Source organism: Mercenaria mercenaria, unplaced genomic scaffold (genome assembly GCF_021730395.1).
Source record: "Mercenaria mercenaria strain notata unplaced genomic scaffold, MADL_Memer_1 contig_3748, whole genome shotgun sequence".
Lineage (NCBI taxonomy): Eukaryota > Metazoa > Mollusca > Bivalvia > Venerida > Veneridae > Mercenaria > Mercenaria mercenaria.
In genome coordinates this window covers 1-55,991 of record NW_026461917.1, presented here as the reverse complement: position 1 = coordinate 55,991, position 55,991 = coordinate 1, and the positions used below count along the sequence as shown (strand labels likewise).

The following is a 55,991-nucleotide window of genomic DNA, read 5'->3' as shown; positions in this document are numbered from 1 at the left end:
CCGTCTTGGGTTCCAGAGTTATGGCCCCTTAAAGGTCCAGAATTGGCTATTTTGGCTTTTGCAGCCATATAGAGACTTTATGGTTTTATTTGATACAAACTTCCAAAATATCTTCAACAACAATAAATCTTGGATTCCATGACAAATCAGATCCAATCATATGTTCCAGAGTTACTTTACCCCCCCGACAACAAAGTTGTAAGGGGAGGTATACTGGTTTCGGTTTGTCTGTCTGTCCGTCCGTCCGTCTGTCTGTCTGTCCGTAGACGCAATCTTGTGCGCACCATCTCTTCTTATCCCCTTGACAGAATTTAATGAAATTTCACACAAGTGATCGGTACCAACAGTAGTTGTGCATGGGGCATGTTAGGTTCTTTTGGAAAAAAAGTTTGCAGAGTTATGGGACTTTGTTTTTTTGTTACTATACTATATACATAGACACAATCTTGTGCGCACCATCTCTCCTCATCCCCTTGACACAATTTAATGAAACTTCACACAAGTGATCAGTACCAACAGTAGTTGTGCATGGGGCATGTTAGGTTCTTTTAAAAAAAAATTGCAGAGTTATGGGACTTTGTTTTTTTGTTACTATGCTATATACATAGATACAATCTTGTGCGCACCATCTCTCCTCATCCCCTTCACACAATTTAATGAAACTTCACACAAGTGATCAGTAACAACAGTAGTTGTGCATGGGGCATGTTAGGTTCTTTCAGAAAAAAAATTTGCAGAGTTATGGGACTTTGTTTTTTTGTTACTATACAATATGCATTTGTACATAGACACAATCTTGTGCGCACCATCTCTCCTCATCCCCTTGACACAATTTAATGAAACTTCACACAAGTGATCAGTAACAACAGTAGTTGTGCATGGGGCATGTTAGGTTCTTTCGGCGACAAAAATTGCAGAGTTATGGGACTTTGTTTCTTGTTAACATACTATGTACATACAGTCTGCATATGCAATCTTGTGCGTGCCTAATCTACCAAACCCTTACACACAATTTAATGAAACTTCACACAAGTGATCAGTACCAACCCTAGTTGTGCATGGTGCATGTTACATTCTTTTAGATAAATATTCTGCATAGTTATGGGACTTTGTTTTTTGTTACTATACTGTATACATACAGTCTATATACATACAGTCCACATAATTATGCAATCTTGTGTGCATCAAATTGCAATGTACTATGTCAGTGTATGCGGGGGTAACATTCATCACCTGTAGTGATAGTTCTAGTTTTATATCTGATTACCTCCCCTGATTCATGGTTCGCACAGGTCCTTGAAAGTCCTTGAATTTGATCCTAAGTCCTTGAAAAGTCCTTGATTTTTTTCTTCCAAAAATCCCCTGAAAAAGTACTTGAATTTTGAAAAAAAAAGGTAGAAAAGTCCTTAAATTTTGCTAAAAACGGGGGTGCAATCGTATTGTAGGGGAAAAATACAAAAAATAAATAATAAATAAGTCAAAACGAGCAAAAAAACGGTGTAAAATAAAAATACATGCACACCCACGGAGGGAACGCTAGTTGAACACCGTTTCGGTACGGAAGTTAGATATGGAATAGCGATTTTCACAACATTAAAATATTATGCGCAAGGTCATTGTAGCGTGACTATCAACAACAACAATGAGTGGCCCAAAAAATAAATGTAGTTTCGCCAATAAATGGCTTACACAGGATGATTATTCATCATGGTTAAAGAAGTTTAAGTCAGACAAGCATAAGTGTATGTGATAAACTCATTGATGTCGGAACTATGGGAGAAAGTGCGTTGAAATCACACGCGAAAACAAGAAGTGAAGTCCCTTGAGGACAAATTGAAAACTACAAATGTAGTCTTGAGAGCTTGAAAGACTTATAAGAAACATGTACTAAGTATGTATACAGGCAAATATAGCTCATAAAAGGTAATCCCATTGAAGATCTCATAAAGGTTAAGATATGCTATTGTAGCTTATGGAAAATAAAACTGTTCTGTGACTTTTCTTCTGTCATAATGCCTTATGAAGAGCCTAAATGGTTTTGTAATTTAAGATTTAAAGCGATTAAAATAGTCCTTGAAAATCCATAAAAAGTCCTTAAAAAGTCCTTGAATTTTTTTTGCCAAGTCCTGTATGAACCATGTGTTTGTAATCAAAATGGATTTATATCAGTAAGTACTTACAGGACTTATTTAAAATTTCATTATTGTTATTAGTTGGACTGAGACAATCAAGGTAAATAACTATGGACTGATTTTATGTCAATTTACCTCCCTTTATTTCAAATTAAAATTGTTATATCTCCATAACTAATGAAGATACTGATCTGAAATTTCATTTATGTCAACAGATTTATTTGGCAGATCCTTCTTTTGTCCACTTACAATATTTATTTTTTTTAATTACTTCCCTTTTACATTACTATAAATAGCTTATTTTAGTAACTTTTTAGCTCACCTGTCACATAGTGACAGGGTGAGCTTTTGTGATCGCCCTTCGTCCGTTGTCTGTCCACAATTTTTTGTCTGCACGATAGAGGTTTCATTTATGATTTTATTTTAACCAAACTTGCAAACAACTTGTATCACCATAAGATCTCGGTTCCTTTCTTGAACTGGCCAGATCCCATTATGGGTTCCATAGTTATGGACCCTGAAAGGGCCAAAATTAGCTATTTTGACCTTGTCTGCACAATAGCAACTTTATTTATGATTTGATTTTTACCAAACTGGCACACAACTTGTATCACCATAAGATCTTGGTTCCTTGAACTGGCCAGATTCCATTATGGGTTCCAGAGTTATGGCCCCTGAAAGGGCCAAAATTAGCTATTTTAACCTTGTCTGCACAATAGCAGCTTCATTTATGATTTGATTTTAACCAAACTGGCATACAACTTGTATCACCATAAGATCTTGGTTTCTTTCTTGAACTGGCGAGATTCCATTATGGGTTCCAGAGTGATGGCCCCTGAAAGGGCCAAAATTAGCTATTTTGACCTTGTCTGCACAGTAGCAGCTTTATTTATGATTTGATTTTTACCAAACTGGCACACAACTTGTATCACCATAAGATCTCGGTTCCTTTCTTGAACTGGCCAGATCCCATTATGGGTTTTAGAGTTATGGCCCCTGAAAGGGCCAAAATTAGCTATTTTGACCTTGTCTGCACAATAGCAGCTTCATTTATGATTTGATTTTAACCAAACTTGCACAGAACTTGTATCACCACAAGATCTTGGTTCCTTTCTTGAACTGGCCAGATTTCTTCATGGGTTTCAGAGTTATGGCCCCTTAAAGGTCCAAAATTGGCTATTTTGGCTTTTGCAGCCTTATAGAGACTTCATTTATGGTTTTATTTGATACAAACTTCCAAAATAACTTCAACAACAATAACTCTTGGATTCCATGACAAGTCCGATCCAACTTCCAAGCGTAGGTTCAGAGTTATTTTATATCTGATTACCTCCCCTGATTGTAATCAAAATGGATTTATATCAGTAAGTACTTATTATAGTACTTATTTGAAATTTCATTATTGTCATTAGTTGGACTGAGCCAATCAGGGTAGATAACTATCGACTGATTTTTTGTCAAATTACCTCCCTTTATTTCAAATTAAAATGGGTATATCTCCATAACTAATGAAGATACTGATCTGAAATTTCATTTATGTCAACAGATTTATTTGGCAGATCCTTCTTTTCTTCACTTACAATACTTTTTTTTTTAATTACTTCCCTTTTACGTTACTATAAATAGCTTATTAGCTCACCTGTCACAAAGTGACAAGGTGAGCTTTTGTGATCGCGCGGCGTCCGTCGTCCGTCCGTGCGTCCGTGCGTCCGTAAACTTTTGCTTGTGACCACTCTAGAGGTCACATTTTTCATGGGATCTTTATGAAAGTTGGTCAGAATGTTCACCTTGATGATATCTAGGTCAAGTTCGAAACTGGGTCACGTGCCATCAAAAACTAGGTCAGTAGGTCTAAAAATAGAAAAACATTGTGACCTCTCTAGAGGCCATATATTTCACAAGATCTTCATGAAAATTGGTCAGAATGTTCACCTTGATGATATCTAGGTCAAGTTCGAAACTGGGTCACGTGGGGTCAAAAACTAGGTCAGTAGGTCTAAAAATAGAAAAACCTTGTGACCTCTCTAGAGGCCATATTTTTCATGAGATCTTCATGAATATTGTTTAGAATGTTCACCTTGATCATATCTAGGTCAAGTTCGAAACTGGGTCAGGTGGGGTCAAAAACTAGGTCATTAGGTCTAAAAATAGAAAAACCTTTTGACCTCTCTAGAGGCCATATTTCTCAATGGATCTTAATGAAAACTGGTCAGAATGTACACCTTGACGATATCTAGGTCAAGTTCGAAACTGGGTCACGTGGGGGTAAAAACTAGGTCAGTAGATCTAAAAATAGAAAAACCTTGTGACCTCTCTAGAGGCCATATTTTTCATGAGATCTTCATGAATGTTGGTCAGAATGTTCACCTTAATGATATCTAGGTCAAGTTCAATACTGGGTCATGTTGGATCAAAAACTAGGTCAGTAGGTCTAAAAATAGAAAAACCTTGTGACCTCTCTAGAGGCCATATTTTTCAATGGATCTTCATGAAAATTGGTCAGAATGTTCACCTTGATGATATCTAGGTCAAGTTCGAAACTGGGTCACATGCGGTCAAAAACTAGGTCAGTAGGTCTAAAAATAGAAAAACCTTGTGACCTCTCTAGAGGCCATATTTTTCAATGGATCTTCAGGAAAATTGGTCAGAATGTTTACCTTGATGATATCTAGATCAAGTTCGAAACTGGGTCACGTGGGGTTAAAAACTAGGTCAGTAGATCTAAAAATAGAAAAACCTTGTGACCTCTCTAGAGGCCGTATTTTTCATGAGATCTTTATGAATATTGGTCAGAATGTTCACCTTGATGATATCTAGGTCAGGTTCGAAACTGGGTCACGTGGGGTCAAAAACTAGGTCAGTAGGTCTAAAAATAGAAAAACCTTGTGACCTCTCTAGAGGCCATATTTCTCAATGGATCTTCATGAAAACTGGTGAGAATATTCAGCTTGATGATATCTAGGTCAGGTTCGTAACTGGGTCATGTGCGGTCAAAAACTAGGTCAGTAGGTCGAAAAATAGAAAAACCTTGTGACTTCTCTAGAGGCCATATTTTTCATGAGATCTTCTTGAAAATTGGTGAGAATGTTCATCTTGATGATATCTAGGTCAAGTTTAAAAGTGGGTCACGTGCCTTCAAAAACTAGGTCATTAGGTCAAATAATAGAAAAAGCTTGTGACCTCTCTAGAGGCCATATTTTTCAATGGATCTTCATGAAAATTGGTCAGAATTTTTTATCTTGATGATATCTAGGTCACATGTGCTCAAAAACTAGGTCACTATGTCAAATAATAGAAATAACGACGTCATACTCAGTTCAACACTGGGTCTTGTGGGGATAGGTGAGCGATTCAGGACCATCATGGTCCTCTTGTTTTTAGTAACTTTTTAGCTCACATGTCACAAAGTGACAGTGTGAGCTTTTGTGATCGCGCAGCGTCCGTCGTCCGTGCGTCCGTGCGTAAACTTTTGCTTGTGACCACTCTAGAGGTCACATTTTTCATGGGATCTTTATGAAAGTTGGTCAGAATGTTCATCTTGATGATATCTAGGTCAAGTTCGAAACTGGGTCAACTGCGGTCAAAAACTAGGTCAGTAGGTCTAAAAATAGAAAAACCTTGTGACCTCTCTAGAGGCCATATATTTCACAAGATCTTCATGAAAATTGGTCAGAATGTTCACCTTGATAATATCTAGGTCAAGTTCAAAACTGGGTCACGTGCCTTCAAAAACTAGGTCAGTAGGTCAAATAATAAAAAAAACCTTGTGACCTCTCTAGAGGCCATATTTTTCATTGGATCTGTATGAAAGTTTGGTCTGAATGTTCATCTTGATAATATCTAGGTCAAGTTCGAAACTGGGTCAGCTGCGGTTAAAACTAGGTCATTAGTTTCTAAAAATAGAAAACACTGTGACCTCTCTAGAGGCCATACTTTTGAATGGATCTTCATGAAAATTAGTCAGAATGTTCACCTTGATGATGTCTAGGTCAAGTTCGAAACTGGGTCACGTGCCATCAGAAACTAGGTCAGTAGGTCAAATAATAAAAAAACCTTGTGACCTCTCTAGAGGCCATATTTTTCATGGGATCTGTATGAAGGTTAGTCTGAGTGTTCATCTTGATGATATCTAGGTCAAGTTCGAAACTGGGTCAGCTGTGGTTAAAAACTAGGTCAGTAGGTCTAAAAATAGAAAAACCTTGTGACCTCTCTAGATGCCATATTTTTCACAAGATCTTCATGAAAATTGGTCTGAATGTTCACCTTGATGATATCTAGGTCAAGTTCGAAACTGGGTCACGTGCCATCAGAAACTAGGTCAGTAGGTCAAATAATAGAAAAACCTTGTGACCTCTCTAGAGGCCATATTTTTCATGGGATCTGTATGAAAATTGGTCTGAATGTTCATCTTGATGATATCTAGGTCAAGTTCGAAACTTGGTTAGCTGCGGTCAAAAACTAGGTCATTAGGTCTAAAAATAGAAAAACCTTGTGACCTCTCTGGAGGCTATACTTTTGAATGGATCTTCATGAAAATTGGTCAGATTGTTCATCTTGATGATATCTAGGTCAAATTTGAAACTGGGTCACGTGCCATCAATAACTAGGTCAGTAGGTCAAATAATGAAAAAACCTTGTGAACTCTCTAGAGGCCATATTTTTCATGGGATCTGTATGAAAGTTGGTCAGAATGTTCATCTTGATGATATCTAGGTCAGGTTCAAAACTGGGTCACATGAGGTCAAAAACTGGGTCACTATGTCAAATAATAGAAAAAAATGACGTCATACTCAGTTCAAAACTGGGTGATGTTGGGACAGGTGAGCGATTCAGGACCATCATGGTCCTCTTGTTTATTATTGGCCGTAGGGAAAAACCGAGACCACTTTTCTGTGGTACAACATGGATGGTACCTCCAATTTGTAGGTGTATTTTGACATATCTGTACCTTGTAAGAATTTTTTTTTCTTTTTGGTTAAATTTCTTCCCTTTGTTGTTACTGTCCTTTGGACTTAGATATTTTTTCCGAGGACCTTCTTGTCCTCAAGTGCAATGATAACAGGTGAGCGATATAGGGCCATCATGGCCCTCTTGTTTAATATTGGCCGTAGGGAAAACACGAGACCAGTTTTCTGCGGTACAACATTGATGGTACCTCCAATTTTTAGGTGTATTTTAACATATCTATACCTTGTAAGATTTTTTTTTCTTTTTGGTTAAATTCCTTACCTTTGTTGTTCCTGTCCTTTGGACTTAGATATTTTTAGCTCACCTGTCACAAAGTGACAAGGTGAGCTTTTGTGATCGCGCACCGTCCGTCGTCCGTGCGTAAACTTTTGCTAGTGTCCACTCTAGAGGTCACATTTTTCATGGGGTCTTTATGAAAATTGGTGAGAATGTTCACCTTGATGATATCTAGGTCAAGTTTGAAACTGGGTCACATGCGGTCAAAAACTAGGTCAGTAGGTCTAAAAGTAGAAAAACCTTGTGACCTCTCTAGAGGCCATATATTTCACAAGATCTGTATGAAAGTTGGTCTGAATGTTTATCTTGGTGATATCTAGGTCAAGTTTGAAAGTGGGTCATGTGCCGTCAAAAACTAGGTCAGTAGGTCAAATAATAGAAAAACCTTGTGACCTCTCTAAAGGCCATATTTTTCATGGGATCTGTATGAAAGTTGGTCTGAATGTTCATCTTGATGATATCTAGGTCAAGTTCGAAACTGGGTCATGTGTGGTCAGAAACTAGGTCAGTATGCCTAAAAATAGAAAAACCTTATGACCTCTCTAGAGGCCATACTTGTGAATGGATCTCCATAAAAATTGGTCAGAATGTTCATCTTGATGATGTCTAGGTCAAGTTCGAAAGTGGGTCATGTGCCTTCAAAAAGTAGGTCAATAGGTCAAATAATGAAAAAACGTTGTGACCTCTCTAGAGGCCATATTTTTCATGGGATCTGTATGAAAGTTGGTCTGAACGTTCACCTTGATGATATATAGGTCAAGTTTTAAACTGGGTCAACTGCGATCAAAAACTAGGTCAGTAGGTCTTAAATAGAAAACCCTTGTGACCTCTCTAGAGGCCATACCCTTGAATGGATCTTCATGAAAATTGGTCAGAATGTTCACCTTGATGATATCTAGGTCAGATTTGAAACTGGGTCACGTGCCATCAAAAACTAGGTCAGTAGGTCAAATAATAAAAAAAACCTTGTGACCTCTCTAGAGGCCATACTTTTCATGGGATCTGTATGAAAGTTGGTCTGAATGTTCATCTTGATGATATCTAGGTCTATATTCATCGTGATGATATCTCGGTCAAGTTTGAAACTGGGTCAACTGCGGTCAAAAACTAGGCCAGTAGGTATAAAAATAGAAAAACCTTGTGACCTCTCTAGAGGCCATATTTTTCATGAGATCTTCATGAAAATTAGTGAGAATGTTCACCTTGATGGTATCTAGGTAAAGTTCAAAACGGTCACGTACCTTCGAAAACTAGGTCAATAGGTCAAATAATAGGAAAACCTTGTGACCTCTCTAGAGGCCATATTTTTAATGGATCTTCATGAAAATTGGTCAGAATTTTTATCTTGATAATATCTAGGTCAAGTTCAAAACTGGGTCACATGAGCTCAAAAACTAGGTCACTATGTCAAATAATAGAAAAAACGATGTCATACTCAAAACTGGGTCATGTGGGAACAGGTGAGCGATTCAGGACCATCATGGTCCTCTTGTTTCTTAGGACCTTCTTGTCCTCAAGTGCAATGATAACAGTTAAGCGATATAGGGCCATCATGGCCCTCTTGTTATAAGGTCCTCTCCCAAATGTCTTCAAATGGGAGCACCTGGCCCAGTGTACGGGCCGCAAGAGCAAAAGCTAGAAATAACCTTTCAGCTTCTCCTGAACTGCTTGAAGGATTGTCATCGAACTTGATCTGTATCATTATAAGGTCCTCCCCAAAGTTTCTTCAAATGGGGGCACTTGGACCTGCCAAAATTAGGAATACCTTTAAATGACCTTCTCATGAACTGCATGATGGATCTTCATCAAACTTTGTTTGTGGCATTATTATAAGGTCCTCTCCCATATTTGTTGAAATGGGGGCACTTGGCCCCTTTTATGGGCCACTAGAACTAAAAATAGAAATGCCTTTGAAAGACTTCCTTCTCAGGAACTGCTTGATGGTTCTTCATCAAACCTGATTTGTTATAAAGCCATTTACCAAAATATTTTCAATTGAGGACACTTGGCCTATTTTAGGGGCTGCTAGAGCTAAAACTAGAAATTCCTTTTAAACAACTTCTTCTAATGAATGGCTTGATGGATTATCCTCAGATATGGTATGTTGGATCATTATAAGGACCTCTCTCAAATTTATTCAAATGGGAGCAGTTGACCTCTTTTTGGAGGTTGCTTGGGCTAAATGTCAGAATACCTTTGAAACTTGTCATGAACCACTCAATGGTTCTCACTTAAATCTGGTCTATAGCATCATTATAAGGTCCTCTCATAAATTTGTTCAATTTTGGGTGTTTGGCCCTTTAAAGGTCAGATGGTTAAGGTCCTCTACAGGTGAGCGACTTGGGCCTCTTGTTACCTTTCACGTAGAGTTCTGGTCATTAGCGCTGCCTCGCAAGTATCATTGACTCTTTCTTCAACTCGTCTCTATAAAGAGAGGGAGTCGTGTGTTTGTGTTTGTCAACTAAAGCAATTTTCATGGATATCATTCTTTTCTCAGTCAGTTGAAGTAGATAATTTAGTGGAATTAGATGTACATTAATTGAATTATTGTGTGTGCAAATGCAAGCACTAGTGTTACACATTTTAGCTAGACTATAATTCAAAGATAGGTAGAGCTATTGACTCAACAGTGCATCAGCATCCATGTCAACATCCTGATTTGGTTAAGTTTTTAACCAGGTTTTCGTAGAAAACCACATTAGATTGGGGTATGTCGTCCGGGCAGGCGGGCGTCAAACTTGGTTTCTGCACAATAACTTTAATTTCGAACCAGCTATAGACACCAAACTTGGCCTGTAGATAGATAAGGAGACGAGGCTTAGGATTGCATTTGGGTCAAGGTCAAGGTCGCTGTTGCTAAAATAGAAAAATTGGTTTCCGCACAGTAACTTCAGTTTTCATTGATGTATTGAAATTAAACTTAGCCTGTAGGTAGCTTATAGAAAAACCAAGGTTGGGATTGTATATGGGGTCATTGGGGTCAAGTTAAGGGTGAGCTATTGTGATCGCTCACCGTCCGGCGTCCGTCCATCCGTCAACAATTTCTTGTCTGGACGATAGTGGTTTCATTTATGATTTTATTTTAACCAAACTTGCACACAACTTGTATCACCATAAGATCTCGGTTCCTTTCTTGAACTGGCCAGATCCCAATATGAGTTCCAGAGTTATGGCCCCTGAAAGGGCCAAAATTAGCTATTTTGACTTTGTCTGCACAATAGCAGCTTTATTTATGATTTGATTTTTACCAAACTTGCACACAACTTGTATGACCATAAGATCTCGGTTCCTTTCTTGAACTGGCCAGATTCCATTATGGGTTCCAGAGTAACGGCCCCTGAAAGGGCCAGAATTAGCTATTTTGACCTTGTCTGCACAATAGCAGCTTCATTTATGATCTGAATTTAATCAAACTTGCACAAAACTTGTGTCACCATAAGATCTTGGTTCCTTTCTTGAACCGGCCAGATCCCTTAAAGGGTTCCAGAGTTATGGCCCCTGAAAGGGCCAGAATTAGTTATTTTGACCTTGTCTGCACAATAGCAGCTTCATTTATGATTTGATTTTAACCAAACTTGCGCACAACTTGTATCACCATAAGATCTTGATTCTTTTTTATACGCCCGAAGGGATGTATTATGGGTTATCGCCTCGGTGTCCGTCTGTCTGTTGGTCAGCAATTTCCCTTCTGCTCGTAACGCTTGAACCCCTTGAAGGATTTCAAAGAAACCTGACGCAAATGTTCACCTCATCGAAACGACGTGCAGAGCGCTTGTTTCGGATGGCTCTCTTCGAGGTCAAGATCACACTTAGGGGTCAAAGGTCATATGACTGTTTTGTGTGTATATTGCATTGCATTGCAGTGCTCTTTATTTTTATTAGCTCACCTGTCACAAAGTGACAAGGTGAGCTTTTGTGATCGCGCGGTGTCCGTCGTCCGTCCGTGCGTGCGTGCGTCCATCCGTAAACTTTTGCTTGTGACCACTCTAGAGGTCACATTTTTCATGGGATCTTTATGAAAGTTGGTCAGAATGTTCATCTTGATCATATCTAGGTCAAGTTCGAAAAACTGAGTGACGTGCCTTCAAAAACTAGGTCAGTAGGTCTAAAAATAGAAAAACCTTGTGACCTCTCTAGAGGCCATATATTTCACAAGATCTTCATGAAAATTGGTCAGAATGTTCACCTTGATGATATCTAGGTCAAGTTCGAAACTGGGTCACATGCCGTCAGAAACTAGGTCAGTAGGTCTAAAAATAGAAAAACCTTGTGACCTCTCTAGAGGCCATATATTTCACAAGATCTTCATGAAAATTGGTCAGAACGTTCACCTTGATGATATCTAGGTCAAGTTCGAAACTGGGTCACGTGACTTCAAAAACTAGGTCAGTAGGTCAAATAATAGAAAAACCTTGTGACCTCTCTAAAGGCCACTTTTTTCACGGGATCTGTATGAAAGTTGGTCTGAATGTTCATCTTGATGATATCTAGGTCAAGTTCGAAACTGGGTCACGTGCGGTCAAAAACTAGGTCAGTAGGTCTAAAAATAGAAAAACTTTGTGACCTCTCTAGAGGCCATATATTTCATTAGATCTTCATGAAAATTGGTCAGAATGTTCACCTTGATGATATCTAGGTCATGTTCGAAAGTGGGTCACGTGCCTTCAAAAACTAGGTCAGTAGGTCAAATAATAGAAAAACCTTATGACCTCTCTAGAGGCCATATTTTTCATGGGATCTGTATGAAAGTTGGTCTGAATGTTCATCTTGATGATATCTAGGTCAGTTTCGAAAGTGGGTCACGTGCCTTCAAAAACTAGGTCAGTAGGTCAAATAATAGAAAAACCTTGTGACCTCTCTAAAGGCCATATTTTTCATGGGATCTGTATGAAAGTTGGTTTGAATGTTCATCTTGATGATATCTAGGTCAAATTCGAAACAGGGTCATGTACGGTCTAAAACTAGGTCAGTAGGTCTAAAAATATAAAAACCTTGTGACCTCTCTAGAGGCCATACTTGTGAATGGATCTGCATAAAAATTGGTCAGAATGTTCACCTTGATGATATCTAGTTCAAGTTTGAAACTGGGTCATGTGCCTTAAAAAACTAGGTCAGAAGGTCAAATAATAAAAAAACCTTGTGACCTTTCTAGAGGCCATACTTTTCATGGGATCTGTATGAAAGTTGGTCTGAATGTTCATCTTGATGACATCTAGGTAAAGTTCGAAACTGGGTCAACTGCGGTCAAAAACTAGGTCAGTAGGTCTAAAATTATTAAAATCTTTTGACCTCTCTAGAGGCCATATTTTTCAATGGATCTTGATGAAAATTGATCTGAATGTTCACCTTGATGATATCTAGGTCAGTTTCGAAACCGGGTCACGTGCGTTCAAAAACTAGGCCGGTAGGTTTAAAAATAGAAAAACCTTGTGACCTCTCTAGAGGCCATATTTTTCATGAGATCTTCATGAAAATTAGTGAGAATGTTCACCTTGATGATATCTAGTTAAAATTCAAAACAGGGTCACATACCTTCGAAAACTAGGTTAATAGGTCAAATAATAGAAAAACCTTGTGACCTCTCTAGAGACCATATTTTTCAATGGATCTTCTTGAAAATTGGTCAGAATTTATATCTTGATAATATCTAGGTCAAGTTCAAAACTGGGTCACATGAGCTCAAAAACTAGGTCACTATGTCAAATAATAGAAAAAACGACGTCATACTCAAAACTGGGTCATGTGGGAAGAGGTGAGCGATTCAGGACCATCATGGTCCTCTTGTTTGGCAGATTCTTCTTTTGTTCACTTACAATAAATTTTTTTATGGCCCCAGCATCTACTGATGCGGGAGGCATATAGTGTCCGTCCGTACGAGGTTAACCAAGTAAGACTGATCGTCTAGCATCAATACCCCTTACTAGAATGACCTGATACTAATGCAGATGTAACCTGTGACCATTCCTCATCTTCAGATATCACCTGACCTCAGTTTGACCTTGACCTCATTTTGGACTTAGGTTGCTTTATATGGGCCATCTCTTGGTTAACCAAATGGGACCGTTTCGTCTAGCATCAATACCCCTTACTAGAATGACTTGATACTAACGCAGATGTAACCTGTGACCATTCCTCATCTTCAGACATCACCTGACCTCAGTTTGACCTTGACCTTGACCTCATTTTGGACTTAGGTTGCTTTATATGGGCCATCTCTTGGTTAACCAAATGGGACCGTTTCGTCTAGCATCAGCACCCCTTACAAGAATGAATTGATACTAATACAGATGTAAACTGTGACCATTCCTCATCTTCGAACATCACCTGACCTCAGTTTGACCTTGACCTCGTTTTGGACTTTGGGTGCAAAATCTATCGACAAGGATGCCACTGGGGCCATCAAGCGTTTATTGAAGGCAGCTCCTTGTTTTTAATTACTTCCCTTTTATGTTACTATAAATAGCTTATTTAGTAACTTTTTAGCTCACCTGTCATAAAGTGACAAAGTGAGCTATTGTGACCGCTTGATGTCCGTCGTGCGTAGTGAGTCGTCCATCGTGCGTCAACAATTTTTAAAACAAATCTTCTTCAAAACCACTGGGCAGAATTACACCAAACTTCAGAGGAATGATCCTTGGGTGGCCCCCTTTCAAAATAATTCAAAGAATTGAATTCCATGCAGAACTCTGGTTGCCATGGCAACCGAAAGGAAAAACTTTAAAAATCTTCTTGTCCAAAACCACAGGGGATAGGGCTTTGATATCTAGTGTGTAGCATCATCTAGTGGTCCTCTAGTAAAACTGTTCAAATTATCCCCCTAGGGTCAAATATGGCCCCGTCCTGGGGGTCACATGGTTTATATAGATTTATATAAGGTAAACTTTGAAAATCTTCTTGTACAAAACCACATGGCCTAGGGCATTGATATTTGGTATGTAGCATCATCTAGTGGTCCTCTACCAAGATTGTTCAAATTGTCCCCCTAGAGTCAAATATGGCCCCGCCCCGGGGGTCACATGGTTTATATAGACTTATATAGGGAAAACTTTGAAAATCTTCTTGTACAAAACCACATGGCCTAGGGCTTTGATATTTGGTGTGTAGCATCATCTAGTGGTCCTCTACCAAGATTGTTCAAATTATCCCCCTAGGGTCAAATATGGTGCCGCCCTGGGGGTCCCAAGTTTTACATAGACTTATATAGGAAAAAATGTTTAAAAATCTTCTTGTCTGAAACCACAACACTTAGACCTTTGATATTTGGTTTGTAGCATTGTCTTATGGTCCTCAACCAAAATTGTTCAAATTGTACCCCTTGGGTGAAAAGAGGCCCTGCCCTGGGGGTCCCAAGTTTTATATAGACATATATAGGAAAAAGCTTTAAAAATCTTCTTGTCTGAAACCATATGACCTAGGCTTTTGATATTTGGTATGATGCGTTGTCTAGTAGTCCTCTACCAAAATTGTTCAAATTATGCCCCTGGGGTTAAAAGAGGCCCCGCCCTGGGGTCACATAGTTATTATGTGAGTTATATAGGAAAAATACTTAAAAAATCATCTGATCCTATTTCCAAGACTATATAATTATAATTACCTGATGACCCCAAGCAGGGTTCGCACAGGCCTTGAAAAGTCCTTGAATTCAATGGTAGTCCTTGAAAACTCCTTGAAAATGACAAAAACCCTAAAAAAAACCTGGAAAAGTACTTGAATTTTGAAAAAAACTCCTTGAATTTGACCTTTCACTCCTTGAAAATATTCTTTCCGTAAGTTTGCTTTGCAAAAAGAATTTAAGGCTTAAAATAAATCGGAGAAAATGAAAATAAATTTGTGAAATTGCAGGATCGGGTCACCCGTATGCTATTATAGTGGTGTACGGCCACACTTTATCGATATTTACAGAGTGCTATTTCTACTATATCACCGTTTGCATGTTTCCGTTTCCGTTTAAAAAAATACGGGGAATAATAACTCACAATTTTTAGCAATTTGCGAGTGTTTCCAGTGAATTAAAATGAGTAAGAAAAACAAACGTGTTTACTCAAGTAAGCGGGAGACAAAAGACGAATATAAACAGTGGCTGAAGCCCTATAGAGCAGACAGAACGAAGTGTATTTGTACGTCGTGTGATAAAATTTCGAGGTATCATTAGTAGGAGTGCGCTAAAAAATCACAAGAAAAGCGTTAAACCTCAGCAAAATAGTGAGTCACATCAATCAAATAATCGAATTACGTCATTTTCAAAGGTGTGACAATTGATGGTTGTTTTATTTTTGCATTACATAATAAAAATTGTTCAGATTAGGTCGTGGTTTTGAAAAAAAAATAGTGCTTGAAAAATTGTAAAAAGTACTTGAAATGTCCTTGAAAAGTACTTGAATTTTGTCTCTGATATTCTGTATGAACCATGCCAAGTAATATGATGTCACTTGACTGTGACCTTGACCTACTGACCTACTTTCTTGTTTTTTAAGATACAGCTTTGAAATTTTGATGATATACACAGTTTTGCACACAAATCGTTAAACTGAATTTCATTGACCATGAATGTGACCTACTGACTTTCTTAATATTTTATCATCAGTTTGACATTTGAAACATGTAGCTCATATTACTCAGGTGAGCGATCCAGGGTCATCATGACCCTCTTGTTTATTTTTGGCCGTAGGGAAAAACAGACCACTTTTCTGTGGTACAACATGGATGGTACCTCCAATTTTTAGGTGTATTTTGACATATCTGTACCTTGTAAGAATTTTTTTTCTTTTTGGTTAAATTTCCTCCCTTTGTTGTAAATAAGAGTTATTAGATTGGGGTATGTTGTTGGTCGGGCGGGCGGTGGCGTCAAACTGGTGTTTCTGGTCAATAACTTTTGTTTCGGTAAAGATATTTGAATGAAACTTGGTATGTATGTAGCTTATATCAAGACAAAGGCTGGGATTGATTTTGGGGTTTCTGGGGTCAAGGTCAAGGTCACTGTTACTTAAAATAGAAAAAGTGTTTCTGGTCAATAACTTTTGTTTCGGTAAAGATATTTGAATAAAACTTGGTATGTATGTAGCTTATATCAAGACAAAGGCTGGGATTGATTTTGGGGTTTCTGGGGTCAAGGTGAAGGTCACTGTTACTTAAAATAGAAAAAGGGTTTCCGGTCAATAACTTAACTTAGGAATGAGCTATCATGATGAAACTTGGTGTATAGGAAACTTATATAAAGTTTTAGCTTGGGATTGATTTTGGGGTTTCTGGGATCAAGGTCAAGGTCATTGTTACTAAAAATAGGGTTAGGGTTAGGGTTGTGCTTTAAAGTGGTGCACTGTGATTCAGTATACTTTTTTATTCTTATGAAAAGTGTTGAAAACCTGGTTTCGTGGCATTGCCGCGTTTCTTGTTTGACCTTCTTGTCCTTAAGTGCAGTGATAACAGGTGAGCGATGTAGGGCCATTATGGCCCTCTTGTTTAACAGATTTCAGTACTTATCTAGAAGAATCTTTACCATGACCTTCTCGTCTAGTTTTTTTCGCTCACCTGAGCCAAAGGCTCATGGTGAGCTTTTGTGACAGCTCAATGTCCGTCGTCAGTCTTGTGTCGTCCGTCCGTCAACATTTTCTAAAAAAATCTTGAAAACCACTGGGTAGAATTACACCGAACTTCACAGGAATGATCCTTGGGTGGACCCTTTTCAAAATTGTTCAAAGAATTGAATTCCATGCAGAACTCTGGTTGCCATGGCAACTGAAAGGAAACTTTAGAAATCTTCTTGTCCAAAACCGGAAGGCTTAGAGCCTTGATATTTGGCATGTGACATCATCTAATGGTCCTCTATAAAGATTGTTCAAATTGTGCCCCTGGGGTGAAAAGAGGCCCCGACCCGGGGGTCACAAGTTTTACATAGACTTATATAGGAAAAAACTTTAAAAATCTTCTTGTCTGATACTGCAAGGCCTAAGCTTTTGATATTTGGTATGTTTCTTTTTTTAGCTCACCTGAGCAATGCTCATGGTGAGCTCTTATGATCATGCTGTGTCCGTCGTGCGTCCGTCCGTCGTCAACAATTGTGATTAAAAGACATCTCCTCCATAACCACTGAATGGATTCTGATGAAACTTGGCCTGGATGTTCCTAGGATGGTCCTCTACTAAAGTTATTCAAACGGTTCCGCTTGGTTGCACACGGGCCACCAGAGCTAAAAATAAAAAAATCTTCAAACGACATCTCCTAATCCGATGGTCCAATTTTGAAATAATTTTGCACAAATGGTCCTTATGTCACCCTCTACCAAGATTGTTCAAATTATAACGATTCATCAAAAAACATGGCCGCCAGAGGGCGTGGTCACTTTTCCCTATATGTATATAGTGGAACCTTTAAAAATCTTCTTGTTTGAAACTACTTGCCCGATTTTAGAATAATTTTACACAAATGGTCCTTGTGTGACCCTCTACCAAGATTGTTCAGATTATTCCGATTATGTGTGGCATGTATATGATATAGGCTAACATAGAAGAAACCTAACTCTGTACTTATACAAACACACTTGAAGCCTTGTACACAGGTGAGCGCTTTAGGGTCAATGACCCTCTTGTTTTGTTTTTGAAGCTTAAGCAAAGAAATTTGTTTAAACAAGCAGGGTTCTGCACCCACTATCAAATCATAATGACCTGATGACCCCAAGTGATTAGGGGTCACTTGACTGTGACCTACTTTCTTGTTAGCTCACCAGAGTATAAAGTGCTCAAGGTGAGCTATTGTGACCGGTCATTGTCCGGCGTCCGTCAACATTTGCCTTGTGAACACTCCAGAGACCACATTTTTGACCCAATCTTTATGAAACTTGGTCAGAGTGTTTGTCTTGATGATCTCTAGGTAAAGTTCGAAACTGGGTCATGTGGGGTCAAAAACTAGGTCAGTAGGTCAGAGCAAAGTAAAAGCTTGTGAACACTCTAGAGACCGCATTTGTGACCCAATCTTTATGAAACTTAGTCAGAATGTTAGTCTTGATGATCTCTAGGTCAAGTTTGAAACTGGGTCATGTGGGGTGAAAAGCTAGGTAAGTAGTTCAGATCAAAGGAAAAGCTTGTGAACACTCTAGAGACCACATTTTTGACCCAATCTTTATGAAATGGTCAGAATGTTTGTCTTGATGATCTCTAGGTCGAGTTCGAAACTGGGTCATGTGGGGTCAGAAACTAGGTCAGTACGTCAGATCAATGGAAAAGCTTGTGAACACTCTAGAGACCACATTTTTGACCCAATCTTTATGAAACTTGGTCAGAACGTTTGTCTTGATGATCTCTAGGTCAAGTTCGAAACTGGGTCATGTGGGGTCAAAAACTAGGTCAGTAGATCAGATTAAAGGAAAAGCTTGTGAACACTCTAGAGACCACATTTGTGACCTAATCTTTATGAAACTTGGTCAGAATGTTAGTCTTGATGATCTCTAGATCAAGTTCGAAACTGGGTCATGTGGGGTCAAAAACTAGGTCAGTAGGTCAGATCAAAGGAAAAGCTTGTGAACACTAGAGACCACATTTTTGACCAAATCTTTATGAAGCTTGGTCAGAATGTTTGTCTTGATGATGTCAAGTTCAAAACTGGGTCATGTGGGATCAAAAACTAGGTCAGTAGGTCAGATCAATGGAAAAACTTGTGAACACTCTAGAGACCACATTTTTGACCCAATCTTTATGAAACATGGTCAGAACGTTAGTCTTGATGATCTATAGGTCAATTTCGAAACTGGGTCATGTGGGGTCAAAAACTAGGTCAATTGGTCAGATCAAAGGAAAAGCTTGTGAACACTGTAGAGACCGCATTTGTGACCTAATCTTTATGAAACTTGATCAGTATGTTAGTATTGATGATCTCTAGGTCAAGTTTGAATCTGGGTCATGTTGGGTCAAAAACAAGTCAGTAGATCAGATCAGTGGAAAAGCTTGTTAACACTCTAGAGGCCTCAGTTTTGACCCAATATTTATGAAACTTGATCAGTATGTTAGTATTGATGATCTCTAGGTCAAGTTTGATCTGGGTTATGTTGGGTCAAAAACTAGGTCAGTAGATCAGATCAGTGGAAAAGCTTGTTAACACTAGAGGCCACAGTTGTGACCCAATATTTATGAAACTTAGAAAGTTTGGCTTGATGATTTCTAGGTTAAGTTTCAATCTGGGCCATGTGCAGTCAAAAACTAGGTCACCTGGTCAAATCAAAGGAAAAGCTTGTGAACACTTTAGAGGCCACATTTGTGACTCAATCTTTATGAAACTGGGTCAGAATGTTTGTCTTAATCATTTCTAGGTCAAGTATGAATCTGGGTCATGTGGGATCAAAGACTAGGTCACTAGGCCAGATCAAAGGAAATTCTTTTCAACACTAGAGACTACAATTTAAGTTTGAAACTCATGGGAATTAGTCAGAATGTTTGTTTTGATAATCTATAGGTCAAGTTCCAATATGAGTCATGTGGGGTCAAAAACTAGGTCACCGGTCAAATCAAAGGAAAAGCTTGTGAACACTCAAGAGGCCGCAGTTGTAACCAAATCTTTATGAAATTTTGTCAGAATGTTTGTCTTGATGATCTTTAGGTCAAGTTCAACTCTTGGTCATGTGGGGTCAAAAACTAGGTCAGTAGGCCAGATCAACTCTGGTGAGCGATGTATAGGGCCATCATGGCCCTCTTGTTTTTTAAGATACAGCCTTGAAATTTGGATGACATACAGTTTTGCACACCGATCTTAAAACTGACGTTCAGTGACCATGAATGTGACCTACTAACCTACTTTCTTAATATTTTAGCATCAGTTTGACATTTGAAACACATAGCTCATATTACACAGGTGAGCGGTCCAGGGTCATCATGACCCTCTTGTAACTAAATTATGCCCATTTTTTTGACTTAGAAATTTTTTATTAAGTCTTTGTATGTAAGCAAGTATCTCAGTACCCACAAATGGGAATGGGCTGAAACTTCACACATTTGTTCTTTGTGATGAACTTACATACACTGTACAGGTTCCATAACTCTGTTTTGCAGAGTTATTGTGATCACTCACTGTACCGCGTCCGTCTGTCGTCCATCCACACTTTCCTTTAAACAACATCCCCTCTGAAACCATTTAATGGAAGTTGATGAAATTTGCCTCTGATGTCCCTTTGGTGGTCCTTTTCCAGAATTGTTCAAATGGTTCCACTTGGTTGCACATAGGGGCCGCCAGGGCTAAAAATAGACAAATCTTCAAATGACATCTCCTCTTAAACCGCTGGTCCAATATTGTAATAATTTCACACAAATGGTCCTTGTGGATCCTATACCAAGTTTGTTCAAATTATTCCGATGGCCGCCAGGGGTCGTGTTCACTTTTCCCTACATGTATATAGTGGAAACTTTAAAAATCTTCTTGTATGAAACTGTTTGCCTGATTTGAAATTTTATCACACAAATGGTCCTTGTGTGACCCTCTGCCAAGATTGTTCAAATAATTATGATTCGTAAAAAAACATGACTGCCAGGGTGTGTTGCCATTTTTTCCCTATATGTAGATATTGGAAACTTTTAAAATATTCTTGTCAGAAACAGCAGGTCCAATTTTAAAATAATTTTACACAAATGTTTCTTTGGTGACCTTTTACGAAGATAATACAATTTTTTCTGTTTCATAAAAAAGCATTGCCACTAGGAGGTGTGGTCACTTTACCCCTTATTTATGGAAACTTTAAAAAATCTTCATGCTTAATATTGTCATATCACATCATTCCGCCAATGTCTTACCCCACATCTACCTCCATCCCCTACTCCCTACCCTCAACTCGTACATACACAGTACATGCCTGTATATATACAGTAGAAACTTTTAACTGTTCAAGCAAGCGACTAAACTTAGGTGAGCATGAAAGGGCCATCATGACCCTCTTGTTACAAAATTGTTCCCCTTTTTCCAGTTACATTCATTCAATTAACAAGGTTGTTGAGTAGTTGGGTGTCCTCAGACAGCTCTGGTTCATACATGTGATAAGTTCAGAATCCCAAAACTGGAGGTTTGCCATTTTTCAGCTGGAGTTGGGGTCTCGAAACTGGAGGTTTTTTATCGACATAAATTAAGCGCGCGGACACATAACTTAGAGGCAAAATCCAACATTTTTGGCCACACAATAATGTATATAAGTCTACACCAGAAGAAACAATCCTCATAACTCTTCATTTGAATTTTGACAGTTATGCCACTTTTTAACTTCATTTTTTTTTGTTAAAGTTTTATAATAATGTCTAATATCTCTGTTACATTCAAAGCTATTGACTATTATGCCCCTTTTACTGGCAAAGCTTTAATTGCCCCTTTCACTGGCAAAGCTTTAATTCAGAGTCAATCACCGAGAAAAGTCGAGCATGCTATCTTACAGAAGCAGCTCCCTCTTGTTCTAAATTTAAACTTTCTTAACAGATTAAATTTGTAGAAACAAAGTCTCAATTTAGGTCTGAAATAAAGGTGAACATGCATTAACATTATTCTACTCGAGGACTAAAAAAAACAAAGCTCTAAATTGGTCTGAACACAACTCATAAATTAAGTAAATTCCTTACCCCACCTACTTTCGTATAAAAATACTGACGATTTTGACATGAAAAATAGGAAACAGAAATGCATCAACATGTATTTACCCTTACCAAGATAATGCAGATTGATGTTATCAAATAAATGAGTGTGTGTTTTCATCCAATTTTCAATGAAATAAGTCCGATTTAGTAGGAAATTAATTTGGTAAACATTGGAAGAAAATGGCGTAACTCCATAAGGGGAAATAACACTCCTGTTCTAAAAATAGTAATGGGTTGGTTTTTCCAGTAATTATTTATGTGATTTTATTACCGACTGCGAGCAAAATTTGTCTTTGAATAATCAAAATTCATTTCAGTTGGGAATTATTTCTTATGACTGAGAGTTTTTTGCTTCAAACTGGTAAAAAATGGAGCTTAATTGGCATTGAGAATGGGCAGATATTCGGCCCAGTGAGACAGGTGGAAAAGGCCCTGCTTGTCTAATCCCTTATCAAAACAAACAATTAATAATTCACCTGTGAAAAACAACTCTTTCCTCCAGCTACATGTGTGTCAAATATAATACACAAGTCGGTGACACTTTGATTTACTGTGTAAACATGTTTGGCACTCCTCGGTAATTATCAACCCAGCCATAATATTGATTTTTATGCCCCCGCATCTACTGATGTGGGAGGCATATAGTGATCGTCCTGTCCGTCCGTCCGTCCGTCCGTACGAGGTTAACCAAATGGGACCGTTTCGTCTAGCATCAATACCCCTTACTAGAATGACTTGATACTAATGCAGATGTAACCTGTGACCATTCCTCATCTTCAGACATCACCTGACCTCAGTTTGACCTTGACCTCATTTCGGACTTAGGTTGCTTTATATGGGCCATCTCCTGGTTAACCAAATGGGACCATTTCGTCTAGCATCAATACCGCTTACAAGAATGAATTGATACTAATACAGATGTAACCTGTGACCATTCTTCATCTTCAAACATCACCTGACCTCATTTTGACCTTGACCTCATTTTGGACTTAGGTTGCTTTATATGGGCCATCTCTCGGTTAACCAAATGGGACCGTTTCGTCTAGCATTAATACCACTTACAAGAATGAATTGATACTAATACAGATGTAACCTGTGACCATTCCTCATCTTCAAACATCAACTGACCTCAGTTTAACCTTGACCTCGTTTTGGACTTATGTTGCTTTGTATCGACAAGGATGCCACCGGGGGCATCAAGCGTTTATTGAACGCAGCTCCTTGTTTTTTGTTTTTTTTTGGGTTTTTTTTTGAAAAGCGGGAGAAATATGGTTTTGGTCGGGAGACGGGAGGCAAGGTGAAAAAATCGGGATTTTGACCCTCACGCGCGGGAGATAACATGTATGCTCTGGTTACAGAACAGTTTTCTCTTTATTTCAGGATTTTCACAGCAGCCCCATGTAGGTACAGCCATCAAATTTAACCCATCACTGGGACAGGATGCATTGGTGAAGAATGAAGTTACTAAAAACACAAAATATCAGTGCATCACTGCAATGAAGGAATATGAGGGCAAAAGTCTGGGGGTAAATTGTTATCTGAGTTTCTTAGATATTGCTAAGTTTTTCTCTTCTATGTAATATTTACATCAGAATAATCACCAAATTAATGTTTGCTTTCTTAAAAACAAAAATTGGCCAAACAACATCACACCAAGTTTAATATAGCACCTTTGAAGTAGAACTAATTTTAGCTGACTGTGTTAGAAGTCACCAGAGCTATTGCAATACCTTCCACTTCTGTGTCATGTGCAGACACCTTGTTAATGATCCTTCACAACCTCATAACATTTATAACTAATCACAACTGATGAAACTTCATACATGCTTTCCCCATGATAAAACCAACTGAATTACATAGGTTCCATAACTCTTGCTTTCATTTTGATGAAATTATACCCCTATACTTACTTTATTTACCTGAAGGGAGCGTATTGTGTTATGACACATCTGTCCGTCCGTTAGCAATTTCGTGTCAGCTCTATAACTCTTGAACTGCGTGAAGGATTTTAAAGAAACTTGTCACAAATGTTCACCACATTGAGACGACATGCAGAGCACATGTTTTGGATAGCTCGCTTCCAAGGTCAAGGTCACACTTATGGGTCAAATGTCATACCTTCGGGCATATATTGCTCCACATTGTGGTGCTCATGTTTCCATAGTATTCTGTTTGTGATTCTTGGCAAGTTAGTGTCTCAGTAACTACGCATCACAACTAAATGAAACTTCACACACTAATTCACCATGATCATACCATCTGAATAACATAGATTCCAAAATGCTTACTATTATTGTTTGTCCATTTTGTACTTTCAAGGTGAGCTGTTGTGATCTATCACCATCTGTCATTCGTCTGTCCTTCAGTATTTCCTTCTAATCTGAAGCCATTAGCAGGAAATGGATGAAACGTTGCTTGAATATTCCTTGGGTGGTCCTATTCCAAAATTTCATATGATTTTACTTGGTTGCACATAAGGGGCTCAAGACCAAAATTAAAATAAGGTTTGTTTGCTGTCTCCAGACTAACCCGCTAAAAACACTGCGTTCCGAATTATTTTATTGGCCCACTGAGCAGAATTTTTAGCTCACCTGAGCACAAAGTGCTCAAGGTGAGCTTTTGTGATCGCCCTGTATTGTCCGTCCGTCGTCAACAATTTTACTGTTAACACTCTAGAGGTCACAGTTTTGGCCTAATCTTAATGAAACTTGGTCGGACTGTTACACTCAATAAAATCTTGGACGAGTTCGATATTGGGTCATCTGGGGTCAAAAACTAGGTCACCAGGTCAAATCATAGGAAAAGCTTGTTAACACTCTAGAGGTCACAATTTTGGCCCAGTCGTAATGAAACTTGGTCAGAATGTTATACTCAATAAAGTCTTGAATGAGTTCGATATTGGGTCATCTGGGATCAAAAACTAGGTCACCAGGTCAAATCAAAGGAAAAGCTTGTTAACACTCTAGAGGCCACAATTTTGGCCCAATCTTAATGAAACTTGGTCAGAATGTTACCGTCAAGGTGAGCTTTTGTGGTCGCCCTGTGTCCGTCGTCCGTCGTCCGTCGTCAGCAATTTTACTGTTAACACTCTAGAGGTCACAATTTTGGCCTAATCTTAATGAAACTTGGTTAAAATGTTACCCTCAATAAAATCTTGGATGAGTTCGATATTGGGTTATCTGGGGTCAAAAACTAGGTCACCAGGTCAAATCAAAGGAAAAGCTTGTTAACACTGTAGAGGCCACATCTATGACTATCTTCATGAAACTTGGTCAGAATGTTAATCATGATGATCTTAAAGTCCAGTTTGAATCTGGGTCATGTAGGGTCAAAAACTAGGTCACCAAGTCAGAATAATGGAAAAACTAGTTTACACTCTAGAGGCCACATTTATGACCGTATCTTAATGAAACTTGGTCAGAGTGCTAATCTTGATGATCTTTAGGTCAAGTTCAAATCTGGGTCAGGTGGGAGCTCCTATTTCTCCTCGCTTCTCCCTAATTTTCCGGGCTAAGGTAGTCCCTGCTTGAATGACTTTGTCCGGAGCAGTTTTTCTTCATGCATTAAATAGCTTATATTGTAACTTTTTATGCCCCCGAAGGGAGGCATATTAGTTTTCAACTGTCCGTCCGTTAGTTCGTTCGTTAGTCACAACGTTAACTTTTTGCATGAAGGCACTTTACTCGCGAACCACTGCACCCAGGACCTTCAAACTTCACGTGACTTCACATGCTGATAGTACTTATTGAGTACACCACCCCTACTGACTTTAGGGTCACCAGGTCAAAGGTCAAGGTCACAGGGGCCAACGTTAACTTTTTGCATAAAGGCACTTTACTCGCGAACCACTGCACCCATGACCTTCAAACTTCACATGCTGATAGTACTTATTGAGTACACCACTCCTACTGACTTTGGGCTCACCAGGTCAAAGGTCGACAAGGTCACAGGGGCCAACGTTAATATTTTGCATGAAGGCACTTTTATTGTGAACCACTTCACCCAGGACCTTCAAACTTTACATGCTGATAGTACTTTATGAGTACAACAACCCTATTGACTTTGGGGTCACCAGCAAAGGTCAAGGTCACAGGGGCCAATGTTAACTTTTTGCATGAAGGCACTTTACTCGCGAACCACTGCACCCAGGACCTTCAAACTTCACGTGCTGATAGTACATATTGAGTACACCACCCCTACTGACTCTGGGGTCACCAGGTCAAAGGTCAGGGTCACAGGGGCCAACGTTAACTTTTTGCATGAAGGCACTTTACTCCCGAACCACTGCACCCAGGACCTTCAACGTGCTGATAGTACTTATTGAGTACACCACTCCTACTGACTCTGAAGTCACCAGGTCAAAGGTCAAGGTCACAGGGACCAATGTTAACTTCTTGCATGAAGGCACTTTACTCGCGAACCACTGCACCCAGGACCTTCAAACTTCACATGCTGATAGTACTTATTGAGTACACCACTCCTACTGACTTTGGGGTCACCAGGTCAAAGGTCAAGGTGACAGGGGCCAACGTTAATTTTTTGCATGAAGGCATTTTTCTTGCGGACCACTTCACCACTTACTTATTGAGTACACCACTCCTATTGACTTTGGGGTCACCAGGTCAAAGGTCAAGGTCACAGGGGCCAACATTAACTTTTTGCATGAAGGCACTTTACATGCAAACCACTTCATTCAGGACCTTCAAACTTCACATGATGATAGTACTTATTGAGTACACAACCCCTACTGACTTTGGGGTCACCAGGTCAAAGGTCAAGGTGCTGCGTGGGCATTTGTCACCATTAGTGACAGCTCTTGTTTATTACTGGCCGTAGGGAAAAATCGGGACCACTTTTCTGTGGTACAACATGCATGTTACATCCAATTTTTAGGTGTACTTTGACCTATCTCTACCTGGTGAAGAGTTTTGTGTGGACTTATATTATTTAGAATTTTTAGGTCACCTGAGCACAAAGTGCTCAAAGGTGAGCTTTTGTGATCGCCCTGTGTCCGTCGTCTGTCGTCAGTCATCCGTCGTCGTCAACAATTGGACTGTTAACACTCTAGAGGTCACAATTTTGGCCCAATCTAAATGAAACTTGGTCAGAATGTTACTCTCAATAAAATCTTGGATGAATTCGATATTGGGTCATCTAGGGTCAAAAACTAGGTCACCAGGTCAGATCAAAGGAAAAGTTTGTTAACACTCTAGAGGTCACAATTTTGGCCCAGTCTTAATGAAACTTGGTCAGAATGTTACCCTCAATAAAATCTTGAAGGAGTTTGATATTGGGTCATCTGGGGTCAAAAACTAGGTCACCAGGTCAAATCAAGGGAAAAGCTTGTTAACACTTCAGAGGCCACATTTATGACTGTATTTTCTTGAAACTTAGTCAGAATGTTAATCTTGATGATCTTTAGGACGAGTTCGAATCTGGGTCATGTGGGTTCAAAAACTAGGTCACCGGGTCAGATAAAATGAAAAGTTAGTTAACACTTAGAGGCCACATTTATGACCAGATCTTAATTAAACTATCTTTATGATCTTTAGGTCAATAGGTCAGGTGAGCGATATAGGGCCTTCATGGCACTCTTGTTTTTAGCTCACCAGAGCCAAAGGCTCAGGGTGAGCTATTCTGATCAGTCACCGTCCAGTGTCCGTTGTCTGTAAACTTTTACTTTAAACGACATCTCCTCATAAACCGTTAGGCTAATTTCATCCAAACTTCACAGGAATGTTCCTCGGGTGAAGCTCTACAAAAATTGAACAAAGAATTGAATTCCATGCAGAACTCTGGTTGCCATGGCAACAGAAAGGGAAAACTTCAAAAATCTTCTTCTCAAAAACCAGAAGCCCTAGAGCTTAGATATTTGGTGTGAAGCATTGCCTAGTTGACCTCTACCAATGTTGTTCAAATCATGACCCCGGAGTCAAAATTGACCCCGCCCCAGGGGTCACTTGATTTTACATAGGAAAATCTTTAAAAAATCTTCTTCTTAAAAATCAGAAGACCTAGAGCTTACATATTTGACATGTAGCATTGCCTAGTGGACCTCTACTAAAATTGTTCAAATCATGACCCTGGGGTCAAATTGACCCCACCCCAGGGGTCACTTGATTTTACATAGGAAAATCTTCAAAAAATTTCTAAAAATAAACCAGAAGGCCTAGAGCTTAGATATTTCACATGTAGCATTGCCTAGTGGACCTCTACAAAATTTATTCAAATCATGACCCCTGGGGTCAAAATTGACCCCGCCCCAGGGGTCACTTGATTTTACATAGGAAAATCTTCAAAAATTTTCTAAAAATAAACCAGAAGGCCTAGAGCTTAGATATTTCACGTGTAGCATTGCCTAGTGGACCTCTACAAAATTTATTCAAATCATGCCCCCCAGGGTCAAAATTGACCCCGCCCCAGAGGTCACTTGATTTTACATAGGAAAATCTTCTAAAATTTTCTAAAAATAAACCATAAGGCCTAGATCTCAGATATTTGACGTGTAGCATTGCCTAGTAGACTTCTACAAAATTTGTTCAAATCATGACCTCCGGGGTCAAATTGACCCGCCCCATGGTGTACTTGATTGTATATAGAAAAAGCTTCAAAATTTTCTAAAAATAAACCAGATGGCCTAGAGCTTAGATATTTCACATGTAGCATTGCCTAGTGGACCTCTACAAAATTTGTTCAAATCATGACCCCCTGGGTCAAAATTGACCCCTGCCCAGGGGTCACTTGATTTTTAATCCCCCGCCGTGGCAGAGGGATTATAGGAATGGTCTGCGTCCTTCCGTCCGTCCGTCCTTCCATCCGTAACAAAATCGTGTCCGGTCCATATCTCTTAAACCCCTTGAAGGATTTTCATGAAACTTGGGTCAAATGATCACCTCACTAAGACGATGTGCAGAACCCATGAGTCAGCCTTGTCGGTTCAAGGTCAAGGTCACAACTCAAGGTCAAAGGTTTGAGCCTGCCATTTTGTGTCCGCTCTATATCTCATAAACCCCTTGAAGGAATTTTATAAAACTTGGGTCAAATGATCACCTCATCAAGACAGTGTGCAGAACCCATGAGTCAGCCATGCCGGGTCAAGGTCACAACTTAGGGTCAAAGGTTTTGAGTCTTCCATTTTGTGTCCGCTCTATATCTTCTAAACTCCTTGAAGGATTTTCATGAAACTTGGGTCAAATGATCACCTCATCAAGACGATGTGCAGAACCCATGGGTCAGCCTTGTCGGCTCAAGGTCAAGGTCACAACTCAAGGTCAAAGGTTTGAGCCTTCCATTTTGTGTCCGCTCTATATCTCCTAAACCCCTTGAAGGAATTTTATCAAACTTTGGTCAAATGATCACCTCATCAAGACGATGTGCAGAACCCATGAGTCAGTCATGCCGGCTCAAGGTCAAGGTCACAACTGAAGGTCAAAGGTTTGAGCCTTCCATTTCGTGTCCGCTCTATATCTCCTAAACCCCTTGAAGGAATTTTATAAAACTTGGTTAAAATGATTACCTCATCAAAACGATATGCAGAAATTATGAGTTAACCATGCCAGCTCAAGGTCAAGGTCACAACTAAGGGTCAAAGGTTTGAGCCTTCCATTTTGTGTCCACTCTGTATCTCCTAAACCCCTTGAAGGATTTTCGTGAAACTTGGGTCAAATGATCACCTCATCAAGACATGCAGAATTCATGAGTCAGCCACGTCAGTTCAAGGTCAAGGTCACAGCTAAAATCAAAGGTTTACCCTTTCACTATCCATAGCAGTGGCGGGGGATGTAGCTGACTTTCAGACTGCCTTGTACATAGGAAAATCTTCAAAAATTTTCTAAAAATAAACCAGAAGGCCTACAGCTTAGATATTTCACGTGTAGCATTGCCTAGTGGACCTCTACAAAATTTGTTCAAATCGTGACCTCCGTGGTCAATTTTGACCCCGCCCCAGGGGTCACTTGATTTTACATAGGAAAATCTTCAAAAAAATTCTAAAAATAAACCAGAAGGTCTAGATCTTAGATATTTGACATGTAGCATTGCCTAGTAGACTTCTACAAAATTGTTCAAATCATGACCCCCAGGGTCAAATTGACCCCGCCCCATGGGGTTACTTGATTGTACGTAGAAAAATCTTCAAAATTTTCTAAAAATAAACCAGAAGGCCTAGAGCTTAGATATTTGACATATAGCATTGCCTAGTGGACCTCTACAAAAGTTGTTCAAATCTTGACCCCCCCCCCCCCCCCCCCGGGTCAAATTGACCCAGCCCCAGGGGTTACTTGATTGTACATGGGGAAATCTTCATAAATTTGCTAAAAGTAAACCAGAAGGCCTTAGATATTTGATATATTACATTGCCTAGTAGACTTCTACAGACTTTGTTCAAATCATGACCCCCGGAGTTAAATTGGCCCCGCCCCAGGGGTTACTTGATTGTACATCAGAAAATCTTCCAAAAAATTTCTAAAAATCATGAGTTTGACATTTGAAACATGTAGCTCATATTACTCTGGTGAGCGATCCAGGGTCATCATGACCCTCTTGTTTATAAGTTCTAATCAGCTGCAGAACATTAACCCAATGACAGAGCAGCACTTTCAATTAACACCGAACGTCTGTCACTTTCAATTAACACCTGAATGTCTATCACTGGTCGACAATTACAAGTCTGTGTGTTTGCAACTTTGCATCACATGGTGTGAAAAATAGATGACATTTAATCGACTATTGATTACTTACAAAATTCAGTTCATGTTGTCAACGGGTGCAAAAGCAGATTTTCAAAGTGCGAAATACCATACTTACATCAGACCATTATAATATTTTTCTAGATGTAAATGTTATTTTTGATCATAAATTTCAATAAATATGTTGCAAATAAGAACCTATCTTTTATAGAAAGCGTCGTAAAAAGAAAGAATCATTCATGTGTACAAAGTCGTCTGCTGCATATTGCTGTCCGTTCTAAAGAAAGAAAAAAACGTATTGAACTACAAAATATTTTTTTTTTTTTTTTTTTTTTTAGCTCACCTGTCACAAAGTGACAAGGTGAGCTTTTGTGATCGCGTGGCGTCCGTCGTCCGTGCATGCGTGCGTAAACTTTTGCTTGTGACCACTCTAGAGGTCACATTTTTCATGGGATCTTTATGAAAGTTGGTCAGAATGTTCATCTTGATGATATCTAGGTCAAGTTCGAAACTGGGTCATGTGCGGTCAAAAACTAGGTCAGTAGGTCTAAAAATAGAAAAACCTTGTGACCTCTCTAGAGGCCATATTTTTCTTGAGATCTTCATGAAAATTGGTCAGAATGTTCACCTTGATGATATCTAGGTCAGGTTCGAAACTGGGTCACGTGGGGTCAAAAACTAGGTCAGTAGGTCTAAAAATAGGAAAACCTTGTGACCTCTCTGGAGGCCATATTTCTCAATGGATCTTCATGAAAATTGGTCAGAATGTTCATCTTGATGATATCTAGGTCAAGTTTGAAACTGGGTCACGTGGGGTAAAAAACTAGGTCAGTAGGTCTAAAAATAGAAAAACCTTGTGACCTCTCTAGAGGCCATATTTTTCTTGAGATCTTCATGAAAATTGGTCAGAATGTTCACCTTGATGATATCTAGATCAGGTTCGAAACTGGGTCACATGCGGTCAAAAACTAGGTCAGTAGGTCTAAAAATAGAAAAACCTTGTGACCTCTCTAGAGGCCATATTTCTCAATGGATCTTCATGAAAATTGGTCAGAATGTTCATCTTGATGATATCTAGGTCAAGTTTGAAACTGGGTCACGTGGGTTAAAAAACTAGGTCAGTAGGTCTAAAAATAGAAAAACCTTGTGACCTCTCTAGAGGCCATATTTCTCAATGGATCTTCATGAAAATTGGTCAGAATGTTCATCTTGATGATATCTAGGTCAAGTTTGAAACTGGGTCACGTGGGGTCAAAAACTAGGTCAGTAGGTCTAAAAATAGAAAAACATTGTGACCTCTCTAGAGGCCATATTTCTCAATGGATCTTCATGAAAATTGGTCAGAATGTTCACCTTGATGATATCTAGGTCAAGTTTGAAACTGGGTCACGTGGGGTCAAAAACTAGGTCAGTAGGTCTGAAAATAGAAAAACTTTGTGACCTCTCTAGAGGCCATATTTTTCATGGGATCTTTATGAAAATTAGTCAGAATGTTCACCTTGATGATATCTAAATCAAATACAAAACTGGGTCACGTGCGTTCAGTAACTAGGTCGGTAGATCTAAAAATAGAAAAACCTTGTGACCTCTCTAGAGGCCATATTTTTCAAGAGATCTTCATGAAAATTGATCAGAGTGTTCATCTTGATGATATCTAGATCATGTTCGAAACTGGGTCACATGCGGTCAAAAACTAGGTCAGTAGGTCTAAAAATAGAAAATCTTGTGATGTCTCTAGAGGCCATATTTCTCAATGGATCTTCATGAAAATTGGTGAGAGTGTTCAGCTTGATGATATCTAGGTCAAGTTCATAACTGGGTCGTGTGCGTTCAAAAACTAGGTCAGTAGGTCGAAAAATAGAAAAACCTTGTGACCTCTCTAGAGGCCATATTTTTCATGAGATATTCATGAAAATTGTTGAGAATGTTCACTTGATGATATCTAGGTCAAGTTCAAAAGTGGGTCACGTGCCTTCAAAAACTAGGTCATTAGGTCAAATAATAGAAAAACCTTGTGACCTCTCTAGAGGTCATATTTTTCAATGGATCTTCATGAATATTGGTCAGAATTTTTTATCTTGATGATATCTAGGTCACATGTGCTCAAAAACTAGGTCATTGTGTCAAATAATAGAAATAACGACGTCATACTCAGTTCAACACTGGGTCATGTGGGGATAGGTGAGTGATTCAGGACCATCATGGTCCTCTTGTTGTTTTTTTTTAACCACGTTTAAGGCCCGTTTATTCATCACAAAATTTACATTTACAGTTCAATATATAACATATACAACATTAAAATATTCACATATTACATAATTATAACATTCAAAGATTTCTCCTACTTTTAACATTCAAAGATTAACATGTACATGTCATTTTCTAGAAAAATGTAGTTCAACCTTACTTTAAAAGGAAAAAGAAACCTCTTTAATAAGTACTATCAGGTTATTGAAACATACGAAAGAAGTACAAAGAAAGAAGAAATGATTAAGCTGTATTGATTATTCTAAACAATTGAAAAACAATTTACTATTCTAATGGCAGGTTATAATATTAAATGTTGATTAAGTATGTGGACTGACAATAAAAAACTGTACAACTGCCCAGTTATCTCTTTCTATTTCTTTTATATTGGTGCTTCTGTATACTTGTCAGGCACAATTCAGATACCCTTTTAAACCATAAAAACTTGGTACAATCTCTTTTCTTTTACAAGCGAAAATATATTTCTTAATTTGTAAGAACAAAACGTAAAATTTTTCAATTCTTTTTTCACAATTTCCTATAATAAAGTCTTCTGCTCTTATCTGAACAGTTATTCCATTATTCAATAAAACATTTTTCACTTCTTGCAATAAATTTTGAATACAAGTACAAGACCAGAACAGATGTATAATTGTTTCTTCCTCTTCTTTACAAAAAGTACAAAGATTATCAGTTACAATATTCATATGATATAATAAAGACTTAGTACCAATAATTCTGTGGAGTATTCATAATTGTTACCACTGAATGTAAGAATTTCTTGTCATGAGAAATACAGATTTATAGGCATACTTCCATTCAATATTATTAAAACTGGTTCCATTTAACTTGACTAGTAGGTATATCATTGTTTGCAATCAGTACATTATACACATGCTTATTTGCCATATTTGAAAATAAAACTTTTGAAACATAACAAGAGACAACAGGTCCATAGCAACTACAATTACCACTTATTGTAATATTACATGTTCTTAAATAGGACTTTATAGTACTTTTTAAACCTTCATAAAACACAAAATTTAACCTTTTACCAATACACTGTTCTAAGTAAGATATATCTACAAATTCACCAGTGTCTGATATTAAATCTTTAACAAATCTAAAACCTCCATCAAACATACTTTTATCAAATACACCTTTGTTACCAATTTTAAAACAGCTGTTATAAAATAATGGCATTGCAAGAAGTTCATCTACAGTTTCAACAGGCATCTTATCCATATAAGAGATAAAACTTCTTAACACATCACACCATAATTTGTTTCCTAGCCTTATCATTATATTTTCGCAATACAAATTTCCAAGATTAACAATTCTATGTAAGTCAAATATTGATTTTAACAACACATAACACTTTCCAGTTCCATTAAAAGCTTTTCTTATCCATGACATTTTCATACTATGTTCATATTGATAAATATCCACCATTTTTAGCACTCCTTCTTCATAATTCTTGACAACAACAGAGCACTTTATTTTATATGGGCCGTTCCATACAAAGTCATATAACAATTTGTTTAAATTATCCATAAACATTTTAGGTGGTGTTGGCAAAATTATAAACAAATTTGTAAAGAGAGGAACTAACAATGATTTTACAACAGTAGTTTTTCCAATAGGAGTACGTAATCTTCTGTTCCAGTAGGATATCATCCTTTTAACATTTTCCAACTTATCATTGAAATTAAGCATTATCATATTATCAAGATCTACATCAAAAATAATACCAAGTACTTTAAACCTTGTAGTACCCCAAGATAGTTTGTACTTTGTCTTTATAGATCGGATACTGTATTTCATTGCACCAATCCAAGTAACATTAGTCTTCTCAAAATTAACTTTTAGACCAGAATAAAATGAAAATTCATGTAGCATATCTAGGGTAGCATGTAAAGACTCTTCCGAGCAATCCAGCAAGAGTGAAGTATCATCAGCAAATTGAGATATTTTATACTCAACTTCATCAATAGTTATACCTTTTATTTTCTCAGAATTTCTTACTTTAATAGCAATTATTTCGGCACACAATATAAAAATATAAGGACTAATTGGATCTCCTTGGCGGCAGCCTTGTTCTACTTTGAAGAAATGTGATAGGAATCCATTGAGTTGTACTGCAGTCATAGTATTATGTAGAAACAATCTAAGTCATTCCTTGAATGTGGTTCCAAAATTAAAAAAATCGAAAGCTTTTTCAATGAAATTAAAGGATAATGTATCAAATGCTTTCTCATAATCTACTGTAATTAATAGTCCAGGAATCTTTCTTTCTTCTGTTATTTTCGTTACATCATACAGTAGCCTAGTATTTTCTCCTATGTATCTACCCTGTAAAAAACCAGTCTGGTCATGATTTATTAGTTTTGGTAATACAGACTTCAGTCTATTTGCAATAGATCCAGAGGCTAACTTATAGAAAAAATTTAACAATGTAAGAGGTCTGAGGTTTTTTAAAAAATTTCTTGGCTTATTTTCTTTTGGGATACATGTTATTATTCCTTGCTTTTGAGTTACAGATAGGGAACCAATAGTAAATGCATAATTAATAGATCTTACAACAAAATGACCAAGTTTCATCCAAAAAACCTTTAAAAATTCTACAGTAAATCCATCTGAACCTGGAGACTTATCATTTTTCATTTTTTTAAGGGTGTTGAGCATTTCACTATAAGTTAAAAGACCTTCTAAACTATCTGCTTCTTCTCTAGACAATTTCTTAACAGTAATATCTTTTAAGTCATTTTCTATATCATACAACTTTTCTAAAACATTTTTAGAATTCATGTTATTATAAAAAGAACAAGCTTCATTTAAAATATCTGACTGATTTGACAGCACAGTACCATCTTCTTTTTCTATAAATGGAATAACTTTGCTTGTACAATACTGTTTCTCTAGATTGCAGAAATAACTTGAAGGCTTTTCACCCTCATCTATAAACTTTGCTCTTGATCTTATTACATATCCTTTCATATTTTCTGCTCTTATTATTTGCAATTCATTTTGTAAATTCAACAATTCTTCTTTGTTATTCTCATCTAAGTTCTTTTCTATATTTTCTATTTTGTTTACTAAAATTTTTTCACGTGAAACTCTCTGTTTCTTATAACTTGAGTATGCAATGGTTTTTCCCCTAATTTCCATTAACAAAGTTTCCAGAAATAACTGATCATTTGTAACAAACTGAATATCATTGTTGTCTATATTAAGTACATTCTCTAAACAATATACAGGTAAACAGTACTGCTTTTTAATCTCGTCAATTTTATCATTTATACACTCTAAATAATTTCTATCATACAGCAATGAATTATTAAATTTCCATAGAGGTTTCCCTAGTGAAAATGAACATCTGGAATACCACTGGAACATCAACTGGAATTTCATCTCAGTTCCACTGGTATTTTTCAACGGAATAGTGTTGGTATTCCACTAGAATAGCGAATATTTTCCAGTGGAATTCATTTGGAATACCAGCGGAATCCCACCAAAATACCGTTGAAAAATACCAGTGGAATTCCACCAGATACGAGTGGAATTCCACCAGAATACCAGTGGAATTCCACTTAGAATACCAGTGGTATACCATCAAGATTCCAGTTGAATTCCATCAGGTTTCCAGTGGAATTCCACTTAAAATACCAGGGGTATACCATCAAGATTCCAGTTGAATTCCATCAAGTTTCCAGTGGAATTCCATTTGAAATACTAGTGGTATACCATCAAGATTCCAGTAGAATTCCATCAGGTTTCCAGTGGAATTCCACTTAAGATACCAGTGGTATACCATCAAGACTCCACTAGAATTCCATCAAGTTTCCAGTGGAATTCCATCAGAATACAAGCAGAATATCGTCTCAATACCAGTGAAATGCTGATGACCCCCACCCCTAAAGGCAGTGGAAATCCTTTTTGTTCTAGTTAATTTAAATTACATCCACAACTCTCACCTGGAAGAATTCTAATGGAAAATAAATGGTATTTCAATGGTAAGTCAATGAAAAAAAATGGTACTTTAATGATATCTAATGAAAATCAATGGTAAATCAATGAATATAATGGTACTAATGATATCTAATGAAATTCAATGGTAAAAAATGCACTGCATGGACAGCATTTTTCCCACTGCAACTGGCGGGCATTCAAGGGACACTGGACAGATGAAGATTCTGACAGATGGCCCTGTCTGTCAGTGGATATTCATTTATTGTGTGACTTAAATCCTTGCATTAGGTAAATATATATCTTGCAATGTTGCTTTTAATTGGATGTTGGTGTCATCATCATGTGTAAAATAGGAGATGTGCAAGTTTACATCATGATAAAGACTCGTGCTAGTTTTTATCAATTTATATCAAATACATTATGAGCCAGGTGAGTCACTAGGTGAAAATGTGCATTTTGTCACTATTTCAGGGGCCATAGCTCTAGAAATAGGCGATGGCCACGAAACGTGGAATTTGGGAGAGGGGTGCATTGCCAGCTGGAAAATAGAAATAGGAGGTGCACAAGGTCATATCATAATAATTTAGACTCATCAATTTATATCAAATACTTTCTGAGCTTGGTGCGCCACAAGGTGACAATGTGCTTTTTTTTTACTATTTCAGGGGCCCTAACTCTAAAAATAGGGAGCAGAGACAGACGAAAAATAGGAGGTGCACACGTTCATATCATGTTAAAGACTTATGCAATATTTCATCAATTTTTATTAAATACTTTATGATCTAGGCGCGTCACTTTTTTTTTTCCTACACACATACACACAAACGGATGGACGTACAGATGCATGGACGACACTAGACTAAAATTATATGCCCCCACCACTCATAGTGGGGGCACAAAAACACATGTCATAATTTGACAAAGTAAGAAGAATGGAAATCAAGAACTGATCAAAATATTTACATGTATAACAATAAAAGTCATGAAAACCAATGACAAAAATATGACTGCATCTGACTAGAATTATATGAATAAAAGAAACAGGAAAAATATCACATTTTATAATTGATTTAAACTTCTTTTGTTTTCAACATATATAAGGCACTTACTGTAGCTGATACCATGCTATTCACATAAATCTGGTCCAGAATTTCAAACTATATAAAAACCATCATTTTTCCGCCAAAACTGGTGCTATTTTATTCACAAATCATGAAATTCAGTTGAGTGGAATTCCACTCGTACTGGTATTCCAAATTCAAATTCCAGTGGAATTCCACCTGTACTGGTATTTCAGATTCAAATTCCAGTGGAGTTCCACCTCTACTGGTATTTCAAATTCCAGTTCCAGTGGTATATTTGGTAATTCCACTGGTATTCCAGTAACATAGCAGATTCCAGTGGAATTTATGTAGCATTCCGCTGGAATTCCATTGATTTTTTCACTACGGTTACCATGTTCAATCTCATTGAATACCAATTCTAAACATACAACAGAGTGATCAGACCGGTAAGAGATTCCAATAGAAGACTCCTTAATTTTTGACAGCAAGTTTTCTGATGTTAGAAAAAAGTAAAGTCTACCTTGTTGTGTAGAATTCATCCGCCTCCAAGTAAAACGTTTTTCATCACCATTAATAGTTCTAAATGTATCAACTAAATTTCGCTCCCTTATAATTGTACAGATTTTTTCCCTAGCTTTTCTATTATTATCAACAGATCTGTAATTCATATAATCTTTGTCTACATCTAATACAAGGTTATTGTCTCCACAAACAATGTACGAATCATTACCAATTGTATCTATAATATTAAATACATCAGAATAGAAACTAGGTTTGTCAGCATTTGGACCATAAATATTACATAAAGTAAATCTTTTCCCATCATAACTAACATCTAAGAATAGACAGTTACCAGTAGTGTCTCGCTGAACTGAGTGTACAACAGTTGGAATATTCTTTTTCAATAAAATGCAAACACCTCTAGAATTTGAAGTACCATGAGAAAAATAGCAGTCTCCATCCCATTGTGAGTAAATTACTTTTTCTAAACCATCAGTAAAATGACAATCTTGTAAACAATAAAACTCAGCATTCTGTTTTTTCAGGAAATTAAAAATATCAATTCTTTTACTATTATTGTTTAGACCCCGGCAGTTGTATGAGACAAATTTAATATTACTCATACTGACTAGAAATATTCAATAGCTTACTAATGCTGTTATAAAAGGCAATCCACATCTTTCTACCTTTCAATACATCTATATTATCACAAATTAAATGCTGTATAATCGAACAGCTTAACATACAACAAATGAACGAATAACAAACTAAATAAAGAGTTAGTAACCAGGGTCTTTTTTCGGCCGTTTTTATAGCCATTATTCGGCTATATTCTCAATGCCAAAAAGTATGTATTTTTCCCAAAATTAGTGCAAAAATTCCCAATCTACATTCTGAAAAAAATTTCATCAAAATTGCACAAAAAATGACCAAATTATGGACAATTTTGTAATGGAAGTATGCTAAAGAGGTTCTACAATGTGAAACAAGTCAGGCCTCCTAGTGAAACCTTTAAAACCTTTAAAAACCTTTAAAAACCTTTAATTTCAGAGCAAACCTTTAAAACCTTTAAATCTTCTGAAAAAAACCTTTAAAACGTCCAAATAGCCTGTAATTTTCACTCAAAACCTATATTTTTGTTCAGACTGCTTGCCGTGCCAGTTTAAAGCAAGTAATGGTTATACTACTGTATTTCGTCCCCACTTTTAAGTGTTGTTATTGGGATGTATACTGCTTGTGTATCTTTCATCTTGAGTTTTTCAGAATGCTGTTGTGTTCACCAGACCACATACATGTAGATGTTTTTAGTAAATACTTATATATTATGTGTTTTCAACGAGAATTCCGACAAAAATAGCCTTTATTTACTCTTTTATTTTTTAATATTTTACACTAAAAGGCCTTTATTTCCATAGATTGGAGCCTTTATAAAAACCTTTATTTTTGTTCAGGCCTGCTAGGAGGCCTGAACAAGTGTATGAGAAGGTGCTTAAACACATCCTTACTATATCCTATGGGACTAAATATTTCCCAGTTTGGAACATTTACACGTCAAAATTCCCAATTTTAGGGGTATAGGCTATGTTCCCAAATTAGCCAGAAAAAACCCTGGTAACAGCATAACTGCCTGTGCATTCATTTTGCACAATTACATATAGTATCGCAACTAAAAAGTATTGTTTGAGTATATCATCAATTGTATAAAGTATTTTTTAAGACAAAAAGCATTTTAGAATATTTGCTGACTATGACTACTTGTTTATACATAATTATACATTTACTAAAATAAATTTTACATTGTTTCTATTAAATTTTAAGGTTCTACTGTATAGCATAAATCAAAAAATAAATTAAATCTGAACCACACTGTACAATAAAATGCTCATTTAAACATGACTTTTGCTGCGTAAGTTGCTTCGCAAATTCTTCTGAATAGATTCACTTAAATGCATAGTGACATTTATTCTGTTTGTAATTTGCAAGAATTATCAAACATGTATATTTTTCTATTCAAATCCTCTCAGGCTTTACAGTTCTGACCAATGTAAAATGTATTTTTCTGTGATTAAAAACATAATAGTATACCAACAAACATAATTCTGTTAAAACAGAATGATAGACAAATACCAGCAACCTTTAGTCCAGCTACCTTTGCAATGGATATCAGTACACAAAGAAACAAGTTGCTTACATATGGCATATATCTTCCAATATCTGGTCATTTCTGAACCAGGAAGGGTGTGGGTTGAGGTGGTGTGGAGTATAAGTAAATCTAATGATGGGTGGGGGGAGGGTGGCAGAGAGGGGGAGGTGGGGGGAATGGGAGAGTTCATTGTTGAAATACCAGACATCAGCACATATCAAGACATGGGGGTCACATGGTTTACATAGACTTATATAGGGAAAAACTTTGAAAATCTTCTCGTCCAAACCACAAAGACTATGGCTTTGATACTTTGTAATGTAGCATCATTTAGTGGTTCTCTACGAAGTTTGTTCAAATTATCCCTCTAGGGTCAAATATGGCCCCGCCCCTGGGCTCATATGGTTCATATAGGCTTATATAGGGAAGAACTTGGAATCTTCATGTCCATAACTTACGTTGGACCACATGTATAGTTTTGAGTGGCAAGATGAACCTTGACATGAGTTGACCTTGATCTTGACCTAGTGACCTACTTTCACATTTCTGTAGCTACAGCCTTCAAATTTGGACCATATGCATAGGTTTGTGTACCGGAAAACACTTTGACCTTGTTATTGACCTAGTAACCTACTTTCACATTTTTGAAGGTACAGGCTTCAAATCTGGACCACATGCATAGTGTTTTGTTCCAAAATAAAATTTGACCTTGATTTTGACCTAGTGACCTACTTTCACATTTCTCAAGCTACAGCCTTCAAATTTGAACCACAAGCATAGTTTTATGTACTTAAATGAACTTTGATCTTGAGATTGACCTAGTGACCTACTTCCACATTTCTGAAGGTAAGGTTTCAAATTTGGACCACTTGCATAGTTTTGTGTACCGAAATAAAATTTTACCTTGATTTTGACCTAGTGACCTACTTTCACATTTCTCAAGCTACAGCCTTCAAATTTGAACCACATGCATAGTTTTGTGTACCGAAATGAACTTCGCACTTGAGATTGACCTAGTGACCTACTTTCACATTTGTCAAGCTACAGTCTTCAAATTTGGACCGCATGCATATTTTTGTGTTCTGAATTGAAATTTGACATTGATTTTTACCTATTACCTACTTTCACATTTCTCAAGCTACAGCCTCCAGATTTGAAGCACATGCATAGTTCTGTCTGCCGAAATGAACTTTGACCTTGAAATTGATCTAGTGACCTGCTTTCACATTTCTCTAGCCACAGCTTTCAAATTTGGACCACATACACATTGTTTTGTACCGAAATGAAATTTGACCTTGATTTTGACCTTGAGCTAGTCTTGAAATTTGGAACATTCGAAAATAGCTCAGTGAATGGCGCAAAGTTCACTCTGTAATCTCTTGTTAGGTTAATAGGTTAAAGGTCAAGGTCTGATTAAACCAGAATGGTAGAACTTTTGTTTACAGTGAGCATATAATTTCTGTTCCTTGTGCAATTACTGAATGCATCAAAGGGGGCATTTCGTGTTCGACGAGCTCTTGTTAACTATGAATTTCAGGTTAAATCAGATAGCTCTTGTTTTATCAGCAACTTCAGTTATTAGAGATATCTTTTTAGGCTGGTGCAGAAATGCCGAAAGTTCAGATGTCCCAATGGAAGTGCTCAGGAAAACGTTTTGCTTTGAAAGAGCTCTGTTTGGAAACAAGTTCAAATTATAGCTCCTTCCTTTTAACCAATAAAGGAGCTCATACTTACAATGGCAATGGACGCACATCAAGATACAACACTCGTGCTTCAAAGGGACGGAAAAAGGAAAAGTCAGATTCATTTACAGAAAGGTTAGTAATTCAAAATCCAGGGCTTTTATGCTCCCACATGTATGTGGGGAGCATTTAGCGTTGCTGATGTCCGTACATAGGTATGTCGCGAAATCTTGTATGTCCAACTCCACTTTTGGGCTGATTTGCTTCAAACATTCACAGGTGAACAAGCTTGATGTGAAGATGACCATTAAGGAAGGATTTTTAGCTCACCTGAGCACAATTGCGATTGCTCACCTTGCAGCGCCCGTCCATCTGGCATCCCTCCGTCCACACTTTCCTTTAAACAATATCTCCTCCTAAACCACCATGCCAGTTTTGATGAAACTTTACAGGATGTACCTTGGATGGACTTATTTAAAGATTGTTCAAAGAGTTGAATTCCATACAGAACTCTGGTTGCCATGGCAACCGAAAGGAAATACCACAGGTCGTAGAGCTTGATATTTGGTATGTAGTATCATCTGTTTGTCGTCTACCAAATTTGTTTAAATCATCCCCCTAGGGTCAAATATGGTTTATATAGATCTCAATGATATAGGGAAAAACTCTGAAAATCTTTTTGTCCAAATCCTAGAGCTTTGATATTTGGTATGTAGCATCATCTACTGGTCCTCTACCAAGTTTTTTCAAATTATCCCCACAGGGTCAAATATGGCCCCATATATGGGAAAAAATTTGAAAATCTTCTTGTCCAAAACCACAGGGCCTAGGGCTTTGATATTTGGTATGTAGCATCATCTGATGATCCTCTACCAAGTTTTTTCAAATCCCCCTAGGGTCAAATATGGCATGCTCTAGTGGTTCTCTTCCAAGATTGTTCAAATCATGACCCTGGGGTCAATATAGGCCAAGCCCAGATGGTCCCTTATTAGCCCACCATCATCAGATGGCGGACTATTCAAACACTCTACATCCGTGGTCCTTCCGTCCATCCGTCCATTAACAATTTCTCGTTATTGCATCTCCTCAGAAACTACTAGGGGTATTTGACCAAACTTTGTCAGAATGATGTATTGGTACCCTAGTTGTGTCCCCCTTAAAATCAGACCGGTTCAACAATTTTTGAGTGAGTTATGGCCCTTTGTTTATTTTTTAGCTCACCTGTCACAAAGTGACAAGGTGAGCTTTTGTGATCGCGCAGTGTCCGTCGTCCGTCGTCCGTCCGTCCGTGCGTAAACTTTTCCTTGTGACATCTCTAGAGGTCACATTTTGCATGGGATCTTTATGAAAATGGGTCAGAATTTTCATCTTGGTAAATTCTAGGTCAAGTTCGAAACTGGGTCACGTACCGTCAAAAACTAGGTCAGTAGGTCTAAAAATAGAAAAACCTTGTGACCTCTCTAGAGGCCATAATTTTCAATGGATCTTCATGAAAATTGGTCAGAATGTTCACCTTGATGATATCTAGGTCAAGTTCGAAACTGGGTCACGTGCCTTCAAAAACTAGGTCAGTAGGTCTAAAAATAGAAAAACCTTGTGACCTCTCTAGAGGCCATATATTTCACAAGATCTTCATGAAAGTTGGTCAGAACGTTCACCTTGATGATATCTAGGTCAAGTTCGAAACTGGGTCACGTGCGGTCAAAAACTAGGTCAGTAGGTCAAATAATAGAAAAACCTTGTGACCTTTCTAAAGGCCATATTTTTCATGGGATCTGTATGAAAGATGGTCTGAATGTTCATCTTGATGATATCTAGGTCAAGTTCGAAACTGGGTCACGTGCGGTCAAAAACTAGGTCAGTAGGTCTAAAAATAGAAAAACCTTGTGACCTTTTTAGAGGCCATATATTTCAAAAGATCTTCATGAAAATTGGTCAGAACATTCACCTTGATGATATCTAGGTCAAGTTCGAAACTGGGTCACGTGCCGTCAAAAACTAGGTCAGTAGGTCAAATAATAGAAAAACCTTGTGACCTCTCTAAAGGCCATATTTTTCATGGGATCTGTATGAAAATTGGTCTGAATGTTCATCTTGATGATATCTAGGTCAGGTTCGAAATTGGGTCACGTTCCATCAAAAAGTAGGTCAGTAGGTCAAATAATAGAAAAACCTTGTGACCTCTCTAGAGGTCATATTTTCCATGGGATCTGTATGAAAGTTGGTCTGAATGTTCATCTTGATGATATCTAGGTCAAGTTTGAAAGTGGGTCACGTGCCTTCAAAAACTAGGTCAGTAGGTCAAATAATAGAAAAACCTTGTGACCTCTCTAAAGGCCATATTTTTCAATGGATCTTCATGGAAGTTGGTCTGAATGTTCATCTTGATGATACCTAGGTCAAGTTCGAAACAGGGTCATGTGCGGTCAAAAACTAGGTCAGTAGGTCTAAAAATAGAAAAACCTTGTGACCTCTCTAGAGGCCATACTTGTGAATGGATCTCCATAAAAATTGGTCAGAATGTTCATCTTGATGATATCTAGGTCAAATTCGAAAGTGGGTCACGTGCCATCAAAAAGTAGGTCAGTAGGTCAAATAATGAAAAAAACGTTGTGACCTCTCTAGAGGCCATATTTTTCATGGGATCTGTATGAAAGTTGGTCTGAATGTTTTTCTTGATGATATCTAGGTCAAGTTTGAAACTGGGTCAACTGCGATCAAAAACTAGGTCAGTAGGTCTTGAAATAGAAAAACCTTGTGACCTCTCTAGAGGCCATACCCTTGAATGGATCTTCATGAAAATTGATCAGAATGTTCATCTTGATGATATCTAGGTCAAGTTTGAAACTGGGTCACGTGCCTTAAAAAACTAGGTCAATAGGTCAAATAATAGAAAAACCTTGTGACCTCTCTAGAGACCATATTTTTCAATGGATCTTCATGAAAATTGGTCAGAATTTTTATCTTGATAATATCTAGGTCAAGTTCAAAACTGGGTCACATGAGCTCAAAAACTAGGTCACTATGTCAAATAATAGAAAAAACGATGTCATACTCAAAACTGGGTCATGTGGGAAGAGGTGAGCGATTCAGGACCATCATGGTCCTCTTGTATAATCTACATAGATTTATATAGGGAAAAACTTTGAAAATCTTCTTGTCCAAAAGCACAGAGCCTAGTGCCTTGATATTTGGTATGAAGCATTATCTAGTGGTCCTCTACCGAGATGATTCAAATTATTTGCCCGGGGGTCGCATGGTTTATATAGACTTATATAGGGAAAAACTTTTTGTCCAAAACCACAGGGCCTAGGGCTTTCCTATTTTGTATGTGACATCATCTAGTGGTCTTCTACTAAGATTGTACAAATTATCCCCCTAGGGTCAAATGTGGCCCCGCCCTGGGGGTCACATGGTTTACATAGACTTATATAGGGAAAAACTTCGAAAATCTTCTTGTCCAAACCACAAAGCCTAGGGCTTTGATATTTGTAAGATAGCATCATCTAGTGGTTCTCTACCAAGTTTGTTCAAATTATCCCCCTAGGGTCAGATATGGCCCCGCCCCGGGGGTCACATGGTTCATATAGACTTCTATAGGGAAAGCTTTTATAATCTTCTTGTCAATAACCTACAACATTCAGATTTGGACCACATGTATAGTTTTGAGTGGCAAGATGGACCTTGACATGAGTTGACCTTGATTTTGACCTAGTGACCTACTTTCGTATTTCTGTAGCTACAGCCTTCAAATTTGGACCACATGCCTAGTTTTGTGTAATGGAAAAAACTTTGACCTTGACATTGACCTAGTGACCTACTTTCACATTTTTGAAGGTACAAGCTTCAAATTTGGACCACATGCATAGTTTTGTGTACGAAAATTAAATTTGAGCTTGAAATTGATCTTGTGACCTACTTTCACATTTCTCAAGCTACAGCTTTCAAATTTGGACCACAAGCACGGACCACATGCACAGTGATGTGTACTGAAATGAAATCTGACCTTGATTTTGACCTTGAGCTAGTCTTGAAATTTGGAACAATCAAAAATGGCTCAGTGGTGGGCGCCAAGATCACTCTGTGATCTCTTGTTTTCATAGACATACGTTTTTAAAGTGGTGGCAAAGAAATTTGGACCACAAGTATAAAATGTTTTATACAGATTTCAATGATCTACTGACCTACTTTCTTGTTTTTGCAGGTACAGCATAGAAATTTGGATCACTTTTATAACTTTTGATACTGATTTCAGTACTCATCTTTAATATTCTTAACCCTGAAGTACTGACCTGAAGTACTTTCTTGTTTTTGAAGCTACAGAAAAGAAATTTGGACCATTAGTTTAATTTTTAAACAGATTTCAGTAGATGTCTTGAATAATCTTTACCACAACCTACTCATCTAGTTTTTGTTAGTGAAGCTTAAACAAAGAAATTTGTTTAAGCAAGCAACTAAACTCAGGTGAGAGATATAGGGCCATCATGGCCCTCTTGTTATATATAACTATTTTACCACAGTTATGTTCTTTGATTGTTTGCTATATAGAGTCTAGAGAAATATCTTGTGTGCCTAACTTCTCCCACACTATTAGCCTGATTTGCTTGAGACTTTCACAGAGGAAAAAGTATGATGTGCAGATGATCATGAAGGAAGAAGGTTTTTCTGAGACTATTTTTAGCTATTCTACTCACCTTGGCGTCGGCGTCGGCGTCACACCTTGGTTAAAGTTTTGCATGCAAGTACATACAGCTATCATTATAAAGCATATAGATTTGAAACTTATTTTTTCTTTTTCTATATCAATTACCAACCTCACTGGGTCAAGTTCCATAACTCTAACATATATTTTGAGCAAATTATGCCCCCTTTTGGACTTGGAAAATTCTGGTTAAAGTTTTGCGTGCAAGTACATACAGCTATTACTAAAAGGCATATAGATTTGAAACATTTTTTCTTTTTCTAGATCAATTACCTACCTCACTGGGTCAAGTCCCATAACTCTGACATGTATTTTGAGCAAATTATGCCCCCTTTTGGACTTAGAAAATCCTGGTTAAAGTTTTACATGCAAGTTACTATCTCCGAAACTAATGCAGATATTGAAATGAAACTTCACATGTGTCTTTGGGGTTATAAAACTAGTTGATAGAATTAAGTCCCATAACTCTGAATTGTATTTTGGGCAAATTATGCCCCCTTTTGGACTTAGAAAATCCTGGTTAAAGTTTTGCGTGCAAGTACAGTCCCTGGCTCGCGGATTTTGCTTTTTCCGCGTTACCACCGGCATAAATATTTGCCTTGAGTGGAAAATTGCGATGATTTTTTCACATTGAACGGCTGATGACAAGAGCGAAAAATCGCGATGATTATATAACACACAGCAATAAAAGTATCACTAAATGTCCGCGGCGGGTCACGAGGAATAATCTCAGCGGGTTGCGGTGAATTGCAATGGATCGCGGTGGACCACCGGCAATCACCGCGAAATCCAGGTAAATTTTGTAGGTTAAATTTATATAAACTCTCTACTGTTGTTACATGTATAATTGCATTAGTTTTTTTCTGTTAAAATGGACAAATAATAGGGTTTAAGAACAAATAAATAAAATTAATGTTGATATGTAATCATTCCATTAGTTTAATAATTTGTCTATAGTATTTAACAAATTAAAATTTATTCCTGTCTGACCTTTTGGATAAATTCCAAAATTTACACGTAGGGCTTTGCGTCGCAATTTTGTAGTTTTAAGGTGAAATTTAATGATTTCCTGTAGAGGATAAATGTTTATATTCATTTGCAAAATAAAACAGAAATATAAGTAATATATAGCTTTTAACAAAAACTGTCTCGTGATTGTGGAGTACCGAGGTTGGAGAAACAAAAATTGACCCATTTCACACTTGCAGGAAGTGTCACTTTTCATACTGTTTATATTATTGTCATCAATATTTTAAGCATAGTCTAATACTGTATGATACACGTACTTGACACTTGAAACTCTTCTATTTTTGTAAAGAAGCAGTTGCACAATGTGATATGTATTATCAACAGACATTATACCAGGCATTTTTTATAGAATATTATATAAAATATATAAAGAAATCGTTGTTTAAGTACTTTCTAAGTAAACCACTTTACATTTCGGCAAGGATGGTAACCTGTTTTTACCAAATTAGTTTTAAATATAATTTTATAATAAAATTTTATTAAATCTTTAGGCACAATAAAAATCAGAAATAAAGAGTCTTTGTGTTTTCGTTTTCGGCAAAGGCCGACTCTTATTTTATCCAATTTTAGCTATTTCTAACAGTTTTAACCAAATTTTACACAATTTTTACATATTTTACATAGAATAGAAACAAAGGTAATACATCTTTAATAAGAAATAACTTAAAGAAATTCAGTAGGAATCACAGGCAGTAAATATTATTTAAAGTAAAGTTAGGCCAGCATTTGTAGATAGATGTTAGGGACCTATAGTGACATCAACAAGATACAGAGCAGGGTAATAGGTATAAGAAAGAAGCCACCATAGGAAAATCAAGTAGTGAGGAAGTACAGTAAACAAGCAGACGACGACAGGCAACAGGTAAACAGGTAAATTTTAGCTAAGTATTATACCGCGAAATTGAGGTGTCCTGTACACAGGAAATGTGTGTAGAGCTTTTATTATGCAATAGATTTGCTTCAAACTTTCCACATCGTTTAAAGATAGATACAGCTAGATTGTCAGGGCATTTTCATTAAGCTATAAACATTTAGCTAAACAAAATTACATAAAAACGGCCGATTTTCAGTAAAATTACCGGTAAAATTTCAAACCGCGCGGTCGTAAATAGCTATTATGTCTAAAAAGTAAATAAATTGAAATCAATGCGGATATTAAAGTTGGACTTTCCGCTAAAAAAGGCAAAAAACAGAATTAAAAAATCTTTAATAATAAAAAAATGCCGTCAGTTTAAAAACATACAGTAAAGCGAAATTGTTAACAATAATGCGAATAGTAAAGTACATGGAGTAACATATTTATCGATATGACAAATAGACGTGGCGTGTAATCTAAAAATAAACCTGTGAATGGAAGGTATCGGACGTAAATACATTGTTGTTATAAATGTGTTGTTAAAGTTTTAATATATTTTAAATGTTTTAAAGTTAGTAAATAAAGTAGTAGTGCATACAATTTAGTTCATGAGCAGTGGCAGTCTTTTTCTTGCGCAATGTAACAAATTTCACCAAACTGTTTCCAAAATAAATATAACAAAAACAATGAGGCGAAAAAGTAAAATGGCATTATAATTATATTCAAAGCGCATCTGTAGCTTATCGGTGTTGTATATCTGTGTTGTTTTAACGCTCCTTATTTAGTGGCAATTTGGGGCCAATAAAATGGATAGATGGATCGTTTTTTTTTTCTAATTTCATAAAAAGTTAGTTTATATAATGAAAACATACGTATTTCTGTTGGAGTTAAAAGCACAGACTTAAAAATATTTTTATGATATTTATTTTGCATCCATGGAAAATTTATCTGTTATCATGATATATATTTCTAGTTTTTATTAAATCAATCATTATTATTGCAAATGTTTCAAGAACATTATCGGGTGGAAAATCAATTCCGTTTTAAATGCAGATACTTTATTTTCGACATTTTTTAAATTTTACTATGTAATACCTTCAACGCCTTATTTACATGTAGCAGACTTGGTCACTAAAATAGTATAGAAAGCTGTAAATATATGATTTTTAAACTCGTAATCTGATAATATCTGAAAAAAAATCACTATATTATTGAGCCGCGTTATGAGAAAATCAACATAGTGGCTTTGTGACTGCGCAGTCTAGACAGGATCCAAGCTGTTCGCTTTCATAACCTACTGCAGTAAGAGAAATAGTTAGCGAACAACACAGATCCTGCAGACCGCGCGGATGCGCAGGCTGGTCAGGACCCACGCTGGTTGCAAAGCTACTTTGTTGGTTTTCTCAAGGTGCGGCTCATATTATGCAAAACTCCCGGAAAATAATAAGATATAAGATAACGAAGTGAAATCTTCAATTACCTCATCGTTAGTTCTAATAAGTCCTTTAATTCCTGATCTGTTTCTTGTCGTCACACAAGTATTTTACAAGAAAATGCGAAATTTAATTCGTCCGTTGACGAAGTGCCATTATAGGTTACTTTTTAATTCCAGCGTAATTCTATAACTTTTAAGTTAAACACAATATCACAACTATGGTGAACAATGACTGTTTTCAAGTCTTTAATTTTCACGTGTACTTAATGCTTGACTAGTAACATTTTTATTGGTTAACGAACTGATCAGTGGAAAATTTAGAACATGGCATGAAACACGAAAATAAGTAATCAACTATAATTAAATTCATATCTCGGAATTAAAACAAATGGGCATCATCGAACTTGGGGCAATTATCGACCACAATACGTTGATGAATGAAATCGAATTTTCGATGTGTGATGTATTTTCGCAACTCAGCCATCAGCATCAATTACTTCAACATAAATAGTGTTTTATTAAATATTGTTGCAATATTATTCAAAACCAAAATCATCTGGTTAAAATGAATTAGCTAATTATAGTATACGAGTTCAATGAAATTACATAACGCCGGAATTTTAAAAGCAATGACAGTCTTTTGTGCATTTATGAAATTATAGAATTTAGTGGAAATTATACTTGAAATAGAATAGTTAGAAGATATAAATGCTTGCAAAATACAAAATACTATTTATTTTCATCTTGTCTAAATGAATTAACAAATTATACAGTAGTACATGTATATATACATGTATTATACAAGTTCAAAGACATGATAATATTAAATTTCATAACCCTGATGTTTTAAAGATATAATCCTTGCATTTATTGAATTATATGAGTTAATGGAAATAACACCTGAAATAGAAAAGTAAGAAGAAATAAATGATTCAAAAATATAAAACATTGTTTAATTTATTCATTTCTTATCCCATCATAGTGTTGAAATATAAATTAACTGTATACATAACAACAAGCCACTGCATTTACCTGTAAATCGCGGCGATTCATTGCAATTCACCGCGAACCACCGGCACTTCATCGCGATGCGCCGCGACCATCATCGCGGGACACCGCAATCGATTTTATTGCATTTGGACACGGCGGACGCTGTTAAATGTATTGCGGAGATGCATGAAAAAACGCGCATCCCCGCGGCTCAGGAAATTTTCCGCGCTAGGGTCCAATCGCGGGGAAGCACGGACTTTGAAAAATCCGCGGCCAGGGACTGTACATACAGCTATTACCAAAAGGCATATAGCTTTGAAACTTACTTATTCTTTTTCTAGGTCAATTACCAACCTCACTGGGTCAAGTTCCATAACTCTAACATGTATTTTGAGCAAATTCTGGTTATGTTTTACATGCAAATTACTATCTCCAAAACTAATGCAGATATGGAATTGAAACTTACCATGTTTCTTCGGGGTTATAAAACTAGTTGATAGCATTAAGTCCCATAAGTCCCGTAACTCTGATATGCATTTTGGTCAAATTATGTCCCCTTTCGAACTTAAAACTCTTTTGATATTTAACATTTTGGGTAATAATTTCCTGCTTTTGTGACAATATTTCGAATAGTCGAGCTTGTTACTGTAGTTATGGCCTTTGATGGTTTTGCTATATAGAATATAGAGAAAATTATTGTATGACCAGCTTCTCCCACATTTTTAGTCAGATGTGCTAACTTTCACAGATGAACAAGCTTGATGTGCAGATGACCATAAAGGAAGGAACTTTTGCTATGACTTTTCTTACTGAAGTTATGGCCAATAATTTTGATAGTTTTGCTATATTGAATATTGAGAAAAAACATTTATGTCCAACTCCTCAAAAACTATAGAAAGGATGTGCATGAAAGTTTCGCAGACGAAGGACCTTTATGTGAAGATGACCACAAATAATGGACTTTTTTTCTGTGGCTATTTTTTCTACAATTATGGCCATTTCTTAATTTCACAAAATGATGCCTGGTGTGTTCAACTCCTCATACACTTTTTAAAAGAATGGATTCAGAGTTGCTCAGATGCACAACCTTGTCTGAATACCACTGTGGGGAACCCACGTGACCAAATGGTAAGGTACGGACCCTGAAATGACAACAAATCAGCTCGATTCGGGTAAGAAAATTAGTCGTATCTTTCTAAATACTTGACGGATTTTCATAAAATAAAGACAAACGCCTTCCTCAATTAAAGGCAGACACTCGGTGCTGGTAAGAATACAGAAAAATTGATATTTTTTGCAAAAAGTGTAACGGCGCATTTCGTTGATCACAAATTGCTGTGCTATGGCACGGAACATTTCACTTAAAGATGCTCTAATTGATTTGCAAATCATCTTCAGGCCATAATTCGTTAGTTATTATGTGGCTTTTCCGATTTTAGACCGATGAGTGAATTTTTTCTGGATAATATCGGTGCTTGTCGCCACGGCCTGACAAAAACAGAAGCGCTATGGTCCGGAGCACTTTTGAAAAATGCTATGGCCCGGAGCAATATTAAAATGCTCCATCCTCTTTGCTGAATTTTTGGTTTTTTTCCCTAAATATTTGAATGCGTAAAGTTATTTTGCTTTGAAGAATGTACGAATTTAAACCTGTCTTTGTTCTACATGATTTCTACTTGTTCATGTTTCGCATACATAATCTACTTTAGTCGCTGGAAATGAAATACATTAGCAAGTTTAAATTGTTTACAGATTTGAATGTATAATAGAAAATCATCTTTATGTTTCAGAAATGGTGGAATACGTATGCGATGTATGCGGCACACGTTTTACCAAAAAATATAATCTTCGCCGGCATCTTATGAAACATTATAATCGGGGGAAATATGTATGTTGTGGAAAGCCATTCAAGGATTTCTTTGACCTGAGGTCTCACCGTGCCAACAAACATGGGGGAAACTAAAGATTTTTGTGTGTTCTTCTTGTGGGACTGAGTTCTCAACAAAATCCCTACTGGCTCGACATGAGAGAAACGAGAAAAAAATCATTTTGTCAGTTGCCATCAGTGTACGACGAAATATACCTGTGTTTCAGACAAATACTAGTCAAAACCTTTATTCATGTTAACTACTGTGTATGTGTTAAACAATTACCTTATTTTTTACATTCCTTTGCACAAGATATGTGCTGTGATATTACTGAGCTATTTTGTTACTTGTGATTTGCCATTGAAACATAATGCGATCACTTTTGTGAACATACCTAATTCTGATTTTGAATGTTTCTTGAATGTATTTGAAATCATGGGGGAAAAAAGTTTCAATGACCAGAAGCATAATGTAAGTTCTCGTAAACATATGAAATTAACTCTTATTGCTATTTCAGTACAGTAGCCTGTCATATTTCGAAAGTTTTTCATTTTACGAACTTTAAAAGCTTTCGTCGCTTTTATGTAAAATTTCGTTATTAGGTAAGTCAGTGAAGTCAAGATACAATGATAAAAACAAAACAAAAAATTGACCGTATACTATTATTATATTTATTATTATGTTTCATTTGTAAATCAAAATGTAACATAATCTTTCCTTTGTAAATCAATATGTTCTGTGATAAATCAATGTGATAATAATAAATTTTTATTTAGAAAAATAGGTCGTTTCTTTATTGTAACATTCAAATAAGACAAATGTTAATTTGTTTCCAGAAAAGTAATATCTAAATTGTGAAAAAGAAAAAAAAAGAAATACTTAAACTCTCACACAGTTTTAGCAATATTTTTTCATAATATTCGGAGAACATGTATAAAATTTCTCAGACATTTAGGCGTATATCTTGAACAATATTCAGAAAATTACAACTAAATCCCCTACTATATGATAAAATGTAGTTATATATGTATTGTGACTTCCACCCAGTCTTGAAAATGAACATATAAGCAAGCGAATTTGTTATGTGACAGAAAAATCACAAAACATAAAACACCTTTACAAGGTTAGTTTGTAAAACTACGCTTTTTTTTTTAAAACTAATTAAGTTTAGGCGAATCCTGAAACAAATTCTATCAGTTAAGACACCAGTCTCCATATCTCATTCATGCGTGTCCTTGTTTAAGCTTTTGGCCATCAAATGTTAAGCAAAACGACCATCCATCAAATGCATCAGAAAGAGTTAGAATCCCCAGTTGTGGTTGTTCATTACCTCCGTCATATGTTATGGATCAAACTTTCTCAACACGCTCATCGAAGCCACTGCAAAATTAATTCCAGACTCAGAAGGGGATAACATTGCTTTTTCACCTCGACTTTCAACAAGCTGACTATCATTTTTAAAACCACCAATAAAATGAATAAAACGCCCACCAAATAGCCTGAATTCCAGAACAATATACTTTACTGCTCTTCTGTAAACTTTACCATTTTTAGCTCACCTGTCACAAAGTGACAAGGTGAGCTTTTGTGATCGCGCAGTGTCCGTCGTCCGTTCGTGCGTGCGTGCGTCCGTCCGTCCGTAAACTTTTGCTTGTGACCACTCTAGAGGTCACATTTTTCATGGGATCTTTATGAAAGTTGGTCAGAATGTTCATCTTGATGATATCTAGGTCAAGTTCGAAACTGGGTCACATGCCGTCAAAAACTAGGTCAGTAGGTCTAAAAATAGAAAAACCTTGTGACCTCTCTAGAGGCCATATATTTCAAAAGATCTTCATGAAAATTGGTCAGAATGTTCAGCTTGATGATATCTAGGTCAAGTTCGAAACTGGATCACGTGCCATCAAAAACTAGGTCAGTAGGTCTAAAAATAGAAAAACCTTGTGACCTCTCTAGAGGCCATATATTTCAAAAGATCTTCATGAAAATTGGTCAGAATGTTCACCTTGATGATATCTAGGTCAAGTTCGAAACTAGGTTATGTGCCTTCAAAAACCAGGTCAGTAGGTCAAATAATAGAAAAACCTTGTGACCTCTCTAAAGGCCATATTTTTCATGGGATCTGTATGAAAGTTGGTCTGAATGTTCATCTTGATGATATCTAGGTCAAGTTCGAAACTGGGTCACGTGCGGTCAAAAACTAGGTCAGTAGGTCTAAAAATAGAAAAACATTGTGACCTCTCTAGAGGCCATATATTTCATGAGATCTTCATGAAAATTGTTCAGAATGTTCACCTTGATGATATCTAGGTCAAGTTCGAAAGTGGGTCACGTGCCATCAAAAACTAGGTCAGTAGGTCAAATAATAGAAAAACCTTGTGACCTCTCTAGAGGCCATATTTTTCATGGGATCTGTATGAAAGTTGGTTTGAATGTTTATCTTGATGATATCTAGGTCAAGTTCGAACGTGGGTCACGTGCCTTCAAAAACTAGGTCAGTAGGTCAAATAATAGAAAAACCTTGTGACCTCTCTAGAGGCTATATTTTTCATGGGATCTGTATGAAAATTGGTCTGAGTGTTCATCTTGATGATATCTAGGTCAAGTTCGAAACAGGGTCATGTGCGGTCAAAAACTAGGTCAGTAGGTCTAAAAATAGAAAAACCTTGTGACCTCTCTAGAGGCCATACTTGTGAATGGATCTCTATAAAAATTGGTCAGAATGTTCACCTTGATGATATCTAGGTCAAGTATGAAACTGGGTCATGTGCCTTAAAAAACTAGGTCAGTAAGTCAAATAATAAAAAAACCTTTTGACCTCTCTAGAGGCCATACTTTTCATGGGATC

General features: G+C 37.0%; 1 long non-coding RNA gene across 1 annotated transcript; it reads left to right on the top strand.

Moving 5' to 3' along the window:
• Nucleotides 1-23,354: 23,354 nt before the first annotated feature.
• On the top strand, nt 23,355-42,391 carry LOC128553367 (uncharacterized). The gene is made up of 2 exons (XR_008369330.1): nt 23,355-23,496; nt 42,178-42,391. It is a non-coding gene; the product is annotated as an uncharacterized LOC128553367 (long non-coding RNA).
• Nucleotides 42,392-55,991: the final 13,600 nt, after the last annotated feature.